This window comes from Athene noctua, chromosome 5, assembly GCF_965140245.1.
Source record: "Athene noctua chromosome 5, bAthNoc1.hap1.1, whole genome shotgun sequence".
NCBI classification, from domain to species: Eukaryota; Metazoa; Chordata; class Aves; order Strigiformes; family Strigidae; genus Athene; species Athene noctua.
In genome coordinates, this window is record NC_134041.1 from 24,463,168 (window position 1) to 24,529,595 (window position 66,428).

General features: G+C 37.1%; 3 protein-coding genes across 14 annotated transcripts; 1 reads left to right on the top strand and 2 right to left on the bottom strand.

The window, feature by feature from the left end:
- Positions 1-3,190: 3,190 nt before the first annotated feature.
- FNDC7 (fibronectin type III domain containing 7) lies at positions 3,191-18,193 on the bottom strand. Of its 7 annotated transcripts, none has more exons than XM_074906728.1 (15): positions 18,055-18,192; positions 17,207-17,720; positions 16,731-16,749; positions 15,399-15,656; positions 13,352-13,606; positions 12,366-12,626; positions 11,618-11,875; positions 9,930-10,184; positions 8,983-9,240; positions 8,296-8,550; positions 6,277-6,531; positions 5,461-5,721; positions 4,830-4,859; positions 4,249-4,315; positions 3,191-3,821 (listed from the first exon to the last, which is right to left on the bottom strand). In XM_074906728.1, the coding sequence occupies exons 2-14, from the start codon at positions 17,267-17,269 to the stop codon at positions 4,275-4,277; spliced, it is 2,469 nt and encodes an 822-aa protein (XP_074762829.1). In that variant the 5' UTR covers positions 17,270-17,720; positions 18,055-18,192; the 3' UTR covers positions 3,191-3,821; positions 4,249-4,274. The 7 variants fall into 7 exon arrangements, with proteins under 7 accessions (XP_074762829.1, XP_074762828.1, XP_074762830.1 ...); XM_074906727.1 differs by having other exon boundaries at positions 3,191-3,857; XM_074906729.1 differs by lacking the exon at positions 15,399-15,656 and having other exon boundaries at positions 3,191-3,857; positions 18,055-18,191.
- A 93-nt stretch (positions 18,194-18,286) lies between these two features.
- STXBP3 (syntaxin binding protein 3) lies at positions 18,287-43,062 on the top strand. 3 transcript variants are annotated; one of them, XM_074906737.1, is made up of 19 exons: positions 18,287-18,390; positions 22,999-23,048; positions 23,790-23,871; positions 26,080-26,156; positions 26,783-26,861; positions 28,201-28,301; positions 30,271-30,425; positions 31,287-31,377; positions 32,304-32,428; positions 33,863-33,967; positions 34,479-34,536; positions 34,744-34,809; positions 35,234-35,314; positions 35,979-36,117; positions 36,705-36,811; positions 37,292-37,390; positions 38,270-38,355; positions 39,194-39,342; positions 41,532-42,741. In XM_074906737.1, the coding sequence occupies exons 1-19, from the start codon at positions 18,348-18,350 to the stop codon at positions 41,621-41,623; spliced, it is 1,785 nt and encodes a 594-aa protein (XP_074762838.1). In that variant the 5' UTR covers positions 18,287-18,347; the 3' UTR covers positions 41,624-42,741. The 3 variants fall into 3 exon arrangements, with proteins under 3 accessions (XP_074762838.1, XP_074762839.1, XP_074762837.1); XM_074906738.1 differs by having other exon boundaries at positions 18,350-18,454; positions 41,532-43,062; XM_074906736.1 differs by lacking the exon at positions 18,287-18,390 and adding an exon at positions 18,671-19,010 and having other exon boundaries at positions 41,532-43,062.
- Positions 43,063-44,229: 1,167 nt separating this feature from the next.
- AKNAD1 (AKNA domain containing 1) lies at positions 44,230-59,261 on the bottom strand. Of its 4 annotated transcripts, none has more exons than XM_074906721.1 (17): positions 59,119-59,261; positions 56,501-57,663; positions 55,809-55,868; positions 55,364-55,481; positions 55,104-55,255; positions 54,933-54,992; positions 54,310-54,443; positions 53,835-53,970; positions 53,043-53,203; positions 52,409-52,502; positions 51,688-51,791; positions 50,252-50,337; positions 48,611-48,733; positions 48,415-48,525; positions 47,465-47,546; positions 46,513-46,660; positions 44,230-45,899 (listed from the first exon to the last, which is right to left on the bottom strand). In XM_074906721.1, the coding sequence occupies exons 2-17, from the start codon at positions 57,584-57,586 to the stop codon at positions 45,780-45,782; spliced, it is 2,775 nt and encodes a 924-aa protein (XP_074762822.1). In that variant the 5' UTR covers positions 57,587-57,663; positions 59,119-59,261; the 3' UTR covers positions 44,230-45,779. The 4 variants fall into 4 exon arrangements, with proteins under 4 accessions (XP_074762822.1, XP_074762823.1, XP_074762821.1 ...); XM_074906722.1 differs by lacking the exon at positions 59,119-59,261 and adding an exon at positions 58,159-58,428 and having other exon boundaries at positions 55,364-55,478; XM_074906720.1 differs by lacking the exon at positions 59,119-59,261 and adding an exon at positions 58,159-58,428.
- Between the last annotated feature and the right edge of the window lie 7,167 nt (positions 59,262-66,428).

Below are 66,428 nucleotides of genomic sequence, written 5' to 3' on the forward strand. Positions count from 1 at the left end.
CAATCTGACCTGAAAGTGGAGACAGCCATCTTAGTACAATGAAGATGGTGAACATTTTGTTGCAGCTTGTGCAAAGACTGGCCCATGCCAATCTCTGACAAGTGCAGTAATTTGAGGATTTTGCTTTTATTTTTTCAGTAAAACAGTCCTTTCTGGCTGTGGGGTTTAATTTGGTCTGTATTCTGCACTAGAGCTAGCAGTGTAATGGATAGCACAATATTAATGGCTGACCACGATCTATGAAAATTACTTAAACCAAGACACCCATCGGAAGTTACCATTGGGAGTTAGTATCTTGCAGGGTCTTGGGTTTGGATCCAGGGACACTTTAATTCCTTTTCATCTTTGTGATGCCATTTTATTTCATGTGATCTTTCTTGAAACGGCAAGGAACAGATCCGCAGAACTTTCACAAAGAAGCTGTGATTAGAAAAGGTAAGATGAGCAGAGCTTCCAGTGCTGACTGGTCTGATGCAGCTGTGGTCGCTAGCAGGGCAGTGGCACTTGGCATTTGACTTGGGGGTCATTCAAAGAAAAATCCTGCCGCTTTTAATTGGAGGTCATGTGGGAGTTTTCCTAGGATGTGTGGTTGCAGAGCTGCTGTCTGACAGAGCCTGTGCAGTTACTGTTCATTTCTCAGGGTAGAAGCACAACAGCTGTGAAGTGGAGGCTTGCCCAGGATGCCGTGTGTCCATAGTTACCTAGCTGGGATAGGCACTCTTCTTGAAGGCTCATCTGTCTCTGAAATTTCCTGTGGCTCCAACTGGGATTAATACTGGACTAATACTACAATCTGAGAAATACATCTCTATTTTTACATTTTTTCTTTTGGAGATACTGCTTGATTAGTTGAACAACATTTCAGAATTAGAAAACTGATGTTATTTTAAGGCAGGGCTTTGGCCCCAGAGGTTCACATCTACCTATTGCCATGTAACTACGCAGGTCATTAGTGTCAGTACAAAAGGACTTGCGTGTATCTGCCTTGTAAACATAATAGGAGTGGTAGTTTGATTGTCTATCTGTATTGAAAAAAGATAATTTGAATGGCAGGGCAATTTCTCTGATCATGTTGAGGGGGTACTTAGTACACCCTCATATGCATGTCCGTATTTTTTTTTTTCCCCTTACATGTGGATGAAGAAACATGAATGAGCTCATACTTTTAGTATTTACAGCTGACTACTGCTGTCCTGCCTCAAAGACTATGCAAATAGCCAGGATCTCTTAAGGGGAACCTGAAAGAGTTTGTGACTTCTACTGGCCCTGGTAGCTGTTTGAGCCCTTTCTGCACTGCTGTGCACTGCACGGAACTTTACACACAGGACACATCCACCAGGTATTAAGCAGGGTAAAACAGCATTTAAATGTGACTCGAGGTTTTGCAATGCAGTTGTATCTTTTTTTTTTTTTTTTCCCTCTTCACCAACAATAGTTATATGTGGGAGAATGTTCCTTAAATCTTAGAAATTTTGGGTCAAATCTGAAACCAACTGAAGGATAGATTTTTGCCAGTTTCTTTAATGGACTGAAAACAGTCTAAGTTTTGAGCTATTGTGTGTCAAATACAATTATAAATAATTTGTATTTGAAACGATATGTATAATTTTCTTTGCAAGTATTCATCTTTGTGTAATTACAACAAATACATCTTTAAATTTGATTTTTTTAATTGTAAGTAAGCATTAATGAAGGCATTTATCATTAAATGACCCAGGTGTTTTTAATCACCTAATTTGTTAGTGTGATTTCACAGAAACTGTTCTGAAAGTATTCATTTTACTTAGCATACCAATATGCCACCTACTTCAACAAGAATTTTCTTGATTCTCAGGTTTTTCTTTTAAGAGGTTTGTGAAGTTAGGCTGCTTGTTTGGTTTCTTTTTGTTATTTTAGGGTTTATTTGGGGTTTTTTTGATTGTTTGGTTTTTTTGCTTCATGAAGACCAGAGCTTTATACTAGTAAATAATTACAGAAACTACATCTATGATAACACTACATCTAATTGTCCTTTCCTGTGATCTTAAAACAAGTCAGCGTGACCCATAAAAAAGCATTTGCCTCAATCTGGAGAGAACCTGCAACTAATCCTGCCTAAAGGTTTTTAATCTCAGTGAGTGCCAGTGATGTTTCACATAGCAGCAATGTTAATTATTATTAGACAGTGTCTAATGCCTGAGCAAGAATGCCTGCAACATACAGCCACAGAGGAGGGGTGGATCTGGCTCAGTTTTGTTGAGTTGCTTTTCCTCCGTGTTTTGGTAAATCGTCTACATCTTCTAGCTACTTTTTTTTTTGAGCTGAATCAATGTGGGTTTTCTTGGAATCTTGACTCTTCAGATTTTTGCCTTTTTTTTTTTTGACATGTAAATAATACTTTCGGTTACAACTACACTTCTCATATTCCATCAAGAAAATGAGAGAAGCTGATGAAAATAGTACTACAGCATTGTAAATGTTGTAGTGTGTAATTTTGAGACATCAGTGTCTATGCTAGGAAGAATGGAGAAAAAATACACAAACAGTTTTTATAATTCATTCAAATAGAAGAGAGTTACTGTTAGAGCACAGAAATATTACAATTGTTGGTATTAAAAGGCGGCTGTGGCTTGAATTTTATTCCAAAAAAACCTGACTGCTTTAGAAAAAAACATGTGACAATCCAGTTAACAGCCCCCTGGTTAAACACTTAGGCTTTGATGACAGTGTTAGACAACGAGGACTGCAAAGAAAAACGCCCAAAACACTGGAGGAAGAAAGTTGTGAACAATACTTATTTTTACATACTTTTTTTTTCCAAACTGAGAAATAAACCCAAGTTTTTTTTAAGTAATGCAGAGCAGTTTAAAAAAATCTTTCTAAAAGATAGACCTGTTTGACAGTGAATAAATGCAGAGCATGTTCTAAGAAGCAACCTGTAATTCTTGGCCCATCTACAATCAATTTATTGAAGAGTGAGATTCCCATGATATGGGGAAGTGATCAGAAGCAGTGATTGAGATGATCACCAGTACAACTGTGTTCTGTGAAGAAAGGATATTTTCAGAATGCATGGTGTCTATTTTTATAAGCTGAAAATAGTGTTAAAAACCCTGTTGCCTTTGGTAACCTTTATACATAAGCTTCTGAAGACTGTTTTTTGTAAGATACCTTTGAGAAATTGTTTTACTCTTTATGCGTGTGTAGAACCCTTGAACTTTGCCTTCTGTGTTGGCTGAAAAAGTAACTAGAGTATGAGAAAAGGTTCTGCCTTTTCTGAGAAATGGGAAATTAAAATTTTAGTAATAACCGTCAGTTCTTTATTAGTCACAAAGCAAGACAGTTAAGGTGAAGATGACATGTTTACCTTCATGAGTCACCTCTCAAAATTGTAAAGAAAGAAACTTTTTTTGAAATTGAAATTAAAATGAAATAGCCTTAGATTACTTGATTAAGCAGCAAGCTACTTTTACTTGAGTGCACCCACATGGCTTTTTTTTCTAAAGGAAATAAATTTCACTCTTAAATCTTTATTTCAGCCTTTACTATTTCACTGATACACACCTAATGAAGAGCTTTTACAACTGATTCCATTCAAGATTATAGAGATTTCTATCAGTATCATCTGCATTTTAGAAATTATCTCATGAATTGGGGCTCAAATTTGATGTCCTGGGTTAGATCTCAGATAGGGCTAGCTGTTCAGCTTCCCTCCTCCCAGCCCTCAAGCAGCTGTGACTGTTGCAGTTAGGCACAGATGTCATCATCCCAGCTTCAGGGAAAGAAAGACGGGAGAGCACTTAAGGAGAATGATGTTACCAATAACGATAAATCCAGGATAGCTGTAGGAGAACAGCAGCAAAGAGGAGATGGTCAGCCTTGAAGGAGGAAAAAAAAGTCAGCAGTGACTTCTTCCAATCCTTTTGAGATAAATAGTCCAGAACACCAATACTTTTGTTGGAGAATGAGCAATTTCAGCTAACAGAGAAAGTAAACGAGTGCTGAAGAGTATCTTGATCTGTTGGGATTTTGAGGGCTTTGCTGGGGAACTACAGGATAGTATTAGAAAAGGTGTAATGAAATGAAAGAGGTTTTTATTGTAAATGGAGGAGAAGACAGCATGAGTTTTCTGAGGTAAATATAATGGATTTTAACAATCAGTTATATTTAAGATATACAGCACTAGTGAAGTTTATCCCTCCAATCCCAAAGATTTAAGCATCAGGAAAAGTTTGATTAATACATCCTAATCTGAATTACAACTCTTACCTCCTTATCTGAACCAGAATCTTCATCTAGATATGTTGGTCTGCATTGCTCTTTCCTCTATAAATCACTGTAACAGAATTCAGAAATTAAGACAATTTCAGTTATGAAAAACCAACTATCTTAAGAAATGTTTGTTTCAGTGCTTTTGAAGTTGTTTCTAGCAGCTTACATAGGCAAATAAAGTACAAGGCTGTCCTGTTGAAAACCTAGGATAAATAAAGTAGAATAGGTTGAGAATAAGCCACACTTATTTTACTTTTTTTAAAAAATAAAAATCAGAAGTGCAATCTAGTTTAATTTGTAATGGGATATGACAAGGCTATAAAAGATAAGGCTGCCTTTTATTATGTGATATCAGATAAATAGTAAATGTGACAGTGCAGAATGCATGATGATATACAGGCTACAATATAGGTAAGATTTTTTTAAATTATACATTATAAGATGGGGGGTGTGAGACAAACCTGTAGAAGCCTTGACTATCAAATTTATATATTATATGCATCTTATTTGGAGTTACATGATGCTAACATGTTTTACAAACATCATGGATCTGGAATGAATGTACTGTGTGCTCTTACCCATTCCAACAGAGCTTCCAGAACAGGTTACTGAAATGACATGAAACAGTAGTGTAACTGTTAGGTGGTAGGTTGTAAGCCAGAAAACATTAGTAGACTGTAGAATGTAGTCTGTGCTATAAAACTGTGCAAACCCACCAGATAGCAGTAGTTTTATAATGGCTTAAATGTATGCCCTGGGAAAGGAATCCCAAGGAAATTACTACCCCTTTACACAATTTTTACTTTTAAAAATGTGCTTAGGAGTCATTCATAGAAGTTCTTGATTTGTTTGTTCAAGACCAATAATTCTATGAAACAAAACAATAAAAAATTCTTACCTATTTGTTTCTGTATTCTAGCCACTACTAACCTCTCAACTGACAATTAACTTCCCTCTATTCACCCACCAGGTTATGGGTGACCCAGTTAAGAGGCACCTGTGTAAATAAGTATGTCCAGTCCCAAAATGCTCCTGTGAAGTTTCCGTCACAGATATTGCAAGATCACATCCATGAAGTTACTCTGGAGTCAACACTAGAAAAGGAAATTTCTATTCCATGCCATATTTACTTGTATAACTTCAGATTACATTTTAACCATCTAGCATGCATGAACAACAATACACTATTCAAAGAAATTTAAATTTTACCTGAATATATTTTTCTAGGACAAAATGTAAGCTTCAGCCCCTTATCAGTAACTGGTGATACTACCACTGTGTAGACATCCCCACAAGGTATTTCAATGATATCGCAGTGACTGAGACCTGAACTAGGGGTACAGGTGAAATTGCCTTTTGAGCCATGTAAATCAGTATTGTAGTTTATCATTCCATCAGAAGCTCGCCAGTATACCCTGATACCATTACTGCCGAGCCTATACAGCTTCACCCCAGAAGGGCAGCAAGCACCTATTAAAATAAGAAACATTAACAAGCAAATTTTGGAAACCCACAATACATTATAAATTCCTAGAGGGCATTTTAAACCAGATGATACTATCACACTGATACCAGCACTTCAATAAGAAATTATTATTTTACAGAAGGTCAGAATAATTCTTGAACTGAACTAGGGAAGAAAATGTTTTATCAGACTCATTATGGATCAGGAATTCAGCCACTGTTTTACATGTTGGAAAACTGTTGCTCTCTCCTGACTATGGAGTGCCCAGAATCCTCTTCTGGACTCTAAAATTTAATTATGCCATAGCATAATTTAAATTAAAAAATTGTTTCTGGAGCAATGTTATCAAAACTTTATATGGCCACCTGATGGCCACTGTGAGTACATGGTTTAAATGATAGGTGAAAATAATCCAAAGTGCATTTATTTGAAAGAGGGAACTGCAAGTGTATTAACTATGTATTGAATTTCAACTGCACTACTTGTATGAAAGAAACACTGTACAAAGTAAGTTGCATATCGAGTCTTTTTCTTCACAATTGCATTTACAATGTACATACTGGAAGAATATCCTTGGTACGTGCAACTGGATGTCAAACCCGTTTCACTGATTGCTTTCAGAGACACTGTATAGTTGGTGCTGCAAGTGATGCATCCCAGCAGACAGTAGTTTTGAAGAGTGTGACACTTTGCCTGCCCTTTTGGAGACTCCAGTGTTGTTAAATACGTCTGTGCACCCATTCCAACAGACCAGCTGATATTTGTTACAGACTGTGTCACTTGAGTTAGTATCAGGTCATTAGGACAACAAGGAGCTTAAAAAGAACAAAAAATAGAGAAGTCAATCCTGGTTTGTACTTTGAAAATGGAAGGTATTTTGGGGGGTTGCAACTAGAATAGTACATGATCAGGAGCAAAGGAATTAAGATGTGCATACTTTTCAGGTAAACATTAGCATGCTGAAAAACACTTGACTATTCTGGCAAGCTTCTTATAAACAGAATGTCAATGTAAGATCAACTTGTCTATAACCCTGAGTTATAACCCTGGAATTATGATATAAGATGACTGTTCACCAAGATACTAAAAATTACTAAAATTTGTCATCAGAATATCAGAGTACATCTGTAATTTAGTTAAGCAGAATCCATGTCTACTCAAGTCATACAGCTCAGTCCAGCTCTGTCTCTACTTCAAGTCTCTTTCTCTACAATATAAAATGACTGCAGCCAAGCTGCCTGTTAAAAATAGATCTTGGTGTACGTTAATCTCTGAGCTGTGCCTGGGGATTGTCTGGGTAAGTGGTGCTGGGCAAAACTCTGCTAGCAGGAATGGTGGGTAGGATATGCTTTAATCTGTTCTTCACACTGTTTGTTAACAGGGACATCACCTCTTGGCCTCTCCTGGTAATATTAAAAGTCAAAATGCTGACAAGGAAGTTATGCAGTTCCTTAATGGATTATGTTACTGTATTTCACTTAGCTGTGCCATATGATAATTGTTTGCAGTAAGGCTTCTCAGTAGGAGGCAAGTGCCAAGTGATCCCTCACACACACAAAGATAGATACATGTTTAAGCAGAGGACATCCAGCATCCAGCAACAGCTAGTATAATGTGCACACATTGTAATAAAAAAAGGCAAGCCAAAACCATCTAGAACAGTGGTTCTCAACCTGTGGTCTGCGGACCCTTGGGGGGCTGTGATGTCATCACAGGGGGTCTGTGAAGCTTAAAGCAGGGGTGGGGAACATCCAGCCTGGAAACATTTGGGCTGGCCCGTGTCAAGCACTGCGCTTCCTTTTCCCACAGCCCCCTCCCCTCAATGCTCCTCTCATACTTGAGCTCCCCACACCCCTGCCCTGACACACTAGTACATTCAGTGCTAGTATGGTTGGTGGGACCCACTTTAACTAGGTGTTTTTTCTCTTAAAGACATTTTCTTAACCCAGTGGCCTTCTTTAGGGCTACAATGGGGCTTAAGTCTGTTCCTCCAAGTGGTGGCCCTGGACCCATAAACAAAAATATATGGTGACTGCACACAGACAAACAAGGGGGGAGCTGAGAAGGATTGTAAAACCTTTTCATCAAATTTTAATGTAAAAATTGGCATCAAATTCACAATTAGCACATCAAAATACCATAAAATGGGCCATTTGAGCAAGAACAGTGTTGATGCCATTATTTTAAATTCATATGGAATCACTGTAATGAAGTTATTATCATAGGGTTGACATAGCACTTAGGTATATGGTGTAGCTGAGGACTGTCAGTGTTAGGTCTGGCTGGACTAGGTGATCTTCAAGGTCTTTTCCAACCTTGATGATTCTGTGATAGCAGTATGTGCATTAACAGTTTAACTTATTTCCCTTCTCTCCAAATTTGATGATCCTTCCTGAGAGAATTGAAATAAATATTTGATGCTGTCTAGTGCTTTAAATCTTGAATTAAGTCTTGGTGGTCCACGGCCACAAAAGGGGGTCTGTGGTGAAGGAAAGGTTGAGAACCCCTGATCTAGAGAGACGGAATTATTTTAGTATTACGCTGCTAAGTATTTTTCACTATATACCATTCCCACATACCTGTCTCTAAAGGGACACTGTAACTTGGTAAGCTCTGTCCTGCTGGTGATCTTGCTATAGCACTAACAGAGAAAGCAGATCCACAGGGAAGACTAATTAAGGTACAAGAATTTCCAGAGCTTGTGCAATGCCAAAATCCAGCCTCTCCTCTGGCAGTGACAATATATGTAGCTTCTTCATTGTTAGATTGCCAGTGTACACTGATTACAGAAGGAGCCTCCTTTGAGATATTTTTAATTTCAGGACTGCAAGGAGCTGAAATATTTCATATTATTTCATATATTAACAGTATTTAAACAGATTGTTTATGCATATTATATAAGTTACATATGAAATTTAAATTACAGTTGGAACTGACAAACTACTTTGGAAAGTTATATGACCCTTCCCTTAAATGTTTACTTCTGATGAGAATTTAGAACTTGTGACAGAACTGACAACATAAGGATTTTGCATACAAAATGAGAGATGAATTGTAAATCTGATTTTCAAAAACTTGGAGCTATAAGAATCTTTCAATAGAAATCTGGTTTTAGGTCCCTACAGACAGTATATTTTTAAAGACTTCTAGTATTTTTTTACTTTATCAGTTACAGTAACTTAGCACTCCAGTAATGCTTTTCATCAATGAATCACTGCAGTGTGTAGCTAATTATTTCTTCTGCTAAATAAGAATGATCATAATACCTGTTGCCACATACTTGGATGCACATGACATGTTGCTGCCCCTGGCCTCACTGAAAGAATAAACCGCGATGCTGTAGCGGGTGCTGCACTGCAGAGCTGACAAGGTGCAGGCCGTGGCAGAGTCGTTGCAGAGCACCGTGCTGCGCCAGCCCACGGCCCTCGTCTCGTACACTTCAGCACCTCGGGCTGGAGCCCAGCTCACCTGCACCGTGTCACTGGACACCAACGCGGCCTGGAAGTCACCGGGGCAACAAGGGGCTGGGAACAGACAAGGCAGAGAGGTGCACTTGAACATGAACTGAACACTGGCACAAAACCCAAGAGCCTTGTTTTAGGTATCTACATTTCATCTCTCAGATCTCCAAAGGTGACCGACACTGTGAAAACAGTCTCATTAATCCCAGACCTACTTCCCGAATTAATGCAGCATCCCTCCATTCAAATTAATAGAGGGCATTCTACTGTATAGGTAAGACATAGGAATTATGTATATCCTTGATTTAAAATTTCAAAGCCTCTAGAGGTCAAATAACTCTAACAATATTCTTCACAGTTTCCCATTGAACTTGTTATTTTTTCATTTTCCAAACAAAAAATTTGATGAGGAAGTTTGACTTTGGTACACCTTTCCTGAGGCAAGAGAAAAAAAAGACTAGAATTCAAATGTTATGCCAGGACCATGTGTTATTCATTCCTCCTTGCCTAATGATTGTTAATTGTTAAACTCTTTACAAGTTTGTAAGCATCTTGTTGCAACTGACTGTGCAAGTTAAATTCAACTGCAATGTGAAATAGTTCTTTTTCTCTGCCAATCCTTGTGTGTTTTGCTCCCAGACTGAATAAAAATAGTTTAAGTCATTATCTTCCAATAAAAATGTCCAATTAGCTCTACTGTGAACACAGTTAAAGAATCCAAAACGAATCTGAGAGAATACATTGCTACTCACCAGTAGTATAATTGAATACATCACCTAAAGGACTCTGCCCTGCCTTGTTATATGCAAAGACACTAATGAAATAAGTGAAGCCACAGTCCGACTGGAAATGGCATTGGGTATGTGATGTGTTGCAGTGCACTTCGAAGCCATCATCACTCTTCACAAAAACCACATAATAATGACCAAAATTTACACTAGACCATGATACCAACAAGTGGCCAGAATCATCCTCTTCAATTGATATATTTACTGGTGCGCAAGGAACTGAAAAAAAAAATTTAAAAAAAAGAAAGAAAAAAGAATTTTAATCAGAATATTTTTATTGAAATTATACTTCTGGGGAATAAAGGAAGACAAGGAATATAGAGAATTATTTTACTCAGCTTGAATAGTTGCTCTGTCTTGTTCAAGAAAACAGCAACTTGTCTGCCATTACAGAGGATGCTACTTACATTTAGATGAAAAATGAGTATGATTTTTACAGAACAAAATAGATGCTACCTTAATGTTTTACAAAAAAGTGATCTGCTTAAGGAGCCCCCGTGAGCAGCAACAGTGGCACTAGGCAGTATTTCAGAAGGAAATGGCACAGTCTGTGCTCACAAATGGGAGTTTTCTATGACAATCGGAATACTAGCTTGAATAGCAGGTGGCATCCAAGAGCCTTTATGTGAAAACCTTTCAAATATTGGTATGAACTCACTGGCTGTGTCTAAAAAGAGCTGTCCTTTGCTCAGGTTTCCTTTCTGGTGGCTTCCCAAAATGCCACACTAAACTGTGAACTCCATGGCTTTTGCTTAAATAACATTTACTTTTCTAGTTCAAAAAGTTTAGCCTGCTGCTATTAGAATTACTATATATGATCTAGCTGAAGCAGTGTTGCTGAGAAGATTACAGCCCACAGCTTAAAAATTGTGTCTTGCTTAAGGCTCTCTCATCCCATTAGATCTACCTCTGAGTTGTTCACATGGATGGTCTCTAACTCATATCAGTGAGAAGTAAAAATGAGGCAGGTTGCATCAAATAATTAAGTAAATAATGTTGTGTCTTCGAAGTAGCACATAATAACAAAAATGGTTTCGGTTTTGCTTACATGGGCAGTTCGTCCGGCAGGACAGGAAGCAGTAATCTCTGACATGGCAGTGGTGCTAAGGAGCTGAAACAAGCAACCTTTGTCCTGACAAAGCTGCTACCTGAGAACAGTCTGTGAAGGTCTCTTAATCTAGTCTAGTGCTGCTGCTTTAGCTGGATGTGGTTTTGTTGACTAACAACTAGATTTAGCCTGGAACAGTTCTCAGCCTAGGGCCAGCCCTTAAAGCTATCTCCTGACAGACTTCTCCCAATCTATTTGTGACAGATCTGACACAGTAGGACAGATCTGTTATTCCTTACATTCATCTTACACTCAGAAAATTGACTTTAGAACAGAGACTTCTGGGAAGAGGAAAATGTGGGCTTACTGGTTCAGCCAACAATATATACATCGTTGCAAGTATTTCTCTCAGAAATACGAAGAAAGTCTAGGCTCTTATCCCTGAAATAGAAAGATATATGGCACAGTTCATGCACAAAGTTCAGAAGCAGAAATAACTATTTGAGAATTCAATTCATTCAATTGTAATGGACTAATTTACATTTGAAATGAAAGAAATATATGTTAAAATGCCACAAGCTATACAAGGATCAGTGACACATACTCGTTTTGAAGCTTACTGCATCAGTAGGTTTACTGGATCCAGCATCATTGTATGCTGTGACAGAAACATAATATTCAGAGCCGCACTGGAGTGATGGCACCGTGCAGGAGGCAGAAGACGTGTTACACTTCAGTTTCAAGAGTCCACTGGAGGCTGTCACACTGTAAGTTAGAGCTCCTTCTGCTGGCATCCAAGAAACTATAGCTCTTAAAGCACCACTATTAAAAGTTACTTGAACATCCGCTGGTGCATTAGGACCTATGGTGTATCAGTTTGGAACATAAAAATACAACTTAGCATGTGACCTACAGACAAGCTTTTTCACAACTTGCAAACTAAATACAATTTTTGTGGTGCAGACCTTACCCTCATTCATATTAGAGAGACCATTTTTTAAAGAAATAGCTCTAGTTGTACACCAGCATAAAGCTTTCTGTTGGAACTCCTCGCCTTATTTGAATATTTACTTCTCACATATAGAAAAATCTTCAAACCAGTCTAAGCTTGCATAATCCATACCCAGGCCTGTCCTAGGTACAACTTTAGTGGTAGTGAATGGTATTTTTGCCTTGGCCTCATCTAAGCTTTCATGAACTTTGAGATGGGCTAAAAACAGTATGATCTGAAAATCTACCTCATGTATCTTTGAAAAAAATAATACGATCACACATACACATAAATACTTCCTGGTATATATTTTTTTGCTTTTTTTAATGCTTACTTGGTTTCAAAAAAGAAAATTTCTTACTTGTTCTTTGGTTATATGTGAAATCATCTCCAGGTATCCCATTGACATTCCAGGCATATGCCTTGATAGTATAGAGAGTTCCTGGATCTAGATTTGTAAATATCAAGGCCATATCGGTGGTGTTCTCCTTCACCATTCTGCCCAAACCATCGGATCTCATGAGGGACACTGAGAATCCAGCTGCCATATACACAGCTTTCCAGCTCACTGCAATGGAGTCACAACTTGGAGAACTAACAGACAGAATTGGAGCAGCCAGGACTGTTGAGAAAGAACACCAGTTAAGCTTTTGGTTTTTCAGTAATATTGTTTGAAAGAGCCAAATTTGAAATGAGTACACAGACACAATAATCATCAAACTCTGAGAGACAAATTCAGCGACAACAAAACCAGCAAAAGACATTAGTGCAAGACTGACAGAATAAATATGGAAACTGATTTGGTGCATCCATTATGATATTACAGGTTTTGTAAATTGAATGTAACTCATGCACATGAAAGGCTGAGTCTGTAGAAGAATGAAAATCACCAAGAAGATACTGCATTTCCTGTCTGCTAAGTTTTACATTGTCTTATTATTTTAGACTTTTAGTTTTTTCATTTCTTCCATTCCCTCAAGTTATGGTTTTTGTTAAAATAAAATTTGATTCTGTTAAAATGAAGTACAGATATTCATACAAATTCTAGTAAAACTTCCTAGTAAACATTTAACTTACAGCACCGTCATAAAGCAAGCCATTAATTCAGACTCTTGTCCTGCTCATTAAGTCAGATGGCTGAATTCTAGCTCTCAAAAACTGAAAGGAGAATGTGATCAACACGATTTAAAAGACAAGCTTATAATAATTCAGCACTGGTACACGCCTGGGATATACCATTTGTTTTCTGTTCAAATGAAAAAAAAAAAAAAAAAAAAAAAGAGCTTGCAGAAATGCTTTATATTATAATAACATTACAGAATATGAAATAAGAATTTGAAAGTCCACCTGTTTTTGCTTTTCTGAAAGGTGAAGGCTGGCTTTTTCCTCCTGAATTTACAGATCTGATAGTGATTCTATACAAGGTGGCAGGTTTCAGTCCCGTCACTGTGCCTGGAGAATTTGCAACTATAGTTTCAATGAAGGAATCTCCATCCTGTGCGGTCAGCAGATAACTAGTAGCCCCAGGTACCGCTCTCCATTCCACTGTGATACTGTTGCTAAGTTTTGAATAAGCTTGATCAATAACAGGTATGTCTGGAGCTAAAATGGGAATAATGATAGCATACTGAAGTTGGGGAACTCAGCCCTGTGAAACACTCAACACTCTGAACATTTTACAAAGACAAAGTGTAGGACAAATGGCCTACACCTTCTATGAATGTTTAAGTTAAATGAAGTTTAAATGAACATTAACAAAATATACAGTCTTGTGATACTCTAGACCAACTTTTATCTTTCAATAAAAATATTATAGTACCCTTTTTTAACCTAGGTTGCACTGAAAGGTCTTTTTGTCTTGCTATGTAGCAAATTAATTATACTGGATGTTTACAGAAAGCAATATACAAAGCAATACATACAAAGAAGTGGGTGTTTATACAAAACAGTCTGAAATAGGATGCTGAATCACAGGCATTGCTATATTAGAACAACATACAGTAATTTAGTTCGGAAGGGACCATGGGAAGTCATCTTATCCAACCCCCTGCTCAGAGCAGATATACTTAGATATACATGACGCATCAAATATCACAGTTAAATGCTTTTCTATTATGCTATGTTGCAGGCCATTCAGAAAGAGCTCCTGTGTACTGCACTCACAAAAGTAACTGTATTTCTCAACCACAAGTAATTTATGTTCAGCAATCAGCATTTTCAGACTAGAATCAGCATATGTAAAGCAAGTCCATATATTGCAAGGCTGCAAAAAGCTCACTAGAAGAGAAAAAAAAGATAAAATGAGGGTGAATCCCACCTAAAATTAAGAAAAGGAATGAAAAAGTATTTGGCACAAAAGTATGCGCCTTGTGGCAAACATTAATTTGTAGCAAGGCAGATAATCCGGGATTTCAGAGATCCTAACAACTATTATACATGGTTATAAAACTCCTGAGCATTATGTCTTCTCTCTTAGTCTCAAGTATTTTCTTTTTCAGCTACAGTCAGACAACCCTCTTTCGGCCCATTTGTAAAAATGGTAACATATTCTATATGATCATGCCTATGTAACATTTTCAGGTGTGTCTGTAATCTTTGAGCAAGCTTTTGCACTATGTTGTTTTTTTTTTTTTTCTTTTAAAATACTGTCTTTAGTAACAATTCATTACCATTTCTGTACAGGAAATTCTCATGCAAATCTAAGGGAGTTGCATGCCTAAGAGTTAAGTAAAGAATACACAGCACGTGATTTATATCAGAAATAAAATACAGAACAGTATAATCATTAATACCTGCTCTCTCCTAACTAAAATAGAGGGTTTTTTATTCCCTTCAGGTAAAACATTACTACTTTTTCATTTTCAATTGTTATTGTAATAATTACTTTTATAAGAAACAAATTCTACTGGAAAAATAATGGCTATTTCTAAAAATTAACAGTTAAATTATCTTAGAAATGGAATTTCAACAGAATACTTTCAAAATTACATTTCAGTGATGAAATAAAAAAGCACTTCTGTTTATGTAGGTTCTTCTTCAATATCCACCAATGACTTATATGCTACAAGTCCTATTGTGAATGAAACAAAAATAATGTTTATCAGCATCAGTATTGAAAAATGTATATAGCTCCACATCTGCATTTTAAATGAAAGGGTAGGTGATTTGGAAAGCTGCAGTCTGAGCAAGCTGTGCGTGGCAGGTCTGGGAAATACTTAAAAACGGAGGGGAAAAGGAGCTAATCATGCTAATATTGAACTCGGGAGGAGAAGCAGCAAGAGGCTTCAATGGGAATGACAGCTATTCCCTACCGGTACAATGAAACATCAAGGATAAAATCCCAGTCCTACAGGGGTCAATGGAAATTTTATGTCACAAAGTTCTTCTTACTAACCAGTTGACTGCATAATCTGTGTTTCTGCAAGAGTAATTCCATTCTTGTCAATGGCTTCTGCTTGTATAGCATAAACAGTATTGGGACTTAATGAAGTTAGAGTTCCTTTAAGTGTAACATCACTAAAATGAGCCAGTAATGGATGGCCTACAGTATTCACAGCTGTAGCTGTGACTCTGTAAGATGAGGCTCCTGAAAACTTGGGCCATCTGAGATAAATGTTTCGTGATCTCACATCATATACAGACAGAGAGAAACCTAAAAAAAAAAAAAAATAAAAAAAAAATCAAAAAACCATTTCAGTCATTCCTGAATATAGTCCAGTCTTCACAAGAAGATGTCAGTGTCTTATCAAGCATCTATGTGACCTAATTTTCAGATGATAGGCACTCCCTTGAATTGGACTGCTATTTCCCTTGTTCACTGTTGTAATCCATTAATTACTGTAATAACTGCTGCTTGCTCTCATAATATCATGTTGTGATGATGGCTATTCTTAAAACCCCCATATGCTGTACTCTATTTTAGAGAAATACTGGGTATAATCTGCATGTGAATGTACAACCAGCGTCAACAGTATTCCACACATGAATAGGCTCAAATGCTTGTTTTGCAAATCATGACAAGAATATGCTATAGTAAGTGTTCAGATACTGCAACATGTCTGCAATGATTAAACATTTAAGACCCTTGACAGTGCAGTATATACAGGAATGTGTACTACAACCAGAGAATTAATGAATTCTGAGAGTGGTCCTTGCTATCTTGCATTCCTTATAAACTAGTCAGTATTCACATTTAAGGTGATGTGATCTGCAGGCAAAAAATTGAAGGCTGAGGAAAGTATAAAATGTTGTAAAACATTGGAAATATTTGCACTTAGGAGATCATGCTTCTTCTGGTGTGGGGTTTTTTCTTGGGATGGGGAGTTTGCTTGTTGTTTTCTTTTTTATTAAAAGATACGAGAATTAATTGGGTGTGAATATGGGACAGTTTGAATCCCGTTTATAGCACAGTTATGTAGGTAATGAACAGCACAATTTATCCAGCTAAGTGTTCTCCCTGGTTCATGCTAGTGTCAAGGCATAAGTGGTCTGTCAAAATCTTTGTGCAAGCGTCCAGTGTAATTGGCACTCCTAAAAATGAGGTTTAAAATTTATAGAAATATCAACATAGATTTTTTTAAAGCTGAATCAAACTTCAAAACAATTTTTGTTTATAAAGCTGCTAGAACTTAAATAATTTTTTATTAGAAATCACACGTTTGTGTGTTTTCTTCAGACCCATTCAAAAATAAACGGGCAAACCCCAAATACCATTTTGAAGATTTACCTGTGTTAGCTGAAAAGATCTGAAAAGGAAGATGTAAAAAACAATTAGAAATACAAAGTGAAAAATTTTATTTGGAAAAATAAAAAACTAGGAACATAAGTAACAACAATAAAATACTACATTTTTTAAACACATTTTTAACACATTTTACTGATATGATGTATTTGCTCAGATTCTTTAAGCACAGAAAGTTTACGCAACCAATGAGATTTGGTACAGCTATGCAGATAGTATCACATCTTCATGTTCTTCTCTGAATCTGTCTACTGATCCATTTTTCAGTTGTTGACAGACTTCAAAAGACCTCGGGTCCTAATATATTATTTTTCAGTCACTTGTAAACAGTGCAAAAGTGTAATAGTAACAAAATAAGAATATAATAGTCAGATAGTCTCTAACCTAACTTTTAGTTTACTTTATAAAAGAGTATAGTATCATTCTTGAAAATAGTTTTCAAGCAAATGAGTTATACTCACCATTTCGAGGCAGTTGAAAAGCAGTCCAATAAATACCAATGATTTACCTTTTGCACCGCACATCTTATCAGAACTTTGTTCCAGCCTTCATATGGGGATGAGCTCAGGTCGATCCCTGCTGTGACCATTAATATTTTGCAGCAGTAGGTTTACTCCCTGGGAGGAGAGGAGGTTGCGCTAGGTTAGGCCCTCCTCCCTGCTGGACTGCAGCCTGCCAGCGGTTAGCAAAACCGTGGCGAAATGAGTCCCACACGGCACTGAACTTCTAGGCAGGCAGGTGGTGGGGTTTTTTCCCTTCTGTAACAGGATGCGGCTTCTGCATTGCTTATACAAGATTCATAAAATAATTAAGCCCAATGTAAATTCGAAATTTGCTGTTCAGCTTATTATCTATTGTCATGTTTGTCCATTTACAAGGATCTTTTTTTCTCTCACGAACGATGCCCTCGTCATCCTCCTCTTTGAATGGAAAACCGCCATGCCGACCGGGAACCACTCTTCTTCATGCTTCGTGCTGTGGAAAGAGAAATTTTCCTCTCATTTCTTTGTACCTGCTGTTTCTCCTTTGACAAGACGCCTTTATGTCTTCAAACTCTAACTCTTGACGATTTTAGGCGTCAAGAAACGGCATCTTTCTATGAACCAACAGTGTTTTCTTGGTGGCTTACAGAACGTAACAGGGAACCTGGGGCCCGTTTTGATGAGGGAGCCACGGCGGCGAGGGGAGTTCCACACCCCGAGGGGACCCGGGACCACGGCAGGTTGCGCGAGGCCCCCGGCTGCTCCCCACACCGCGCAAGGAGCCCGCCTCGGGGGTGGGGAGGCGGCTCCCGGCGTCCCGGGCTCACCTTTCGACAAGCACCAGGAGGTCCCTCCTCAGGGGACGAGCCCTGGTCACCGGGCGCTTCCCCAGAGGGCATTTCAGAACCCACCATCGCAGGGACAGGCGGCTCCGGAGAGACCGGCGCGGCTGGCAGGACCCGAGCCGAGCCGAGCCGAGCCGAGCCGAGCCGAGCCGAGCCGAGCCCAGCCCAGCCCAGCCCAGCCCAGCCCAGCCCCCGAGCAGCCCCGCCCGCCAGCTCTGAAGAGGGAGCGGCGGGGCGGGCTGGGGGAGCGGCGCGAGGCGGGGATTGTCACCAAGATGGCGCCGGCGGTGCGGGGTCTGAAGAGACTGGTCTGGCAGAGTGAGTGCGGGCTTCCGCTCCGCGCACTCGTCCCCCGGGGCCGGGAGCGACCTGGGGCCGCTCGGTAGGCGGCCGGGAGTTGTTCGCCGCTGGGGCGCCCCCCCTCCGAGCCCGGCATGTTGAGGTCGCGGGTCCCCTGGCCGCCGAGGGTGGGGTTGGGGCCGTTCCTGGCACGGCCGGCGGGGCGTTAGGAGCCGTGTTAGGAACTGAGGCGGGCGGGCGGGCGGCGGGAGAGCTGGGCCGGGCCTGGCCCGGGCGGCTCTGTGGGGAGCCCGGTGTGCGGCGGAGGCTGGAGCTGGCTGCTCTTCCCCGGCCGGTTCAGTCAGTGACTCGTCGGGGTGGCGGGAGGCGGCGCCGGCAGTAGTAGCACCTGGGTGGATGTAGGTTTGTTTTATTCCGAGATAAGGGTGAGTTATACAGGATACAGCCAGCCATGGCAGCTCTTGAAGAGGCTGAACTGAAGTCAGCTCTGCAAGGATTTCCCCGTTGTTTCTTGAATGGCAGTTTTGGAGAGCGCGCCTGGCTTCAGCAGGGACTCTGGTTGTCTGTCACAAAGTGGCACTGCCTGCTTTATGGTGGGCCTCAGGATTTTCAGAAGAAGAATCTGAAGCTGTCCCCAGGTATTCTCATGAATGGATTGCGGTTTTTTATCTCCAGGTTTAGGAACAGGTTCTGCTGGTGTTTGTTACAGAAAATGAAGTTACAACTGCTCCATGTGTTACTGGCTTAGAACGGCTAATAGTATTTTGGGTAGTGTGAGACCTTTGGGGAAAGGCATTAGCAGCCACCTCATGCTGGACTTAATTGTACTGAGGTTGGGCGTGACTTCATGAACAGCTCAGCCAGCCTAGTGACTGTCTGTCACTGAAATGGGAGGGTCTGGCCGCCACCTCCTTTGCTTCCACCTGCAAGCTCCAATCTGCTTACTTGTGTCACTGGAAGACTAAATAGGAAAAGGGGAGAAAGAGGGAAGCACACTGTTCCTGTGATGTTCAGTCCACTATTGCTGCCATCTGTACCCTGCTCGCATGAGTTAGATCCCTTTGTTTAAAACTTGACCTTTAGAAATCACTACTTTTGCTCTTTGCTTGTCCTGTCTTGCCTTATGAAGTCATTTGTGCCTTTGACTGTGAAGCGATCGATTTATCCTGAGGTGTTTTATAGAAGGCTCAGACCTTAAAAGCAGGAAACCTGATCAAAGCCCTAGTGTGTCATCAGGGCGTATAAGGATTTTCGAAAAAGCTATTGCCAGTATGAACAAGACCATGTGAAAGAAAGATGAGAGTGATGAGGAACCAGTGTGAATAGTAAAACACTTACATTGCAAACTGTTAAAAGGAATCTTCTGCTGAAAAGTGTATGTTGTTAGCTGACTAGTTACTCTAGTCTTTGCAAGACTACAACAACACTGAAAATTCATGAAATAAGTTTTAGACATTGGCTGGCACTCCATTTATGGATAATTCAAGGGCATAAACTGTTGCTTGCTAATATTTCAGCAAATGTGTGGGTTTAAGGCTGGTTTGTATGAAAAGAACATATCAGTGATGCTGATAGTTCGTGAATTTGCTGTCAGTGTGTACATTGACATTCTGTGAATAGGCAGAGTAGTTGTACCCATGTTGTGTGTACAAAGAGTTGTACCTGTGCTCTGGTATGGTGCTGTTAAAAAAACCTTCTTTCCGTTGTGATAGCACTTTCTGTAAGGTGCAATTTTAAACTGAGTCTAAGCAGAAGTGTGTGAAATGGTTACTTCACCAGTTTGTTGTCAGTTAAGTTCACAGTTATGGGGGCTGGGGAAGCTACCTGTATTTAGGAGACAGTAGATCCTGTGAGTAAAGTTATACAATTAACTACATACTGCATGTGTGTCTGTAAATAAGGTTATTTCCACGAGGAATTCTGTTTTTAAATTGATTACAATTTCTAAAATGTGTTCTAGACTTGTATGCTAAGATGCTACCCTTGCCATAGATATCTATATTAATTTTTTTTTAAATGATTCAGCATTTCTGTAACTTAATTTTCCACAACACTTGCTTACAGTGAAAGCTATTTCAATCCTTTATTCAGGAAGTGTGCTATACTCATTAACTTTTTCAACGGGTGGTTTGCCTTTTTTTTTTTTCCCACACAGGGATTTCAGTCTGCTGTTCCTTCACCCCTGTGTATAGTTCTTATCTGGATTGGGAAGTAAAAGTAGAAGTAAAATGCCTTTAATTGAATATATTCAGAGAAGACAGAATTAGAGAAGGTATTTAGGATGCATAGTTGGTATGAAATTCATGAGGAGCAAGTGAAATATTACACAAAAATGGAGCACTATTCATACCTGGGCTTATGATTGGGTTTGGTGCATTCAGAGTGCTTACCGGAGTCAAATGAGATGATTTTGAGAGCCTGTAAACAAGCGTAGGCTAGTTATTTGGGTAAAGCAGCTGAAGCTTGAGGACAAAACAAATAGCCGTTGGAATGTTGCAGGGACAAGTACGCTCTATCTGGTACACTGATAGTGTGGAATAAAATTTCTTTTTATAATGGGAGAAAGTTGACTTCTATTTTTAATTACAGAAAGGAAGTTCAGGATACAACTGGATTATGCATTTGTATGTTCTGGTTTATTTTGTAGGCCAGTAAGTTAAAGTATTGTACAAAAAGTATATTTGATATTTTGGACAAGGCTCTCAGGCACTGAATTTATTAAAAAGAACTGTGCAATACTAAGAACTACTTCCTTGGTAAGAATGTTCTTGGAAAATTTGGAGGTTTATGAAATTTTCATGAGGCTAAAGATTTGTTCTTACACCTTGTGTACAGGCTTAGAAAAATGTAAGTAACAAATACACAGTATAAAAGTGACAGGAAAAAATATGCCTGCATTACGTCCTGTTTTCAGGTATTACCAACAAATACATCTTGGTAGCAGCTATGGAGTGTTGAGTGTTCTGCAATTTATTATAGTGAGTATATCCAAAGAAGTCATAGGAGTTTCTACACCACGCTAGGCAGCCCTAGAACTTGTTGAAAGCTGTGGATTGTGTATAACAGGAAGGATGTTGAATTGGAAGCAACTTGGAGGTCAAGTTTGAGGAGTGATAATGGATTTTGGGAGTTGTATAAGCAGAAAACAGTTCAGTAGAAATGAGCTTGAGTTTGACTTTTTTTTTTAGCAGCGTGAACAAAATACACCAGTTACATCACTCTTGAAGTGTGCTCTTTTGCTTAAGCAACTTTTAAGGCCGGTGTTTTTTGTCAGTTTATTAGATAAAGTGTAAGGATTTTAAGTTGCTCTGAAGAATATCAGTACTGACTTGAACATATTGGAAAGCTAAAGCATAAAGTACTCATCTTTCAAAAGAAACTTGTGTTAGTGTGAGTCTGTGGGACATCACTGTTAAATATGAGAAGCATGAAGTGTGACATATTGGGAGTGTTGTGTGCTATGCAGTGTTAGAGTTGGTGAAACTGAAATGAAGGCTGGATGAACAGGTAAGCTGCTCAGCTGGAAGAAACTGCTGTATTCTGAGGCATTGGAAGCTGGGGGTCGAGATGGAGTATCTTGTGATAGGGACTTGGACATAAGTGAATACCCTAATATTTATAAACACTGAAGAAGTAGGTGTATGTTTTATTGTATGCACACCTACTATTCTGAAACTCCTTATGGTTCTTTCTCTTGGCAGTAATGACAAAAATCTGTGCTGAATTTGCTCATCTATATTTTAGGCTTCTGTTTCTTTTGCTTTCATTTTTTTCATTTGGGAAAAAGGTCCGGCTATTTTAATAGACAACAGTAGTCATTGGCTTAATCTGAAATTCTGTTCTCTGGGAAGAGAGACCAGAATAATCAGAACTCTTTATTCCTATGTTTATAAGCACCAGGTTTTAAACAGTTCCCCAAATTTTATGACTTTTAATTAAATATGTACCATTGCAGTGATATCAAATCTGCATTAGCCTGATAACACCACTCCTGAAAGTTGCAACTTGGTTCTTGTGATTTATTTATTTATTTTTTTTTAAAGTTGTTGTAACTAGATGCTGATTCCTATTGCTGAATCTTGTACAAGCTTTTTAGTTGACATTTCTCTCAAAGCTGTCATAGCAGGAAAAGATAATGCATACCTTAGTTAAGATAACTTTCAATTCCTGAAAGAACTGGTATCTTCTTAGTCTTGCTCTGGAATTCTAGAGAAAGAACAAGGACATGTGAAGTTACCATATATTTTAAAATAGGTTTATTTGTGAATGTGTTGGTCCAACTCTCTTATCTTAGAGTATCTTAAATGTTTAGCGTGTGTAAGATCCATTTTGTAGAAGAGTTCGCTAAACAAACAATGATCATTCAGATCACTTCAGAAAACTCTAATCGTTCAGAGTGATTTTTATGGAGCTGTTTATTAACAAAAATGAAAAATTCATCTACATCTTTCTGAAACAGGCAGGGCCAGTTTGTGGTCAGTAATTCTGTAAAAGTGTTTATCAGTGGTGGGTTTTTTATTTATTCTTTTTAGGTCTTTAATCATGAGTATAAATGGGTGATTTTAGTTTACCAGTTAGAGGAATCAAATTGTTACTAAGAAAAAAAATATCTCTTTCTTCTTACAGAGCTAAAATCATCAGTATTTGATGACTGCAGGAAAGAAGAAGAATGGAAGGTATAGTTTTGATAGAAGTTTTTGTAAGACTCTTGGAATCACTTGAGGTAATCTGTATCACCGAGTATATAACAAATAAGTCTCATTTAATGGGTGGCACTTTCACCTAAAATTGTTTTCTATCCAAGTAACGGATTTTACTTCTGTTAACTCGGATCTCTGTATAATACATGATAAAAAAATCTCAGGGCTAGTAAAGGAAGAACAGAAGGTTATTTGTCTTAATTCTTTTTTAAGTCTTGAAAAAAAAATTAGAAACTGTTTCTGTTTGCCTTCAATTTTCTTTTGAAAGACTTGTACTTTGATAATTTGAAAAATTACACTGCTGTGCGGTACAGGTGAAGCACGATTTGGCAGTACGATACCTGTTAGAGCTTAAGCTGTAAACCAGTAACAGAATAAGTACAGATACATTTAAGCACACCATGGAGTAAATTAGTAGGATATCAAATGATTTATGTCAAAGTGAAAGTTTTAAAATACTTTTTAGTAGGAGTGGTAGGGACAAGCTACTTAATTAGGTTGGAGATCATCTTTTGAAATCCTGTATGTAGGGAGCTGCCTTCTGATGCTATTTGAGATTAATTTCCCACTGCAAAGTTGTTGTATGCAGGTGATGAAAAGATAGAATAGTAAAGTAGATTAATCTTCAAATTTCCATGGCAAGTTTTTAAGGAAATAACATGGGTTTGCTATAGCAGATTAATTTATCTGAATACTTGTTTTTTAAAATATTTTTAGATAATTCTTCTAGATGATTACACTACTAAACTGCTGTCTCTGTGCTGCAAAATGACTGATCTACTGGCAGAGGGTATCACAGGTAAGCATAATTCCTTTTAATATAGAGGTGGCAATATCCCGATAAGAAAAAAAAGAATAAAAATTCTGGTACCCTTGCAAGAAATTGTCTTAATTTGGTTGATGAAGATATGGGATATTAAGACTAGCAATCTTTCTGGCTTGTACAGTAATTACCCAATTGTGGTTTTTTTTTTTTTTTTTTAAATTAAAAATCAAATGTTTCTCTACCTAAAAGCTAAAACGACATTTAAAAAATCATTTAAAGATTGCTGTAAGGTGTTTTGTGTGTACGTGCTGTTGGCTTTGTGTGGTTTTTTTGTGGTTTGGTGGGTTGTTTGTGGGTTGTTTTGTGTTATTTTGGGAGGGGAGGGTGTGGGTGTTTGTTTGCTAATATCCAGGAAGTGGTAGAAAGTTAACTGTCACAGAGTGGTTTTAAGGATCTTAGCTATCAGTTGAAGTTAGGGGAAAACAAGAGCTCAGTAAAGAATTAAGCAAATGTTAGTAAAATGTACAAGAGTAGGCAATTTACTGCATTTTTTTCCTAATGTGTTCTGTAAATGAGTAGTATCTGCTGCTTTGAATTAATCTGTGTTCATGAGCAGTAGATTTAGGATGCAGGGGCAGAGAAACTTAAGTACTGAAGACAAAATAAAAACAGGAGACAATAGTAGACAAATTGATGAGGTGTTTGCAAGCAAGTTGATGTGATAGAGGCAAGAATTTGAGCTCTGTGTTGTGCAGATGTTTTTTTAGCCTTTTCTAAAAATGAGAGCTTTCTGTAATTAAAAAAACCCAAAAAACCAACAAAACCTTGAAACTAAATTATATCAGTGATTACTTTAACTGGAGTAAACCCATAAGCAACATAAACAGTAATTAGATTGTCACTTTTCCAAACAATTTGGATATAGTTTCTAGTGGAGTGGAGTTTTTAATCTTCTGGAATCTTTCTCCTGTTCCTTGGTGTTGGCCCCTGTCAAAAGTGAATAATAGATGGATTGTGACAGATCTCAGTTATTCAGTATGTCTGTTTAGATAAGACTGGTTTTCTACGTGTATTTTAAAAAAGTATTTAGTAAATTTTATGGGCTTTTCTTCCCTACAACTTAAAGGATTTTTTTTTTCTATCATAAAACACTTTTCAAAGTTGCTTTTTATGATTGACCTTTCTGTAATGTTTACTAGTATATCATCCTTCTGAACTTCTTTCCTGCCTGTTTTTGAAATTGAAATGAATAGGCAAAATGTAAATGATCTAGTTTTTAATTAGCTTAGGTTTAGAATTTTAGAAACGCTTTTTCAAGAGTGTTATTTAGACTTACTTGTTTTTCCACAAGTACCAAGACTCACCCTTCTTCAACTATTCAGTATACCATGATTCCTCTGGAAGTATAATAAAAAGCTGTATACATTTCACTTCTTGAAGTGTATTTTTAATCATAAGGAGTACTACTTATCCTTTGTGAAAAACTTTCAGTAAACATGTATCCTTGTCATCAATAAGAAGCCTTTTTATTTTTAGCGAGTATACTATCGAAAAGAACTGGTCGTTCCACGTCCAGATGTCTGGCTTATCTTCCTTGTTCCTCCCTCTCAAAATTACTGAGCAACACGAATCTCTCTGCATTCCCAAGCTAGTGTTCTGCAACACTATATAGTAATGACTTTATTAAATGGAAAAAAACAAGGGTTGAGTGAAGCTGGTTGCTGAAAATGTCTAATTTGTGCCTGCAATTATATTGAAACAGAGTAAGCACACAGGAAATAGGCAAACAAAGGACAGAAGAGGCTCTAGTCCAAAATGATGTTCTCTATAGTTTCATTTTCCTTCTTCAGTGTGCTGGAAAAAGAACAATCTTGCCTAGGCAGTTCTCTTGCGAGATAGTTTGTACTGAGCCCCATAGTTTGAGTGTGTTTGTATTGCCATACTTTTCTGTGTGAGGGCAAAACTCTGCTTGTATAGAATAGCCAGGAAAAATTTAGTCCTAGAAATTTGGTTGACATTAGACTGATGGTTGAAGAACTCTTGTGGTAACTTGTTGTATTTAAAATAACCATTAGATAAAAAATGAAGGCTCTCTTGGCAGAGGATAGGTCCTTGCCACTAATTTTATGGACAACTTGATTGGTGTTAGTTTATCACCTCTATACTAAACTATGTATGATGCTTTCCTTACAGATGCATATATCTGTTAATTGTAAAAATGTAATATTTCTTACTTTATAGTGGTGGAGAATGTGTATAAAAACCGTGAGCCTGTCCCACACATGAAAGCGATATATTTCATAACTCCCACCAAAAAGGTTAGTATTTTAAAGAAAGTATAGCAAGATTTTTTCAGACTGAAAAAGCAATCTTACTTTAACATTTTATTTACTTTGTACTAGTATGCAACGCTTACTTTTTGCGTTTTGTGTGATGCTTCGTTTTCCATGATGAAAAGACAATGCAGTGTCACCATAGAGTACGTTGCAAATGTGTACCTTGTCATCAATGGAGGCACTGTTTCATTGCTTAGATATTAATAATGTCACTGAAAGAGATTTTGTATCAAATAATGGTGCAATACATTGAACAATAGAATTCAAAGTAATGGCTGTAATAAGAGATTACTGTTACTTCCTAAAAATTCTTGAGAGAGTAAGTCTCAGCACTGATATAGGTGGAAAATGATGCAGGTATTCTGCTTTGCTTCCTAAAGTGATCTTGGTGATCACCTGTAATTGTTTATTATTCTTGGTCTAGAATTAAAAATGTTCTACTGAAGCATTTTCTTTTCTTATATGTTGATTTGCAGTACTTCTAAGTGGGACTGGGTAATTAACAGGGCAGGAGGAGAGGAGGGAGGAGCTTTGTCTGGTTATGTGAAGAAAGACAACACACCATAATGTTTGTTGTTTTTTTTTTAATTTTCCCCTATGTCTATAAGTCTGTAGATGGACTTATTGATGACTTCATCACTAAATCATCCAGCAGATACAAAGCAGCATATGTGTATTTCACTGACTGTAAGTAAGCTTTTGTGTTGTAGTTTGATAACTTTATATACATAACTAAGTAAGCTTCTTAACTTTATTTTCTATAGTTTGGTACCTGAAAATTTTGGGTCCTATTTCTTAAGAGTAGACTGGAGACTCAAGTCATTGACTGTATTTGGGTTGCCAGATTGTGGTGACCATGTTGTGTGGCAATACTAATGTCTTTCACAATTACCAAACAATCTTGATCATTCCTCACCTTAGCTTTTAATTTAGCCTGTGTTGAAGAGTGTGCAGGAAGGCAATTCAAGTAAAACTGTGTATGTTTTATATAAGCAAAAGAGTACTCAAAAAATATAATGCATGAGAATTTGCTGCAAGACCAATGTTTTGTGATTGGTTTGGTTATTTTAGGTAGTTCCGTCAGACTTGTGAACCAGTTTTTTTTTTTTCCCCATCATCTGAAAGAGGGTCTCTACTTAGCCCTTGCATGCATGGTATAAATTGCAAAGCAGAGGCAAGTAGTGCAAATGGGGTTAATGCGACTGTGTTCCTTTGTAGTCAGTCAGTGTGACTGAAATGGTGTGTGACCAAGGGAAAACAAAAAACCAAACATGCCACTCAAGGCAGAGGTAGAGTTGTGCAGGGTGCATATCTGCTTCCATATGTTCTCAAAGCAGTTACCAAATTACTATTGGTTTCTTGTTTCATTTTATGCAGCAATTCTTTTTCTGGAAGAATACTCGTATCTTGCTGTACATGCCTTTGTTGTGAGTGTTCAGTTTGAATACTTGCCAAACTTTTCATGTTGAAAGGAGTTAGAAAAATAGCTCCGTCAGTTCCAAGTCTATGGAGTATTTGTGTCATCCAAATGCTCCTTAAGTTCAATTTCTAGACTGGGATCCAATGTAGCCTGTAAGTGTAATAGAACACACTTGAAATTTATAATTAAGTTTCGTATTTCTCTGTGTTTTGCTGTTTGATATGCACACATCACTTCTCCCTTTAACCTTTTTGTAGCTTGGGAAATGTTTTCTCTCTCCTATATGAGAAGAAATAGCAGAAACTTTTGCTTTGATAAAATTGATAGCCTTCACTGCTGCAGACTGCTAATGAGCGTTTTCCAACTTTGCTTGCCAAAAGCTAGTAAAAAATGACTAGTGATGCTTCTTGAAAGAGGTATCAGACACAAAGTACTGATTATACATTCTTTTTCCCTTTAGGAAGATTTGGCAACTTTTTTTGTATGTTAGTGTTAATTGGTTCTTAATTTAGAATTGTCTGTCAGTTCTGAATACTGTAAGTTTGTGAGTTAACAGCTGGAATACGCACAAATGATTTATACTTAGAATCTTCTTATTTCCCCTAGTTTGTCCTGACAATCTTTTCAATAAAATTAAGTCTTCCTGTGCAAAATCAATAAGGAGGTGCAAGGAGATCAATATTTCCTTCTTCCCATATGAGTCTCAGGTAAGTTTAATTCTTTATCTCAACAGCAGAAAATATCCTGGAGGACTATTTTCAAGTGTTGTTCATCTGCTAGAAAACAATTAAATAGAAGGTACCTTTTCTCCTGACAAATTGTATGAGAGACCTGTTGCTGTTTTGGCATATTCCTGGTGCTTGCCTGTATTTTTCAGATGAAAACAAATGCTCTTGTACTGAAAGGTTTATTTTTTGCATTTGACTTCTTTGCAAGATGTGGAGTCATTTTATGTGAGAGGTTAGGGAAGCAATCTGTCCCTTAAGAGAAGGAGAGTATTTTGGCTTGCTTTTAGTAAGCAGTAGAGTTGTACTGCTTTTACTGAGGGGTTATTTTGACAGGTTAGTTTGGTTGGTGCACAGAAATAGGAGTAAGTAGAAATAACTAGATGAAAGTTAGAAAATGACAGCAAATGGATGAAGAGAACTGAAGGGTAGGCGAACAAAACCAAAGCCTCGCTAAAAAGAGGGGAAAAAACCCCCCAACCTCATAACAATGTGGCATACTTTTTATTGAGAGGAAAACATAGAAATCCGTGTTTTTTCTCAACTAAAAATTTGAGACCATCACCATGTTTCCATGTGGAACAACACAGTGGATATTGTGTTGAGAAATAATTTGTTGCTCGTGTACTTTGTCAGATACAGAGGACTGAAATGCACTCTGATACTCGCTGATACCGTGAATCCCCCAAACCCTGTCTACTGTTGGGAATTGTAGAACTAACTGTGAATGTTTCCCATAAGTTTTTCCTGTATTCTTCAAATCTTATGAACAGATCAGGGGTCAGATCTCTAATGTATACCAAGTGGCAGATGAATATAGGAGAGGTTGCTGCTATCTATGTCTTTAGTGTGCTGCAGTCTTCTAGTTTGAAGACACTCCTTGTAATAATATAGGGGTTTTTACTATTTAGACTGAGAAGCCATCAGAGAATTGGTACTGTGATGGTTTTCTAGTGGTGTTAACTTTTTGGGGGAGTTCTGCTACAACAGCTCCTAAGAAAAAAGTTTGGTAGCTTTTTCTGACACATAAGGCATATGAAAATATTGTTGTCCTGGTTCTTTTTAGGACTTACCGTGAAAGTAGAAATTTGGAGTATTTTTCTAAAGTTGAAAATAAAGCCAAGAAGAGACTAAGTGCTGCTTAATTTAGTTTTGTATTCTCAGTATTTTGGGTTGTGAGAACATTGTGAATGCTTAGCAAAGGAGCAGAGAATTTTAACTGGTTTTCGTAATGTAAAATCCCTGGGCCTGCTTTCAGAGGTAGTAAGAGTAAATAATCAGGCTGAGTTCCGAGCAAAGTCCAAGTGATTATCTACTCAAATGAAACAAACATCTTTATCTGGATGGATGTTATTCTTTTTGCTCTGTAGTTACAGAGTCTATCTGAAGCTGGAGAAAATCCATTTACTGATAATGGGATTGTTTCCATGTTTGCATTCCCTTTACTAAACTGTCGAAAAAGCTTTTCTTCTGTGTAGTACTAAACATCTTTTATCAAGGTTTAATGTATTTAAAGAATTTCAGTTCTTAGAGGTAAAGTCTTCATATAATGAACAGACAGAATGTGTAAAATTATGTTTTAAACAAATTTAACTTCATACCTTCTGGGATTGTTCTGATATTGCATTGTATGGCTCTGTATGAGACTGCTGTCTAGTTCTGCTTGTCTTGGGTCCCTCCATCTGTAAAGACAGTAAGCAATTTGTAAAATACAGAATTTCACATAGGGGAGGGGAGTAATAGAGAAAAAGAGTGTGAGAACAAAAATCAGATGAGCTCAACAGGACACAGAAACAGGACTGAAGTGTGGGCTCGTTGGTTTTCTTTTAAAGTATGTTATATATGACTTCTTATTACAGCATGTAGTTTTAAAGTATTAGCAATTCTTTTACCAGATACTTTAGAAAGATACAATTTAAGTAATTATTTTTATTGGTTGTGCTTTACATAGGTATTTACTCTCAATGTCCCAGATGCATTCTACCGCTGTTATAGTCCAACTCTAGAAAAGACAAAGGATAATGATGCTGTAATGCAAGTAATGGCTGAACAAATTGTTACCTTATGTGCCACACTGGATGAGAATCCAGGAGTACGATATAAAAGGTAGGGTGAAAGTTGTGTTGTATAGTCTAGTTGATTTCATTTCTAGGACTTCCCACATTGTTTAATAGCTTGAGGCTGCAGCATAGTTTCTTTTATTTGGATTAATTGTTTTTAATGCATAACTCTGAAATTGGGAACGATAGGAATTTGTAAGGTGTAGGCAGAGCAAGGAATTAGTTCTTGGAGTGTATTTGTATAACAGTACTTACTATACCCTGTTCTGTTATGAACTGCTCATTTCATGTTTGGTCAGTAGGATAATGCTCTAATACACTGCATGCATAATCCTGTCACAGAACTGCTGCTATTTGTAGTTTTGCAGCTCTGCTTGGCATCAAGGAATTCGTAAATTGCTGAGGCAGATGGGATCAGGATTTCTTTGTAGTAGAGATACTGAGGACTTTCTACTCTGTCAAAGCTCTATCAGTGGTGTCTTTGAAGTCAAAGTAGGTATCTGAAATTATGCTCAAGAATTGCATTCTGTGCTGTGAAGTCGTGCCTTATTCTCTGCAAAGGTAACAAAGAAATAAATGCTTGACTGTTTATTCTTGTTCTCTCTCTCTTTTTTTTTTTTTTTTCTTGTTCCCTACTTCTGAGCGAGGCTTTTAGGTGCTGGGCCATATACCAGCTAATGTCAGTCTTTTGGCTGAAGCTGTTTCTACTGTGTGAAATACCTGAAGCATTCAAAGAGTGGAATCGTAATGTAAGAGTGAAAATGTATTGGAAATACTTAGAATGGAGTTCAGAAACTGCCATGAAACCAGAGGATCAGTCTAGGGAGTCCTTTCTGTTTTAAAGGTAGCATTTTAGTGTTTTGATGAAGAAATTTAAGTTATTTTTGCATGCTTCCTTTTTTCCTAGTGGACCATCTGAAAAAGCCAGAAAACTTGCACAGCTTGTTGAAAAAAATCTTGAAAACTACTACAAAACTGATGAGAAAAGCCAAATAAAGGTAGAAAGCGAACTAAAATGTTTGCTTCTTTTCTCTAAGCCTGGGGGCAAAAAAAATCTTTGGAATATGTTTTGACAACAGGTTCTACAAAATCAGATTTTGTTTGTTAATAAATGCAACTAGTTGCCATTTAGTTTTTTGTGTATGACAACAACTTAGAGGTAGTAACTGATACAGTAAATCTGTATGTAAGGAAACATTTATGGGTCACATTAATTTTGTTCAAAAAAATGGCCCTATGATAATGCAGGGGATGATACAAACCTGAGAAGTGGATTACTTTTTGTTTCAACATCACCATCCATAAGGCTGTGTGTAGAAGGGACTTCATGGGACACATTTCAATCTGCAGTGAAGGGATTTCTGTGAAAATCTATATCTTTGTGGGTAATGAATAATGTTTTCGATCTGTCACTACAGATCAGAGCAGCTGCCTAAACGCAGAAGTATGGATTAACCTTTCTGACTTAGTGATATTCCACTCTGCTACAGAAATAAACATACCTGGTGCTACTGCCACTTTACTGAACACCAAAATGTAACTTTTCAGTTGAGTGTTGGGAGATTTTTTTTTTTTGTTATTGCAGCAAAATATAGATAATCTGCTCTGAAATACAAACAATGCACTTGTGAAAAGTCAGTGGAGGACCTTTTCACATATGTGTTTTTCTTCACATTTTTTGTTTGTTAGGTGAGGTTACTGAATGCATTGTAATGGGCTAAGAGCATTGCCTTAAAATTAGTATTTAAAATCACCGTGCTGGTTATTTAAGTGTTTGTTTCTATTTATGTTGATAAACACTTGGGCCATACTTTTAGTTTTTTTCAGGTATTTTTTCAAAAATGTCTGCAGTGCTGTAAAATGTAAATAGATTTAACATGAATTAACTTTCTACTATATGTCTTAACTTTGTTTGGCTTTCTAGGCTAAAACCCACTCCCAACTAATAATAATTGATCGTGGCTTTGACCCAGTATCAACTGTACTACACGAACTCACCTTCCAGGCAATGGCATATGATCTGCTACCAATTGAAAATGATACTTACAAGCAAGTACCTTTTTAAAAAAAAAAATATCTAAGCACTTTATTCTTGATTATAAAATCTCTGGAATTGTTTAGCTGAATTGCACCAGAGCAATGTCAGCTGCTTATATTGCACAAGGGTTGCTTCATTATTAGACTTTCCTTTTGAATTTGCATCTTCCTCTTTTTGTTAACTTCCTCATTTATTTGAGATTAGCTAGGATCTAACTAGCATTTTTGTTAAGTTTTATGTCTTAACAAATTGTATTTTTTTAAAAACAAAGAATTTTCTATTAGACTTGAAGCAAAACCTTGGTCGTGCATGTTCAGATTCTCTATTTTTTTTTCATTTTCTTACCCTTCTTGGACTAACGAGGCAAACAAGACCAGTAAACGAATACTGAGAAAAAGCTCAATTATTTTTCAGGAATGCTCATACTTATAGCTCCAGTAATTTAATTTGTGTAGTTGTTAAAATTTGCATGTTTCTATCCTAAATGTGCATTTAGGTAAGCCATGTTTTAGTTTATAAGCATTATTTCATCACTGTTTGGAATAGTGTGACATAGTTTTGCATGAGGTATGTACTTTGCTGCTAGATTGTTCTGACACGAAAGATTATGGTAAGGCTTTTACTTTCTGATGACCCATTACAACATGAGATCTACTTGCCTTATTGTTAAGTTAAGCAAACAGGAATACATATTTTCTGTCAGAAACACTGAGTGAATATTTTCATTAAAAATGTTGAATTCTATGACTCTGAAACTTGCTGGGCATTAAAGTGTAGCAGAGGTATGTTTTCTAGGTAGACGTGACCTGACTTTCACCATTAATCTTGTAAATTTTTTTTTTTTATTTTTGTCTGCTTTCTGGCTATATACACTGTGTGAGTTTCTGTAAATGTGAAAATGTGTAGTATGATTGCTGTCTTAATTTATCAGTTTATAGAAAAGTAATAGCTGGTCTGTAATGCTATGGTTTGTTGTATATATGAAGTAATTTGTCATGGTTAGCCTGTTTTGTTGGTGAATGGGACTTAATTTTTCTTCAGAGTTACAAAATGTCTTATAGTACGTATAGAAAGCTGCACTTTGCAGTCTCAAGGTGTATTACTTTGCACAGAATTTTGCATTTGAAGCCAAAGGGAAGTTGACATTGGAAGCTGAAGAAAAATTGAGGCGCATGCAAATGTATGATTGAAACTCTAGTTACTGATTGTCATTCAAAAATTCACCTGCTGCTTCTATGTTCAAATATGTAATCTGTAAAATCCTTATGTAAAATATATTGTGCTGGGCAATAGCTTGGCTCATAAATGAAAACCTATATATGTTACTGCAATTGCCATGCCTTTACCATGTATGTTGACTTAACTATAACAATTAATACTCTGAGTTATGAGAATGAGGGGGTGGGGGGGAACCCCAAACCAACTGTCTGAATTTCTCTTGGAAGATACAAAACAGAAGGACCTGCTGGGAAGGAACGGGAGGCAATTCTGGAAGAAGATGATGAGCTCTGGGTGAAGATTCGTCACAAGCATATTGCAGATGTGATAGAGTATGTAAATAAATAGTTAAAAAATGCAAGTTAAAAATTTATTTGAGAGGGAATGTACTTGGGCTATTAAGTATGGATACAGGCAGTAGTAAAGATGGTTTGCAGTATAGACTGCATCCTGTTACATAATTGATGCCAGAAAGAAAAGATACTTTGAAAAATACAGTATGTACAGAATTATGCAATTTTGCTAATTTTAATTACACTTCTTGAGGAAAATGTAAATAAAAATATTTACTGGGAATTATCTTCAGATCTTTTAAGTTTGAAGGGATTATTTTGCATAAAGTACTAGCAAGTTAATTCATCAAATGACATTATGCAGATATCATAAACAAAGTGTTTAACTTCAATTTCCTTTGTCAAAACCCACCCTTCTTTGAAGCAGACCCATATTTGAAGCTTTTATTTTGATTCAGAAGTTCTTGTTGCACAGTTCTTTTAAGATTTTAAATAAAAATCTTAAAAGACTTAAGAACTGTGGTGCTGTTGTATTTGTGGTTTTTTTCAGAGAAATACCAAAACTTTTGAAAGAAGTTTCATCAAAAAGAAAAGCAACAGAAGGAAAAGTAAGTTTTATAAATTCTTGTTGTTCTTCCTGGTAACTTAATTATTTTCAGCTACTCAGATCTGTGTATTTCATGGACTTATTACAGAAATTGAGGTTTATCTCAATGGCAGGTTTTTTAGGGGGGAAAAAAGGCTGCAACAGAATGGGAAACAAGCATGTCAAATATTGGGGGAAAACATTTTCAACTTGTATCATTTCTTCACAGTTATCGATATCTGCTTTGGCCCAGTTAATGAAAAAGATGCCGCACTATCGTAAAGAGATAAGTAGGGTAAGGAGTCTTTTGTAACTACAACTTCACAATAAACAATTTTGTACACTATACTTCTATGTGTTATTGAAGTCTAGTTTTATTTTGTCATCATCCTGTTGTGTGCTATGTAACTTTTCTTCTCAAAATTTTATTAGATGAACATGTGAATTTGGAGATGACTTATTTCCAGGTATTTCATTTTAGCGTGTAAAAACAAACAAAAACCAATCGCTTAAAGGATTTGTGTGCTTTGAGGATTGAAGATAGCATAGCACTTTTATGTTTTAAAAGGTATTATGGGGGTCAGTCTCTGAAGGGCCAAACAGAAAACTCATGATCGTACTGAAGGATAACTGAAGGAATGACTCTTGTAAAATGAGTGCTTGATGTGGCTTTTTTAAAAAAAGACAAGTTATGGCAGCTTGTGTTTTTTGTCTTCTAGCAAGTTGTTCATCTTAACTTAGCAGAAGACTGCATGAGCAAGTTCAAATCTAACATAGAAAGGCTTTGTAAAACTGAACAGGTAGGTTTAAAAAAACCCAAACAAACCACAAACCAAATAACTTTGTGAAAATGCACTTTGTTGGTAGGAATAGATGCTTGTCTTTAACTGACAAAAGTGGTGTGTCTTTTGCCTTTTTTTCCCCCAGTCAATTTTTGAGGTAGTAGTAATAAAGCTAAGTGAAATAGACAAGGTTCTTACTCTGCTGATAGAGGAGGTACTTTTAGAATTTTAGATTTTGTCTTTGAATCTGGCTGGTTTGTATAAGGATCGTCCTTGTTTTATTTCTTAAAAGCTCTTATGAAGTTGCCTTACTATGTTCTGCAGCAGGAGGCCCTTTTAAAATGTCTGGGAAGAGTGCCTGCTAGGGTGAGGCATTACATTGTACTGCTAATCTCAAGTTAAAAGCTGTAACTTACATTTATGTGAAGTCTAGATATCAAACAGTTTTAAATGTTTAAGAGCATTATGTGGTGTTATTATAAAGCTATAACTGTTGAAATAATGTCAAAGACTTTTCATACTGAATTTAAATTGATGCAGCTTGATTGTTTCCTGAAACCTATGGTTTCATAAATACGCATTTCAAACTACACAAAACAATACATTTTTTTAATGACTATTCACTAAACTAATGTTGTGTGGTTTTCTTTTGTGGTTTTTGTTTTTTTTTTTTTTAATTTAGGACTTGGCTCTTGGAACTGATGCAGAAGGTCAAAAAGTGAAAGACTCTATGAGAGTCCTCCTTCCAGTTCTGCTCAACAAAAGTCATGAGAGCTATGACAAAATTAGAGCTATTCTCCTGTATATCTTTAGCACAAATGGTATGATAAGCTGCCCTATCCTTTTTTGTTCTCAGTGCTATGGGCTTCAACTCAAGTTTTGGCATAGTCTAGTATTTTCAGTCAACATCTGTACTGGAGTTGGTGACGAAGTTGGAAAGAAATGCTGTCCATCCTCTAGCTTCTCTTATCTCAGATTAGTAGCAAAGATACTATTGATGAAGAGTTGAGAGGTTCAATACAAGTACAGATCCATACAGTATTTTAGCATCGTTCCTGTGCTTGGATATGTGCAACAGTCTAAATTGTATTTGTTTGCACAGTATTGAAGCTGTTAAAGAGGGAGTTACATGTCCATTGCAACCTGAAAATAAATTTGGTGGGGAAGAATTTGTAGTAGAGGAGGAGGAAATTGGCAAAATGTTGGTTTGGGGAATATGTAACAGTATTGAATTTTGGTCTCAAAAATGGATCATTAAATAACTTTATCTAAAATATAGTACTCTGTTAAACTTAGGGTAGGCTGGCCAAAAAAATAATAATCCTGGACTATATAACAGCCCAGAATGTGAGACAATTGGCCTTACAGTCACATGGTAATTAAGTTGCATGTTTTCCTTATATCAAAGGAACTACCCAGGAGAACTTGGACAAGCTGATCCAGAATGTACAAATAGAGAGTGATAGTGATATGATAAGAAATTGGAAATACCTGGATGTTCCTGTTATCTCTTCAGTAAGAATGTATTTATTTTGTAATTCTCTACCAACCAAGCACTTCTCTACAGCTCTTCCAGCAACTCTTAGACTCTTAGCAGTATTATCTAGTCATCTTTTTTTTTTTTTTTTTTTTTTTGGAAGCAAGCAATTACTAGGAATTCTTGTATTTATGATTTCTCTAAATGGTAAATCCTTTAAACAATTAACATGAATAACTTTCAAAGTAAGATAGAGATAATGTTCTGTCTAAAATCATCAGATGGTGACTTGAGCTAGTTGGTTTTGGAAAGTGTCAGTGTAGTTCCTTGTCTCTGGAATTAGTATTTCTAGTGTATCCTGAAATCTACAGGTATTAATTTTAGTTCTTTGTTGCTATTATCATTAGTTCTTTAAAGTTTCCACTGATCCACCCCCTCCCTCCTGCTACTAATTGGGAATAAGTTTCAAAATTCCCAACAGACTGTATAATACAACCATGTTTTGAAAATCTTTTCAGTCTGCTGCTCAGCAGCATAAACACCCAAGAAGGGACCGTTCTTCAGAAGAAACTTTTCAACTTTCTAGGTGGACGCCTGTTATCAAAGATGTTATGGAGGTAAATTTGACCAACTAGTTAATTCATAGGTGCAGTGCAGAAATTTACTCAAGTGAGCCATTATAGTCAGTTTTTTGAATTCCATAGTATCTTCAGTTACTTTAATACATCTGTTGAGTAAAACGATTGCTTCAAGTCTGTAATATAGAACAGTAGACTGCTGTGTTAGCAATGCTTCTTATTGGAGGTTGTTTTAATGGTGAAGCAAATAAAAGTGAAAGCAAGAAGTCTTTTTGAACAGCTTGTCCTGTGATTGGCAGTGTTTAGTGTAATAATTTAAAGATCTGGATATTTTTTTCTCCAGTGGGTCTTTAAACTGCAATTCAGATATAAACTGTAGATAGGTAGATGCTCAAATGTTACTTGCCAAAAGTGTAGTTGCTTTGTTTTTAAACATATTCGAAAGCATGAGTTAGTGACTGATGTCAAACAGAATAGCAAGTTCACTGGACTTTAAGTCTGACCCAGTGCTGTTATTGATAGATTCTTGGCAACTTTCACATGGTCATCTGTGTCTTCACAGGACCCTAACTTCTCTCACATACTGCTGCACAGAAATTAATTATGTTAGGGTTATTACAGATGAAGAGCTCCTAGTGAAATCTGAATAGTTAAGTCAATATTAAGTTTATAAAGAAAGCATATGTACTCCTAATTCCTTGTGATTTACACAACCCTTGTAATAATTTTTAGCATTATGTGGTCTAGCATTTTGTTATGTAGGAGCATTTTTCATGAGATGCTGTTTGCAATTGGTTGGTCTAAGAAGCTGCATATGCTGGTGTTACATTCCAGTTATTCATCCTAATGGGAAGCTGAAACTTGGTGGGGTTTGGTTCTACATGGCTATTTAAAGCAGGTGTTTGTTTTGCCCTTCAGGATGCTATAGAAAACAAACTAGATTCAAAAGATTGGCCTTATTGTTCCCAGTGTCCTCCTACCTGGAATGGTTCAGGAGCAGTGAGGTAAATTGTTTAATTTCCCGAAACATTATTTACCTATTTCCCAGTATTTTTGTCATGTGTGTTCTGGAGTGTTATAAAATTGTGCTTACTAAGTGGTGAAATAATGTATGTAAGGTAGTGATAATGTGTAAAACCTGTATTTTATTTAATCTAAAACATACTGAACTTGGTTGTAAGCTTAATTACTCTTCTTAGCCATATATAGCTTTTTATTTGGAGTATCTCCCTTTTGCTTCAAAATTAGAAATAACATTTCCCTATTCCCAGAATGAGATGTTTAAACCATTGGAGGCTTCTAGCTTAAAGGGGTTTCAGGAATGGATTATCAATATTCTGTGACTTAAGCAAAAAATGTTTTCATTTTTTCTGAAAGTTATTTCTGCTGTGGCAGTGGTCATGTCATTCTTGAAGTTAATGACCTCAGTAAGGTAAATTCAACTTCTGTAGGCTCTCTCATTAGGGAATAAGAGCTTATTAGATATTTGACCCCTGTTGTCAGGTGATGCTTTAGAGAAGTCCAGAAAAGTTGGAAGTCTTGAAATGAGTTGTCTGCTAATGAAGGTAAAATGGTGTTCTTGGTAGAAGGCCTTTGTGTGTGAGCTGTGTGTGCTGCAAGGTTTTTGCTTTGTATTTATTTTCCACCTTGTGATAACTGAGTAATTTGAGTAATGTGCTATTAAAATTGTTTTAATTATTGATTTGTTTAAATTCTTTTGCCTAAATTATAACCAAACCATGAACTACACAACAGCTATTGTTACTGCTTGTTAACTGCATAATTTTTGCCAAAAGTAATCAGTAAAGCTATATAAATGTCATCTTATTAAATCTTTTACAGTGCACGCCAGAAACCTAAAGCTAGTTATCAAGATGAGCGAAAGAGTAGTGCAAGACTGATTATATTTGTGATTGGTGGAATTACATACTCTGAGATGCGCACTGCCTATGAAGTTTCTCAAGCTTACAAGTCCTGTGAGGTTGTTATTGGTAAGCTTGTCGTGGGAAAAGGGTGGTACATAGGGATTTACTACGTGTGTTTCTGGAAAATGTAAGGATCTTTTTTCTTCCATTCCTCGAGTTGGTTCAGTAAACTAATATATAGCCAGAGTATTTCCTAAAACTATGTACTTAGAAGTATCTTTTCAGTTTATCTAATTTGCTTGATGTTTGGGTTGGTTTGGTGGTTTTTTGGTTGTGTTGGTTTGGGGGTTTTTTGCAACAAGGTGTTAAGGACAGTGAATACAGTTATGCTCTGCAGAAGAATCATTGTTAATTATGTCAAAGAAATATATTATTAAAGTAGCCTGATATACAGATCTGTTTAAATCCTTTTTGCTATATTTCTTTGCATTGAAGTTTCCTCACAGACTTTTGCATCTACCTGTCCTCGACCTTCAGCTACACTTAGTACTCTTGTTACTTTTGGTATTAGTAGGAAAGCTGGCAGAGTAGTGCAAAACCACTCACTTCAGAAGGGAAGGAAGACAAGTTTGTGTTGTTGGTTTTTGTTTTTTTACTTTTAAAAACCAAAACAAACCCCTTCCTCCTCAAACAAAACAACCCAAAAAACTTCTTCAGTGTAGCTCTGACTTTGCAACATCTTCTAGTTCTTGTCATGGTTTCTTCAGAGACTTGACACAAACCACACCATAATTTATAGCTTTTGCCCTGAAAATTGAAGTTATCTCCCTAATCTCTTTAAGATTCAGCAGTAAATGCATGAATTACCAGCTGGGGTAGTAATCTCTTAGTTGATATCTCAGAGGCAGCAAATCCTTGTTCCATCAGCCTGTGCCTCAAATAATTACTATTTACAATTTAGGTGCTAAACATTTGCATATATGATATATCAAAACAGAGGTCCTAGATACAGAAACTTACCAGAGACCTGTATCAGTCTGTAGTGACAGCTGCTGTCTGGGTGCAGGCTTATCTAAAGCATTCTAAATTGCTTGAGATGCTTCTGTCTGGCAATTAAATTTTGTCTTACATCCAATCCTTTCTGAAACTCATCTGCCATAATTTTAAATAAATACATACTCTTCCCTGAAGCAATGACAACCTTGACTCTGAGCTCTAGAGTCTGTTACCTCAAAATAGTAGGGTGTATTGTAGTGCGGCTTGTGTGTGGCTGGATTTTTTGGTTTATTTTTTGCTTGCTGGTTTCATTGGAGGTGACTGAGGTAGGTTTGATGCTGGTCCTAGTTCTGCTTTGCAGTGGAAAGACCAGGACAACAGGAATGTAGTTTAACAAGACTGTCTTCATCTGAGACTTGTTTACAAACCCATGTTTATTGGAGTTCACTCTTTCACTGTAATATCTGGCACAACTACAGTGCCATCTTCCCTCTTGTTTAAAGATGATTCTTGTAGTTTTGTTTGTAATTCTGATTTCTGAGGGAAGGTGATAACTCCCAGATTCCATGCAGCTTACTGCAAGATGAAAATCTTCCTGTATTCCTGATTCAGAACTTGAGGGATATTAGTCCATTGAGATTGACACTACTAAAACTAATGGCCCGAGACAGCCCTAATGTTAAACAGTTGAGAGTTCCCTATATAACTGTAGGGTGACCCTTCATGGCAGAAGTTGTAATGACTCTCTTATGAGAAGATAGGTAGTTGTGCACTCCTGAATAATAATAAGGATTTTCTTGCTCCAGACTTGGAATTTGTTGCAAATTTTTCAAGGAAATATTAGTCAATAAAAGCCAATTTTCTGTAACTGATATTTCTGTGGAGAACTACTATTTGTGATTATCTTTAATACAGATGGTTTCTTGATTCTAGGATAAAGCCTGTCATTAATGTGCCCTTTCATGGAATGGGCAGATTTTTTTGCAGACTGGGACAATGGCATACAGTGAAAGAGGCCCAGGTTCAAGCCTATGTTTCAAACAGGGCAGAGCAGGGACTTGAAACTTGTATCCAAAGTAAGAGTCCTAATCTAGATGTCTGGATGTCTCAGTGTGAGGAAGAGGGACACAGCCTACCTAACAGTGACATATATTATATGGTGACACTTTATATGATGACACATGAAAACACTTTGAACTGTTGTAGTTTTCAGTTTTCCAGGTACAGTAAAAAACACTGGCATGTAACTTTTTTATAATGAGGGTATGTCTGAAAGTCAGAATTTCAGACTGATACAGTTACCTATGTTCTTTTGTCAGGTTCTACTCATATTTTGACACCTAAAAGACTACTGGATGAAGTGAAGAGCCTTAGTAAACCAAAGGATATGGTCTGCAATAAGGATGAATAGAAATGGTGATGTTTATGATGCACTGGGAAAAGACAAATAGTATGTACATGTCCTTATGGAACTGACGTGTCTAAATACTGTACCAGGACACTGCATGGTTCTGACTAATGGAATGTCATTTTTACAATTGATATTTGCTGCTTTTTTGAGGGAGTGTAAGGCAGAGAGAGTTAAAAATCAACATATGTGTTTCTTAGGTTGTATTTAGTATAGACAGTGTCACACTGTAAGTGCTTTTTCAGAAGGGTATGTTAATTCCTAACAAATTATGCTAAAAATTACTGTGATTATATATACACTGGAATTGTCTTTGAGAACTGTGAAACCTTTCTATAATAGAGTTTATTTCTAAAAATGACTGGATTAAAAAGGGCCTAGGTTCTTAGAGGCTTCAGAAGAAAATTTGTAAATATGAGTTTATGGTAAAAATATTTCATACAAGTGCAGTGTCTTAAAATAATATTTCTGTAAAATAACTCACTGAAAATTCTTTAAATACACGTAATTGTGAAAAAAAATTTTTTTAGATGGTGGTGGGTAAGGTAGAAAGCTAATCACGTAAGTGCTAAGCAGTTCTAATTTGAATATATAACTGGAGAAATGCAACTGTGCACTGAAGTACACTTTATATTTAAGTATATATAGGGATTATTACTAAAGCTTTTCAAAAAAACTTAATTTCTTACGAACTTCCTTCTGATTTTGTCTCCTTAGTCTGTTTTAGAAGTTAAATTGCCTACAATATAGAGGTTCCAAAATTTTAAGCATAAATTCTCTTTTGAAGGAGTGGGATTAGGGGAAGAGGAGAGGAAAAGAAGGGGAGCAGTTGAATCTGTCAGATGACTTGGTAATTTAAAAAAGAAAAGCAAACAGCAAACAAAACAACAAAACCTGGTGCATTCAAGAAAATTTACTGTTTTCTTCTACTTTGTTCTATATTAAGAAAGCAATACATAAATTTTTGTTGAAGGGGATCAAATAAATTCTAAATTGTATTAATTTTGTAATATTGGTAACATTTAGATTTGTCTTAATGTTACTTAAGCGATTAAAATTACTAACCTTTTAAAGTGATGTTGTATTTATGTGCCTTGAAATGAGAGTTTGTTTATTTTAAAATGTTGCGGGACAGGGGCATGATAAGGATAAATGGCTGTAGCTTTCAAATGCACCTGCATGAGTTATGCGCCTAATATATGCTGACTTTATTTTCAACAGGAATACAGGAACAACACCTTTTTTCAATAACTGGTTCATCAAACATGCATGAAAAATTTTTTTAAAAATATCTATAGCTTTTCTAAAGTCTACTTGCTAACTATAAATAATCACAGTAAAAATCCAGAGTAAAAGCATGTATTTAAGAAATGCAGTGTTCACCACACTTTGAAATCAGTATTGAACAGATGCTTATATATAGTCATTATACTTGGGCAAGAAGAACCAAAGTTAGGTGTAAAAGCCATATGTAATTGCAATTTTTTTCCTAATCCCAGAATTTTTAAAGCAATAACTAACTAAATAATAAATAAAGAACAGAATAACTGATATCAAAGTCCTTCTTAAGGACTGAAATAGTTTATTTATTTCAGTAGTATATAAAATCCATTGTATTGATGTTTACTAGTTGTGTAGAACTGAAGAAATACCAGCTTGAAATGTTGGATTGCTTCTGCATATTCAGCACTTAAGCCTAAATCAGACATTTGGAAGAACTCTTAAGTGCAATCAGTAGCTCAGAGTTTGATAGCTGATAAACACAAGGTTAAGACTTTTGAGTTTTCTAATCCATCACCCATTTCTCCCAGAAGGCAAAGCCAAACATTACTGTAAAGGTGATTAATAGAGATGCTTTAAGACAAGAAAACTGATGGCAATATGTAGCCCGAAACAGCTCCTGGTTTCTTACAGGAGTTTGTGAAGGAAGTGGCGGGGGTGTGCGTATGTGTGTGTAGTAATTCTTGTAAAGATGTTTAGGTTTTTTTTTTTTCCAAGGATCTTCTTGGACACTCTTTTCCTAGATGAAGAATTGTTTTATCAAGATCAAGAATGGGTAAGAGTTGTATTAAGATAAACATCTTCCCCCTAAGCTAATTTTAGAGTACATTTACAAGGTGTATTATAACTTCGAAAGTTCCTGTTTTCATATTATATATCCTAAAATACATATCTAGCCCTTACATGTGGGCCTAGATTCACATAAGCACAGATGTTGGTCTGATTACCTGAGATACTAAAGATATATTTTCGAGTGCAGCTTATTTAAGTTGAATCTCAAAATTTGAACAACATTCAGAGAGAGCTGAGAGGAAAATCAAAGGTATGGAAGGCTTTCAATGTCAAGAATGGCTAGAATAAAATCCTTGATCAAGGGGGAAAAAAGGCGATGGAGGAGTATGCAATGGAAGCCTTGAAAAACTACTGTTATTGTGCAGACTGAAGAGACCAACACATTACCTTCCTTTTCAGTGTGTGAAGTAACACCTGAAACTTGTAATTGTCAAATTTAAAACAAAAGGACATTTAGCATCTGAGACATAGTTCAGTAATGACATACTTTACTTTGTTATATGGGGGGGGGGGGGGGGAACCTCAACATGCATGAGGAAGAAAATCTTTATAGGGCTATTAAATATGAAGATATTACTGCTGGTTTGGAAGGACTCTGAGCTTTCAGTTTGCCAGAGAATGTTCTGAGGGAATGTCACTACATCCTTGTCTTACTAAATAGGTTTGTTCTTAGGCGTTTGCTATCAGACCCAGGACAGCAGGTTCAGACAGTGACCCAGGATAAGCAAAAGGTCTAGCTGTTCTTGTGGTGTGGAAAGATTTCTACAGAAGAGATTAATCTTTTATTGGATCTAGGAAGCCTACAGCTATTAGTTTAACTATTAAGTTCATTTGCAAGGTAGTAACAGGGACGTTCTAAACATTAATCTAGTACAGGGGGTATGAGCCTTTCACTATCCTGTGCTGTTGTCTTAAGTTAAATAAAGCAAAACTGGGGAAAATAAGCAGAGGCAATTCAAGTTATAAGAATATACTATAAGAGCCTAAGGGAGAAAAGAAAGGTTGGTGGTATTGTTGAATTGGTATTGGTTGATGGTATTGTGTGGAAGAAACCCTAAAAGAAGCCATTGACTCAGGCTAGTAAATCAGTGGTACACAGCAAGTTTAGCTATCGCTGCTTGTGTGAACAGAGTCTGGATTATCTCTGTATCCATCAACTGCTGAAACAACTTAGGTTTGCCTGAAAATGACTGTCCTTTTTAAGCAATGAACTGTCACTTCTAACTTGATTTCCATCAGTCCCTATATGCTTTGGAATTGTTTCAGTCAATAGTATCCCTGATAATACACCGCTGTTAACTGCTTGCTCTTAATCACTGCAGTTAAATGGATTTCAGAAGGAAAATAATACATGACTTTACTCGGCCCACTGTACTTCTGCAGTATTTTAAAATTTTTCAGCCTGCTTACCATCAGCTAAAATCTCAAAGCCAGATATGTCTGACAAGGCAAGGATACCACATTGAAGAAACAGAAAATTTAATTGTTAGGGATACAGAGACAACAAATGGTATTAGTTACTGAGACATGCAAGGAAGTATCTTAATAACAACTCTCAATGTAGGGCATTCTAAAAATAATTACAAATGTTAACTATGACTTAGTATGTTAGCGTGATACTTAAAAGATGTCTTGGGTGCAGAGGCTGTTTCCCTTGGGCATGCTTAAGCAGCTGCTGTTAAGGTGTGGGAAGTAAATACATGTAGGGAGTGACTGAGATTTATTCTATTTGGGGGTGGGGGGAAATCAAAAATCAGAAAGTTAATTTGGCTTGTTTAAGCCAGGTTTTATTCAGCTGTCCTAAGCAAATGCTTAGAGACGGTAGCTGTGCATAATAACAGGGGTTAGCCAACATACTAAAGACTGACAATCAAATTAGTAATTTGTTTTCCAGTTCTGAGACTGAGTGTAAACATGTGGAATTCCAATATGCTCTGGTTTGGTTTAGTACTGATAGTTACAGAACAGCTGGCCAAGGCAGCAGCTAGCTGACTTTCTGGTCTTTGTATTTATCACTTTTTATTTCCAGAGATACTGACACTTCAGTGTCAACCAGCAAAACAATACAGCATTTGAAACTAGGTGGTTAAAGCTGTTTTCTTTTAACTTTAGCTAGATCTTCTGAAACAGCTCGTACCATTCGTTCTGTAGCTTTCTTCAAACTGTTTGCTGTCTGTATGGCATGATCCAGAGTAGAACTTAAAATCTGTTGGGAATAATACAGAGCCTTGTTAATACAGAAGGCAAATGTTTGTGTAGGTACAGAATAGAAAGTGATGTTTAATTAAGGTTTTATGTAGCATTTTAACTCAGAATACATGTTGAGAAGTAAAAATTCTGAGTCATGGGATAGACTGTTCCAGGATTCAAGTTAGAAGTATTTGTTTTTCTCTTCAGTTGTGTATCCCTTTGAATTGAGGGATATTTACGCCTTTCTAAAGTGGCAGCCCTGGTGTGGTACATGTTTGCTGTATTCAGAAGGGGTTTTTTTGGTTTTGATAGTAATTTGTAAGGCTAGGGTGACAGTTTCAGTATATGAAACAATTCCAGAGGTAAGATCCAGTGCTCTTCTTTTGTGCCTTTTACCATTTATACAAGGACTAAGTTTCATAAAAAGTCTGTAACATACTCTTAGGAAGAAATATACTAATATATAAGCTAAAGTACTTGGTATTTAACTCTCTCCTGTCTTATCTTCAAATGGACTAGACTGGCTTAGATTGTAATTGCTAAGAATGGGATGTTCAGCAGTGCCATGATGTGGGGGCGTACTCTTCTCAAGCTAGTTGCGTGGCTGTTAATTTTCACTCAAGCCTTACATTTGCATTGGAATCATTAGCATTTCTGTTTCTGGTGTTGATTGCAGATTTTCTTTGGGCAGACTTCTTGCTGGGTAAGTATTGACGTGAAAGGGTAATTTTATCATATGGGCTTGAATAGCAGGTTTTGGCAGCCTCAAAGTTTTGCCTAAAGATAAGATGTATAGAATAAAAAAAATTTTTAGTAAGCAAAAGAATTTCTACATTAGGAGTTAAATGCATACACCTTGATAGCATACTCAGTTGCAAGTTAATTTTACGGGGGGTAGATTTTTTTCATTTAATTGTAAAACACAGTCTATTATAATTTGTGTTACATCTCTATTGCAGTAAGCCAGACAACATTCCAGGAGGTAGAGTCAGGAAATCTCTCATAATAGTACCACGTTCTTGGTGTTGTAAGTTTCTCTCAGAGTGGTCTATGCCATTGATTCTCGAGTGCAGCTGCAGTACTTCCAGGCAATTACTGCTACTGAGTAATGCTCTAAAAATACGGTAGTAAAACTCGTCTGAGTTTGTCTACTCTGTGCTGCAGTTAAACTGCTTTACTTCTCAGGCTTTCAGTGTAATTTAATGTTAACATCAGTTAGCAATAGAACTGTTACTTATAGAGAAATAGTAGCAAGCAGAATTGCATCTTTAATACAGACATGCTTTTGAATCTGTGATTGGGAACATCCTCTTAATAAAGTGAGTTATTTTTTTACTACTGAATGTGTCAGCTGAAGAAGTCAGATGTTTACTCTTAATTAAATTAGAAAGATTGAAGAACTACTCTAAGAATTATTTACACTTGCTCTGGGCAAATATTTTAATTTCACTAATGTACAACACACAGTGCAAAAGAGAAGATGTTCCTCCTGCTTATGATATTGGTGAGTTTCTTTTTTATGCTGAATCTTCAACAAGGGCTTTTTTGGTTGTACTGCATATTGTTATCGCTACAGATTACCTTTCAGAAAGTCTGTTTACAAGTTCATGTGGCTCTTTATTTCTTTGAGGTTTTTGAGTGGAGATTCTCTTCTGTGAATAAGCTGTAGTTGTTGAGGCCATGTTTAAAACAAAAAAAGTAATTTTTTAATGTATTTAATACTTTAGTATAAATTTTAAAAAATCAGGTAAGTATCACTGCTGAATAAAATTTGAATTTTTTTAAAGATTTTTTTGTGGTAAATGAGGACAGATTAACCTTTTTGGGTTTGCTGTTGAACTTAGTTCTGTGGCAAATAGTAGGCAGATTTATATTCCATTTCATACAATGAAGGACTGCAGGAGGAATAATCAGATTCTCATAATCCTAATAATTACATGAATGCTACTTTGATTTATAGTTTCATAGTTATTTATATAGATAAGTAGCTAATTTAGCTATATATATATCTGTTTATAGCTATATATAGAAGTAGCTGATTTCTTCTGTAGTATAGAGGAGTCTGAGATAAGTGACTTTAAAAGCTAGATATTCAACACTTTTTTTTAATTAGGCTTTCCTTGACTTTGCTGCATGTCACACAATTTGAGTGTAAAGCTAGAATTTTCTTTAGTATTTGTTACACATTTGGTAACAGCTAGCACTGAAAAAGTTGTCACAGTAATTCCCAATTTTAATATTCTTCCTTATAGCACTGCAAAATAAGATATTCCTGTCATAAATAAAGTATGGAAGGGACCCCTCTCACAAAGAAACAGAGAAGGTTAAAGCTGTCATGCATGGGGATTAACCTTGGCTAGGTGTCTAAAAGTTGGATTTACTAGTCTTGCTCTGCAAGATCTGTACACATCCACTGTTTAGCTACAGTGCTATTGATTACTTAAATTTGGCCTCGTGCAGTGTGGCTTTCTGCCCCTTAAAAAAGTATCTAGCCTGTGATTGGTTATTATTTCATAACAAATCATACTTACAGGATGAATCAGACCTTTTATTTCTACATAGGGCAAAAGGCTGAAGACACTCTTTGTAATTTCTGAGTTTACATTGATCTCTGCTTCTTCTAGGGCATCTGCATCGAAGTCCTGAAAACAAAGATGTGTTGTTTAGAAAATAAAGCACTAAACAATATTTTTGTGTAGATTGTAATATGTTTTGGAATCACTATACCTTTTCTCTCTCCACATAATCTTGTGTTGAATGTTTTGTAACTTTCAGTCTTAGAGTTCACAAGTTCCTTGCTTTGCAAATCGTCATAAGAATCATAGGCTGAGATGTCTTCTGAATCGCTGCCTAAAATCCCAAAAAGACATTAAAAAGGACTGAAAGATTCTGATAGGTACACAGGCCAGAATTTCTAGGTAATTATTTGGCTTTCAGTACTGTAATTTCTGAGTTCTTTGCTGCCATTAACAGTACTGCAATTTGAAGAAGTGCTTTTTTTCTTCCTTTTTACAGGTGGGGATTGAACTTTAAAGATTGACTTTCAGCCCTGACTGTAAATCTCAAATGTAGATTTTTTTTTTTTTTTTTTGGTGGTGGTGGTTGTTTCCTGTCTCAGAACTGTTTTTTAAAAAAATTAAGCTCTCCATTTCCCTGTCCTTAGGTTCTTGTATTGAAGGTTAAAATTCTTACAAGTTGAAGTGTTAGAAAAACAATGCAGCCTTAGAGGAATGTGACAGATGAGTTTGGGAGGATCTAGTAGAACACTGCTTTAGCTATTGCGTAAACCAGTACTAACAATAATGGCCTGACTGTATTATATTACAGTGAAAGGATATCAGAGAGAAGCCAAGAACAAAAGATAAACCGAAGGTAATAACCTACATATTCAGACATAAAGCTGAATCTTAGGATATCTCATGCTATTCTTTTTTAGTTGTTGGGTACTAACAGCTTCAGAGTATTGTGCAGTGGAAAGATAAAATTGGGATGCCCTAAGGAAAACAGATACTGATTAGATTCTAGTGAACTTCTAAGAGGTGGAGTCTTGGATGACTTGACAGCTGACTTCATTACCTCACAGTAGCCTGTGTGGACTCTAGTTTGGATTTGGTAGAATTTTATTATTAGGAGCTGGACTAAAGAAGGAGAATATTTCCAGTCTTTGTCAACCCAGAATGGATCAGATTTAGGAGAACTCTTTTCTTTTGTTTTCATGCAGAATAAGAAAGTTGAATCCAAAAACTAGAAGTGGAAGTACTGATAGGAAATGTTTCAGTCACTGAGTTTGGAGTCTCCTTCTAGGACATGAAATAAATGCATATGATAAGAAGATAAAGCAAAATCAAAGCATGGTGTGCACACCACTGTTATGCTTTTGAAAATGGTAATAGTAGTAACAATATTTGTAAACTTATCTAAGAAGCTGAGTTAGAATTGTAGAGTAATTCAGGTTGGATAGGACTTTGGGAGATCATCTGGCCCAATCCCTTCTCAAAGCAGGACCAACTTAGATGAAGTTGTTCAGGACTCTGTCCAGTTCAATTTTGAGTATCTCCGAGGATGGAGATACCACAGCCTCTCTAGAACAATGTGTCAATATTTGATTAGATCCTGAGTTAAAACTTGAGTTTATATCTAACTAGATATTCTGTTGCCTCTTGGTCTGTCACTGAGACTTCCACAGTAAATTTGACTTCATGTCTTCTTCATAGTCTCTTTATTCTTAGGGTCTTGCTCTGTGCCAACATCTGTTAAAACTGCAAAACAATCTTCATGCTGCTGAGATGTGACAGGAATGTAGTTCTTAACAGGATTCAGTAGTAGGTATTAGCATAGTTCTGACCTTTGTATGCTATCACTACTTACTGTGGTTGGTGTCTGATAAATCAGTTGGTTTTCTCTGAATGAAGAGTGAAGATGTTCCAGTGTTCCTTTCCTGACTGCTTGTATCTCTTTGAGCATGAAAACAAAATGATATTTCAATTGTATCTTAACTTTATGATGAGCCTTGTAAGCATATTACATTAATGTCTGACCACTTCTTAGTTGAGGAGAAATCACATTGACTCATAGAAAGAACTCTACCTGTATCAACTATCCAAAAAGGTGGTAAGTAGAAGCTTAAACTAAAAAATAAGCCAATTGTGAAATAATGACCCCTTCAGTTGAAGGACATATTCTGAAAAAAAGGACCCTGACTTACTAGAGCTGTTAAAAATGCTTAAAAGTAGAGGTTTCGATAATCACATCTTTGAATAGCAAAGTAGTATGAAATCCTATGAATTTGTACATGTTAACATATGTTGCATCAAAATATTATTAGTGGTAAGGATGATGCAGTTTCTTGGTAACTTTGAGCTATTAAGGCTTTAATTTTACTGCCTTTAGATAATTAGAGGAATATTTAAGATGTGTGTTCTGCCAGAGCAAAAATAAATTTCCTTGTTTGCATTATTTCACATGTATTTTCAACTTAGGGCATACAGCATCATCAAACTTTTGTGGAAAAATTTCAGCCCACTTACGAAAATAAAGATCAGAAAATTCAGCTAAATTTCTTGAAGTGATTTAAGTAAGAGGGAAAAAAAAATGGAAGCTATGTCAGTTTTACTGTATAAATATTAACCTCTATGCTGAAAAAACTTGAGGATGTATTTAGATTAATATTATTATGTTCTACATGGCATATATTACAAGATCTAGCTTTGGACATAAATTTAATTTGCCAAAATTTCAAACTCCAAAATAACCCATGTAGACTCATCATGCTGACACTTCTGTAAATTAAACTTTACAGATTGACCCTTATACTTGAAATATATGCATATGTATCAGTATGCTCTCCTTCCAGGCCTACCAGATTAGTTCATGGCAAAAATATTTTTCATTGTTGAACACTTTGCAGTCATCCCAGTTTAGGATGCTGACATGCACTGCTGAATAGAGAACAAAGTTTCTTCTCTTAATACACTATTAAAATAACTCTGTGCCACTTAAGCACCATAAACCTTGTACTGGTCCAGTGAGATGGGCTACTTTGTGATATGATTTTAAAGCCTCTCTTTAATAAAACTGATGGGAGTTTTGCTACTTTTCTGGTCATCTGGTATGTTGCTTACCTATGTGAATAACTGGTCATAAACCTGAGAACAGATCCTCCTCTCATTTGCACATCTTAAAGACGTTATTCAGTGTTCCGTGCAGAGTCCAGTATAGAGACATATCAGTGTACATGCATGTATCTGTTCACCTAGCTGTAGAAAACCACATCTATGACTAGCCAAAATATGTAATGCACTTACCCTTTCATACTTTCTTCATCAACATCAAATTTTTGACTTAAGGTACCCTGACTACAGGATGCAAGACCTTCAGCAGCATATTTTTCCTCAGATGAAAGGAATCCCTGTTGCACCCAGAAGGCAAAACAAGTTTACATATGAATGTTTATATTACTGTGTATCTATAACAATTATATATCAAACAGAATAGTGTAAACAGTGGCATCATTTGCTTATCACTTCTGTATTGCTTTCAGTTGCCATCAACTCTACAATTTGCTTCATCTATTTACAATTCTAACTAGAGCAGACTGGACAAAATATGAGTATTTCTTTGAAGTTGGAATTCAAGGCAGGCTTTCATATTGCTTTCAGAAGGATTAGTATATATTAATTTATCTCAATGCCTTAAAATGAAATATTTTTGTAAGCAAGCAATTGCTTGTAAACTTTTGCTCCCTGACCAAATAATAAAGGCAGGCTAGTAAACACAGGTAAGTCTTCCCTGAGAGAAGCAAACTTTATCACAGTTTTCAAAATTTAAGAGTCCTTAAATTTTTTCCTTTGGAAACAAGTTCAGCAATGTTATGATACACTGTAGTATCTAAAAGCTGAGCCATTGTGCTGTGCAAAAACTGAAGAGAAAAATGTTGTGTGATCTCAAAGATAAATAAAGTCTAAGTTTAAAAAAAAAAGTATGAAAACCATATAAAAAAAAAAAGTATGAAAACTGATGTCATACCATCATGTTGGAAGAATGCTCGTTTGTTAGCAGACCTCCTTTTCCGAGAGGCTCTGTTTCTCTTCTGGAAGTTGATTCAGCTCTCTTTTGTAACCTTAATTGGTTAAGGAGAACCATTTATTTTATTTTTATAATCTCACCGAGATGATTAACACGTATGAAATACTCCCCAGGAGGACAGAGATGGTATCTAGATTGTTTCACAGAATTCTGATGGCTAACTATGTAAATATCTGCATCCCTCCCTTTTCTTGTTTAAGTGAAAATACTACACAGATGTTGGCAAATAACTTATATTTTTTTACTGGCTGTGTACTTTGACTAGTCATTCACATCCTGAATTTGTGTGGTTGCAATGAATTTCATACAGAGGTATGATTTAACTCCTAGTGAAACTGATGATGGTAGTGTTTTCACTTCAGGAAATACTTTGAGGTCCATAAGACCCAGAAAGGTAGGAATGCTAGGCTGTAAGGAATTCTTGGGTATGTAGTTATAGAATTCTGTAAAAGTTCTATTCTGGAAATATTCCCATTACTTCTGGATTCCAGACATCCCAACTTTCTATATTCAGCAAATAATTTTAGATAAGTTTTACAAAAACTTCAGTAGCTGTTTCAAAGTTTTCACTTACATGTTAAGACAAAGATTGTACTTGTCTTCTAAAGAAAACTGATTTGTCTCTGGGGTTACATCAGTTGTCTGACTCTTTTCTCCCTCATTGTTCTTGTGAAGAAACGCAGTTTCAGTATGTCTTCTTTCTGGAGGATCAGCAATGCTTGAAACTACTGAGCTCTGTACAAGGAACCATAGCATAGACATGTGTATATGTGGTCACTGCACTGCAAGTACATGAGTTCGACCAGCCAGCATTTTCTGAGTGTCTCTGACTTGGGATTCAGAGAAAAATGTTTTTCTAAAGCATGAACTATTGAAAGCATTTGGTGATACCTGTAGATTTGTAGAAGGCTGTAAGGTGGGGTGTTTTTGGTGCATTTATGATACAGAACAAAATGTTACCATACTTAGTAGTAAGCTCAATTTTCTATGCTACAATAATGTTTGGTCTCCTAGTAATTCTGCAGTTTAAGAATCACAGACAGTAATATTTCTTCCAACTAAATGACAGCGATTAATTCCCCCAAACAAAGACAGCTTTGTAAAAGTTAAAGTAGGTGCTCCTATTTTATTACTCTGAAATAAAGAATATTGAGTGTAGCTGTGTTTTTATACTTGGGCTTCTCATAATGAAATACTATGAAGTTAATACTTCATGAAAAATTTTCTCTGAAGTAACATGCTATCTAAAAGTGTCATTGCTCTTATTAGAGGAGAACATACAGTAGTACAAGCATACTGAGGTTCTTGAAACTTGCATCAGTAAAACAGAATAATTATCTTTAAATAATGAAACTCACTGAGTTACCTTACAAAGAGAGTATGATGAATGAGCAGATTCATAGGAGGTACGCAAAGAAGACAAGTTGCATTTGCTGGCATCGGTTTCTTCTTGGATGTCTTCAAGCAGCATGCCAAGTCTAAATATTTCCCCTTCCACCTTTCTAAACCCAATTGCAACACAGTTAGTGAAACCTGTATAAACTGATACTGTATTTCTTACTAGGATAACCATATTGGGCATTGCAGTATACTTCCCATGAGAAGAAAAACAACAAAATTAATGGAGTTTACAGAGTTCCTTTTAAGTGTTTGAATTAGTTAGGTATTCCAATTACAGCTAGGATATATAAAGCCTAAGATTAATTTTGGCCAAATCACTTCTAGCTTACACTTATAACACTGTTTTCATTTCAGAAAAATTCTTATGTTTAAATGAAGTAATTGTGGTAAGACTCTCAAAATACAGAAAATAGACTGATGTACTACTTAGCACTTCTAACCTTTCAGGATCAAATTCTCCAACGTTGATATACTTGTTCTTGTAGTTCTGCAGCTGTAAATTACGGTGCTCTTTTCTAGCTGTTAAATAATTCCTTTCCAAGGCATCAAGGTATCTTTTCAATTGATTTAACACCTTCACCAATGAGAAATAATTCAATAGCAAACATCATTATGATTTAGCAAGCCATAGTAATAACTACTTCTGCTATGTGAACCAGATGCTATTTGCAGTGATGTTGGTAAGAATTTTGGTACTGCTCTGAATTGGAACAGGACTGCATCTTGTATGTCCACCTAGTACTTTCTACTGCTGTATTATGTACAAGTGAAATATTAAACCATGACTTCTGAACTGATACCCTACATTTCAAATTCATAACTTAAATGGCAACATAAGGTCTTTCACTAACAGTTTTGAGTTGTAATCCTTAAAACAAATCTAACAGTTCCGCCACCTACTGAACACCTTTGGTTTTGCCTCTTAAACTTGTAATTGCAGTCTGAGATGTATAAAAACATTATTTTTCTCTGTTTGAGGAAAACATGGAGTATCTTGCCATAAGATTATAAGTCTACAGCCATTTAAAGTGTATTTCAGATATCTGAAAATATGTAAAATTACCAGATAGTTATCTTGAAAAAGGAATGTCTCTTGAGCCATATGCTTAGAGAAGTCTTCCACCTTCAAGACAAAAACATTAGACTTTCATTTGGGATTTTAAAAATGAATACGCCAAATAAATATAGAATTTGAACATCAGTGCGAAGTATATATTAAAACAGAGCTCTTTACTTTCTTTATCAGTTGATCTGTCTGATCCTTTAGTATTTGAGACATCTTTTCTCCTAGTGTTAGTTCTGGCAATAAATTAGACGGATTTAGACAGTTTGCTGCTTCTGTACCAGCTGCTGGTGATGCTGATGCTGTTGTTCCACACTGCAAACCTACATAATGCAAGATAAGATCAATCAATTGGAATTTCTGCCCAAAAGTGCTATCAAATGACATTAAACAGTCATTTGCCTAGTTAATGTAACTTTAGTTAGACAAACCTTGTGTAGATTGTATAGGGATAGGAGCATGTAATGTAAAGACTTCAGAGGATGTCCCCATGTCTCCTGAGTAAATGGCAATGCTGGTGTTTCGAAAATGTGACTGAGGAAGTATCTGCTAAAGAGAGAACTTTGGTTATAGAAACAATGTATTGAACACTTGTGGACATAAAAACCTCAGAAATAAACCAATACATAGGACAAGTTATTAATGTTAATTTTAACAATACCACATAATTTTGTGTGTTTATAGTTTGATATATGTATAGTGGTCATTTTATAAATACTTAAATACTTCAGCTGTACGTTGTGAAAATCTAAAGAGGATTTGTATGGATGGGAAGTACAGTATGGAGGTGATAATAGAGTTTTTGGAAGTATTCATAGTCCTAAAGGTAAAGGAGAAGGAATTAAAAGCAAATAAAACTTGTTTTGAGAGATTTACCTTAGGATTTAATCTCAGACGGTCAATATGATTCTGGATGTCAGCATGCTGTGTCAGCATCTTGTTTGCAGGCAGAAAATAATAGGGAAAACCATTAAAATTTGTTACATCTCAAATGTTTTACTAAGATAGGAATTTAGGAAGGGACTTAAGCATCTGTGTAGCTCTGTCAGTGAACTCTGTGGAAATGAAACTGAGAAGTGATTATCTAATTGCTTACAAACTTTAAAAGAAATTTACTACAATAAGGGAAATACTGTTACCAAACAAAATTAATAAATACTGGTATAGTTGAAGAGTGTTAAGATGTGAAAAAAGGCAAAGATGCCTTTAACATAAACATAGGCACAGTATAAAAAAGTATTTTTAAGAAAAACTTGAAAGTACTTTTGGTGAATCTGAACATTTACATATAATACTAGAAATAATTTATAGTGAATTTCCTAATGATTTATAGGATGCTTTATAATCACAAATAATACTTCCGAGCATCATTAAATATTTGGTAATAAACGTTTTATTTGTGAAAGCAATTGCTGACTCAGGTGATACCTGTAGACTCATACCTGTAGCTCATACCTGTAGACTGCCTGCATGAACTAGTCATGTTAATTATACTGGACACAGAATAACTTCTTACAGTAAACCACTCTTCACCGAGTATTGAGAATTTCTTAAAGCATCTTAATTACCTCTAGCTGTTGCAACAGTTCTGGAATGCTCACTTCTTCTTGATTCTCTACTTCAGCAGAATTGAGATAGTGCTTATTTTCTATAATGTTGTTCACAATTACTGGTTTACTTAAAATAGGGAAGGATTTTGCTCTTTCACTTGCAGGAACTGAGTTAATATGGTCACTTATTTTTGGTAGTTCAACTTCTGAAGCAACTTCAGAGAAGTTGGGAAGGCAGTAGTGAGCTTGACCTTGGCCATATTTGAGCTTGTGAGGTGAAACTGTTTTCTGAAAGAGGGCACTCCCTTCTTTCATGTTTTGAAAGATGTGTGAATCTTCATTCTCCTTAATCGATTGTGAATTTTCTTGTCTGCACCCACACTTAGCAGTAAAATAAATAGGTTTATTTGAAACACATCTATTTTTGTTCAGAAGATGTTGATTTTTATCACTCATGTTTACTTCCTTGTGCTTTTCTAAGTGATGTTCTTCAAAGTTAGTTGCCCATTGTTCATGCACTAAAGACCATCTGACATGTTCTGAAGGCTCAGGTTTGTTCACAGTGTCATCGATACTTTCAGTAAAGGATGTCTCTGGTATTGTCTCGCATTCAATTAAAGGGCATGTGCTTACTAACTCTCCCTGAGAAAAATGACGCAAAAGGACATCAGACATTTTTGAGTGAGTTGGATGTTCTTTGATATCTGGGTTACTAAAACTACCAACAGGCAATTCCTTCTTAAAGGCAACTTCACTTCCAGGCATTTTGGCTGAAATTCCTGTTGTTCCTATGGCATTTCTGTGTTGATTGGAGAATTCTTCAGGCTGCGGATGAGTTTCATAATTTGCTGTTGCTTTCATGTTTTTGTTCTCTTTGGAACAGGCTAAATTTAAAATACCAGAAATACATTTTGTACAAGTACAGTCCTTCAGATTATCTGAATCGTTATTGTATTTACAGGTTATGCCTACATCTCCATCATAAGGTAAGTCATCTTGTTCCTCATCAGTTGCATCTGTGGTACAGCCTAATTCATCTGAAAATGAACTGTTCATTTGGGGTTTCATCCAGTCTGATGGTTTGCACTTTTTTGTAGTCTTCATATCCAGTTTTTGTAGAATATAAATGCCATTGCTGCTTCAGTAGCGGATAGAGCTTTTATTACTGCATGGATCAAAATCTGTAATGTATGAGTAGTTATTATTTTATACTTAAATACATTTCAGAATTAAGATCTACTTCTGTTTTATACCTACTGTAGGTGTTCTGTGAACCACTCCCCTGACACAAATGTTTTATTTATGCTAGTGTAAGTCTGGATTATCTACTGGAGGAGGGATGGACATAAATAACACAAGCACTGGCAAAAGGAGAACCTGTCCTCGCATCTTCATCCCTCCGTAGTATTACAGACAAAAAAATTTGGTAATAGAGCCAACTGTGGTACCAGAATTCAACCTTAGTTTTAGAAAAGAATAAAATAGAATTTCTCACTCTTTATCTCCCCGCCATCAAGCTTCTGCACCAGAGAGAAAGTGGCAACCTTTTTTCCATTTATTTTTCACCCCAGTTCATCAGATAAAATGCCATCTGTTTCTCTGATAGTGCGGTCAGGGACAGTCTGCTCCCCTTCACCTCCTCTGGCCTCCCCGTAGGCAGAAAGAAGCGAACTTACAGCCCTGCTTTCGGATCAGCGATGGTACAAGCGCCGCGGCTGTGCCCTTCAGTTCTCCGCGGGCAGGGGCGTTGTGCTGCTTTTAGCGCAACTCTCCCTCTCAAGAAACTCTTTTTTTTTTGTCGGGAGGGGTCGGGGGGGGTGGGGGGCGCAGCTGCCACCCGCAGCGCGCGCTCTGCCACGCGGCCGGCGAGGTTACGGGGCGCCAGGTGCGCGGCGGGCGCGGCGCTGCCGCCGCGTCCGCTTACAGGCCGGTCACCCGAGCGGGGCCGGGGGCAGGCCGGGCAGCCCCCGCCCCCCGCGGGCCGTGACGCCGCCTTCGCGCCGGGCCCGGGTTGCTCCCGCCGCCCCGCCCCGGGGGCCCCGCCCGGGCCCGCCCCCCCGTCCCCATTGGTCCGTGTGAATGATGCGGCCTTCCGGGGGCGGGGCGCGCGGGGGCCGTTGGCCGCCGCGCCCGTGGGGGAGGGCGGTGCCGGCGGCCGCGCGGGGATTGGTGGGTTCGAAGAGCGGCTGCGCGTGGGCGGGCGCCACCCCGCGCTCCCCGCTGCGGCGGTCGCCCTGCGAGCGGCGCCGGCCCCTCCGCCCGCCCGCCGGCCCCTCCGCCCGCCGGCCCCCAGGTGAGCGCGGCCCGGGCGGGAAGGGGCGCCGCGGGGCGGGGGGGCTCGGTCGCTCGCCGCCCGCTGCGGAGATGGCGGCGGCCGGGGCGGGGGGTCGCGTCGCGGGCGCAGCGGTGAGCGCTGGGTGCCGCGGAGGGGGGGAGCTTGCCGGGGGGCAGCCGCCGCGCCGCGCGGGGCCGCCGGGTGCCGCCGCCGCCTGTCAGCACCTGCGCCGGGGCCGGGCGGCTCCGAGCGCCGCTCCGGCGGTATCGCCGGCTCCGCCGGTCCCGGCTTCCCAGGGCTGCAGCGGCCCGTATCGCTGAGCCGCTTCTGGGCGGCCTGGTGCCTTGGCGAATCAACTTACCGGCGCGTCAGCCTTGGAGACGAGCGTGTGTCTGAGGTCCGGTGTTCTGACTTCCAGTGGTACTTTGTTGGCGGTCGCCGACCTCCCTTCTTTGGAAACAGAAGCGAGACGTGCCTGTCCCGCCAGCCCTAACTCACCGAGTATCGCTGACATCCCCCCCTTGTTTCTCTAAAGCGAATCAGTCTCCAGGAGGCATTGCATCACGTATTTTTAATCAGTTGGGTTGTGCTTAACAAGATAGGTAGGGATGATAAATAGTAAATGAAAGTTGAAGGGGGAGAATGAAACAGGCTATTAATATAACAGGAACCAAAACACCCATAAACGTACTGTGAAGAGTGAAGTATACATGGAACAAGCTCTAGGCTCTTAAAGAATTTGAGTTAGACACTATGTTGTGGCGTATCTAAACTCAGATTATACCACACCTAGTCTTATTCATGCACTATAGTCTTTGCTACTCTCATTCTTCCCCTTCTTCCTTTGCTTATTCAGTTTTTGAATGGAGGAGCAAAGTTAATCAGGAATTCTTCATCCCTTGGTTGACCTGATTGCAAAGACACAAGTTGTATGCCACCTTGAAGTTGTGGCCTTTCTTCTTGAGCAGCTTTTTCAGCCTGGTGTGCTGTTCTGTTAGGTCCGTGCCAGCAGGCTGCAGGGCGCATACATCCTGGGTTGCCATGGAGAGCTGCGCAATCATCTCAGAATTTAGAAGAACATGTGGAGTCTTGCATCTCAAAAAGATCAGTTAAAACATTCCAGTTCCTCCTTAAATTTTGTCTGAAAAGTTGGTACCTTCGTTTAAGTCATAATTTTATTTGAGCTGAAAATGTTAGAAAAAAAGTCATCCTCACGGTGTAGTCCTCCTAAATCCTATGCTTATGTATTTTTATTGCATGTTTAAACTAATTTGCAGGCCTGTGCCAGCGTTCCTTCTTACTAGCTCCATTAATGGTTACCTAGATTTCTGAACAGGGGTCATGCATCCCTCTTGGGCAGGAAGGACTTTATACTTTCAGTTACTTCTATATTATGTTGAGACAAAACTTAGCTGAAACTTAAGACAGCTTTATTGGACTAGAAGAAACCTATGCAGGTCTTGTCTGTTGCTTTATTTAAAATGCTATTATTTAAACCGTCTTTTAACTCTTTCAAGCAGCTTAAAACTACTTAGGATTGTACATTCCTGCTACTCTTGCTGGAGAATTACTTTAGAACTTGCTGATTAGGTTAAAGTAATTTTTGAATAGTTGTTAGGCGTTTTACTGTTTTGTTCTTGTGCTCTCATTGTCACTTGGCTTAAATTGTTTCTTTTTTTTCTTTTTTTCTTTTTTTCTAAAGTATTAGTGACATCACTTCTTTCTCCTCTTAGACTTTCAGCAAGACAGTCTCTTTTAGTATTAATGTTGAGTAAAACCGTTGCAAAAAAGATAGAAAACCTCTTTCTTTTGGCGTGTTGCAGAGAAGAACAACATGATTTTGAAAATGAGTCTTACACCTTGTCAGGGTGGGAATTTATTCTTACTTCGCTAGAACTGTTTCTAATGTCAATTCTCACCCTTTTCTTGTCAACGTATGACAGCAAACCAATTTTCTAAACCAGTATTCTTCAGGTCCTTATGCACAGTATGATTTGGAGAGGAGTTTGGCTCACTGTTAGTTAGGAAGGAAAAGTTTTACTAAGAAATGGGTGTTTTTTCTAAAAATAAATGCTGTCTGTAGTTTTAAATATTGAACATGCGAGGAGCTTTTCTCGTTTTACACAGTTATTTGGATTCTTCTGTTTTGCTTAAAACAAGATCATTTTGAGTTTCTCCTAGTTTTCCACTTTTTAAAATTTAATAGCAAATGTACTTTTTCTGTCACTCAGTTTTTTTGTAGCAGTTACATGGTCGGTTTCACTTTCCACAACTTAGTCATTCCTGCCCGGATCTGGTAACTGTGGTCTTGGTTTTAGTAGTCTTTAAGGTTAGCATTTTAATGAAATTGTTTATGTTTAAGAAGTAAATATTGATCTTACGACTTTCTGAAAGATTGACCTGTTGTTGCTATACTATTCCTGTGAATGAAGGAATAGAGGGATACTAGGTAAAGAACAAAACCCCCTAACTTTTACTTAGGCATTTAATAGCAAGTCAGTTATACAAGTGTTCGTATCAGAAACGTAAAGTACTATTTTGTGGAAGACTACAACATTAGAAGTTTAGAATACAGGAAAAGTAGAAGTGGAAAAACTGGTAAGAGGTGGCCTGAAACTTACGTAGTACTGACAGATGATTAATGTCAAGCTGCCTCTTGGGACTCAAATTTGGCAGTGTTTGAAGAATATGATTCTTGTTCATATAATAAAACCTTTGTGTGTTATAAACCTTTTACTAATATGAAGGAAAAACTTCCATGCAGCTGAGTTACAGGGAAGATAAACCATATATAATCTACCACGAAGCTTCTTTATTTCTTCACTGTTTCTGTTTACTATATTTTTTCCTACCATTATCATGCTGGTGTACTGCTGGGAATTGTGTTCCTTGCACGGAACACTTTGGAGCCTGTACTTTACCTAGTGATCATTGGTTTGTTAGAGGAGAGGATATGCTATTGTGACCAGTAGTATCTGTGTGATAATGTATATATATAGGGGATAAATCTGTGGGCAATAGGGGCAAAATGGAGCCCAGTTCAGTATTTATCTCACAGGCTGAAAAAAAAAGCATTGACTAGCTTCTGAATAGATTTGCATCTGCATCCCAAATGTTAGAATAAATATGCAAAGCAGTTTATGACTTGGCACAAAACAAATAGGTTGTTTTCTTAAATTTATGTAAGTGATGTGCCATAAATAAACTGTACCTGTGTCTGAAAGAAGCAAACAGTAAGAAAAACCAAAACGTGTTCTTCTCACTACAGTATGTGTTCATTCTGCACTTTTACATTTTTTGCAAGTTAATACTTGCTGTTAATAACGAGAATTGAGGGGCACAGGTGATGCATGGAGCAGTGCTGCTGGCAGTAAACAATCATGGATTGTTTTGGTGTGTAAATACATTCTCGATGAGAGCTACTGCTGCTCCTTGCAGGTTAAAAACTTGCTGGAGTTATAATGAGTTCTTTATGCTGAATGGCTGCTTAATCTCTGAATAAGCATCATAGTGTGAAATAGAAAATTTGATTTAGCAGCTATATTGCTTCACTTCAATTGCTATAGTGTTTTACTGCCTGTGATTCTAAGGATTTAAACCTCTTTTTAATTTATGAAATATTAAGATTAATTTTCCCCTCTCTCTGTAAGATGCTTGTGCAATCTGTCAGTCATCTTTCTTTTACATACCAGGACCTCTTTTTAAAAGTTGTTATAGGCCAAGAAGGAGCTGAGCTAAAGGAAACATTTTATTGGAGAGATTTGTGATCAACTTGCTCTATCAACTGAAGTACGAATAGTCAACTTTTTGTCCTGAGCTTTTCCCATCTGGTGTTCTTTTACATTGTATAACAGGCTCCATTTCCAAAACTGAAGGTACTTGAGTAACTGCCTTGTTGGCTGGGAGAGGCCCAAGATCTAGTACATGTTAATTTGAATTATGAGATTGTCCCTAATAAGCAGAAGGAGCAATGTTCAAATTTGAATTCAGAACTTGGTAACAAAACTCTTAGTGATTTTGTAGTAATATGATTACCACAAAAGAATAGAAGGACCACCGATTATTACTTTGTTGTGAACTGTCATTGAAATCTGTTGTGCCATTTAAGCACTTTAAAATTGCAATTCTCATCTCCATTTGTGGGATGACAATATGTAAAAACTTAGAACTCATTCTCATAAAAAATAGAAGTAATCATAATACCCTGATGTATCAAATATGTGAAAAATTATCAGCTATTATAATTTTGCCCTTTTTTAGGGCAAAGAGAGGATGTTATTCTACTGTTGTCTTGTATCTGAAATCTTAATCTTATTGCATTTAGAACTAGTTTTCAGTTGCCTGATTAGTTTTATTATGAGGATATTGGTTACATTCTGCGGGCACTTCATGTTCTCTTCCTTTCTTATTTTGTCATAGTGTGGGATTGCCTTACTTCAGGATTTAAATAGATGGCTTACATAAACTATCTGCAGGAATATCCTTATAATAAAAATGCTTGTGGTTACTTGTGTTAGCTACACCCAGTTCTTTAACTTACACACTAGACAGTAATTACATACATTAAGTAGCAAGCTGATTTCCAGATAATACTGATTCTCTTAGAAAAAGGATGTTCTACTCTGAAAAGATTCTCTGTGATAGATAGTGAGAGGTCCACCTTTGCATCACTGAACACTGATATCTAATACACGCAGATATCAGTCTAAACAGTGCATTTGTTGATTGTTTGTGTCACTCTACTTGGTGGAAATGGGTGTGCTAGCTCTTTGGTTTTGACTACAATAATTTTAAGACTGTAAGTCACTATATGGCCTGCATCATTGCCAGATGCCTTAAATATTTCTATTTACAAACTTATGTTATACCTTAACTATGCCTAATATGGCAATTTCGCACTGAAGTTAATAGAGTTGTCCTGGGGCCATGACAGTACTTTGAATATACTAGCAACCAGGATATATGTTTTTTTATCAATTACATATTGTATCATTCTCCTAAGCTTCTGGCATTTCTTTCTGCTCTTAATTACTCCATTTTAAGGAATGTATTCACATTTCAGTCTGATTGCTGGGTGAAAATAGGGTGTTTAGGGTGAATAAAGACACCAGATTCTGGACAGAAATTTGGATGTTTCTTCACTGGAAGTTTTAAATCCTTCTTTAGTTTTAAATTTTTCTTTAGTTTGAGTATAATGCACGTTTTTCTTGTTGCGTAGCGTATATTCAGTTTTTATCTACTGCTTGAGTGTTTAAGAATGCAGGCGAGCTTCTTCCTGACTCAGAGAAGAAAGATGCTTCTGGATTCAGTTATCATGGTTGTTTGGATTAGGTTATTTTTATGATCTGGCAGAAATAACTTGTGTAATTAAGACTGCTTATGTTTTAAGGTTGATAATTGTGAGTGATACTAAAAATAATCATAGGCGGTGGTTACTTTTTAATGGAGACATTTGCACAACCCTTTAACAACGGAAGGGAAAAATGAACAAAAAGGATATACAGTGTAAAAGGCTTGCTATGTTGCTTGATCTTTAGCATTACTTGAAGCCCCAAATGCTTTATTAAACTTGGTGCTCCACAAACAGAAAGGAAAAAACCTCCTCCTAATATACAGAACAAGTAGAAAGCATATACAGGTAATGCTAGAGGGCATGTAGAAACGCTCCTAGACTTCTGTTTGCCTTGAACCGAAAGTTGTATGAGCCAGGGCATCTAGTCTGCTGTGCCAGAGAGGTGGGTGGAGGGAGAATCAAGAGGAATTAGCCTTTGTGAAAGGGCACAGAGGAAATGAACCTTCTCCTACCTATTTAGAACTCACCATGCAGCAAGGTTAATTGGGTTTGGAAATAAAGGAAACCACAAACAAACAGCATTTTCAGAAATAGAGTGATAAATTAAGTATATCCATTGTTACCATGTCTGTTATCATGCAGGACCATAATTAGCAACTAGATAATAAATGTTTGACACTATTCTTGGAGCTGTGTTCCTCTAGCATTGAATTCAAGTCCATGCTTTCATTTTCAGCAGTGGATGCTATGAGGTCCTCAATTCATTGTGAGCAGAATTTGTCTTGGAAATGCTCACCACCTATGAGTTTTGTTTTTTCAAAAAATCATCTCAAGATTTAGAAGGATCTCATCGCGGGGACCTTTTAAAAGCTTATTTGAAGGCTGTAAATAGAATTTCATATACTAGTATGATTTATAATTATGTTTTTAATCCTGTAAAATAGTTGTGGGGTTTTATGCAGCATTTCCATTACTTTGTTTCATACAGTTACTGTATTTTCAATTAATTTCTTTCACAGTCCTACTTAGGACTCCTTTGGGCTGTTCAGGGCATACTTGTGCTCCTTTGTCACTAGAGGGTTTCTTCTGCAGTCATATTGATGACTAAATTAAAGTAAATTGGGTAAATTAAAATACTTGGACAAAAAGCCTTTTCTTTTGTTTGGGTAAATACAGTGCTAGAAACAAATTGGGGGGAGAAGACTAGAATCAGTTGAATCACTTGGGAGATTGTGACAGGTAATTATAGTATTTGTATAATTTTCCACTTAGCAATTACTTTAATTTTTGAAGGGGGGGGGTGTACTGAGTCTCATAGCTCCTATTATTAGTAATTTTCTACTCTTTTATAATCTGTGCTTCTGTGTCTGTCTAAAAAGATTACTGGTTATACTGCAGTAGTTAAGTCTGGGGCATTAACTGGGTCAGAAGGGAGATGAAGTAATTTCATAGATAATGGGGTCAAGTTTCCATACCTCACTACAGTAATTCTGTTCTTTTGATGCCTAAAAGCTATGCATCGATCAGTTCTAGTAATAAAATGCCTGTCTAGCCTTATGCTGTCAGAATTTTTTTTTGTTATTTTTGCAGCAAGGAGCTGATGGTTTCATATATAAAAGATTGCTCTGTCCACGTGGCTTGGGAAGCAGAGAGGAAACTTCATGTCCCTTCTGCTATGAGTATGTTGTAGTTGAAATTCCAGGCTTGTGGAGCAGTGGGCTGGTAGGATTCTTACTTTGTTGAAAAAACATCCCATGTGGCCCGAAGCTGATACAACGCTTACCTCTTCCACCCATTTTAGGATTGTTTGCAATATTTAGTAATGTGTCTTAGTTTCATCTGGGCCCATATTTGTAAATCAGCATGGTAAATATAATTGGGGTGGAGAAGGGAGCATCTGCATCAAGAACATTAGATAGTGGTATTAATTTATTTGCAGCTTGTCTGATGAGTCTAATAGCAGATGTGTTAGGCTGGGTCTTTCCCATGCTCTGTAGTGATTACAAGCTCTGCAGAATCTGCTTTATCAGAGTCACACCTAGGAGGAGTGTCTGAGGTAGTTGTTTATGAGCCTCAGCTTTCCTGTTCTGCCTTTAGATGCAGCCTGGTAATGTCTATTGTGAGCTGCACTGGGATTGTATGCTGGAAAGTACACTTGTCTGCTGCTAGGCCAGTCCTTTAAAAGAAGCCCCATGGTTTATTCTGGCAGTATCTGCTCCACATATAAAACCATGAGGAGAAGGCAGCAGTATTTCAGAGCAGGTAGTGCTCCGCATCATCACTGACCCTGAATAAAAAATTCACTTCATCAGTGAAGGTGGGTTCTATGTGCTGTCAGCTAATCAGCTATTGAACTTCTGACAGAAGTGGTGTAGAGA

What these genes read in the sequence shown, in the direction of transcription:
- FNDC7 (XM_074906724.1), bottom strand. Translation starts at nt 17,269, where the DNA reads ATGTGCGGTGCAAAAGGTAAATCATTGGTATTTATTGGACTGCTTTTC. An exon ending in CACATATAACCAAAGAACAA is followed by an intron (nt 11,876 to 12,365) that starts GTAAGAAATTTT and finishes GATACACCATAG; the next exon opens with GTCCTAATGCACCAGCGGAT. An exon ending in CAGTGTCCCTTTAGAGACAG is followed by an intron (nt 6,532 to 8,295) that starts GTATGTGGGAAT and finishes GTTCTTTTTAAG; the next exon opens with CTCCTTGTTGTCCTAATGAC.
- STXBP3 (XM_074906736.1), top strand. Translation starts at nt 18,824, where the DNA reads ATGGCAGCTCTTGAAGAGGCTGAACTGAAGTCAGCTCTGCAAGGATTT. An exon ending in GAATCTGAAGCTGTCCCCAG is followed by an intron (nt 19,011 to 22,998) that starts GTATTCTCATGA and finishes TTCTTCTTACAG; the next exon opens with AGCTAAAATCATCAGTATTT. An exon ending in TTATCAAAGATGTTATGGAG is followed by an intron (nt 37,391 to 38,269) that starts GTAAATTTGACC and finishes TTTGCCCTTCAG; the next exon opens with GATGCTATAGAAAACAAACT.
- AKNAD1 (XM_074906721.1), bottom strand. Translation starts at nt 57,586, where the DNA reads ATGAAGACTACAAAAAAGTGCAAACCATCAGACTGGATGAAACCCCAA. An exon ending in CCCTATACAATCTACACAAG is followed by an intron (nt 55,256 to 55,363) that starts GTTTGTCTAACT and finishes TGCATTATGTAG; the next exon opens with GTTTGCAGTGTGGAACAACA. An exon ending in GATGAAGAAAGTATGAAAGG is followed by an intron (nt 50,338 to 51,687) that starts GTAAGTGCATTA and finishes TCATGCTCAAAG; the next exon opens with AGATACAAGCAGTCAGGAAA.